Here is a 63,071-nt window from a genome sequence, read left to right as displayed (position 1 = left end):
ATAGGAGCTGTCCCATATATATGTTAGAGTGTTCTAGATCTGAAGCAAGACCCTGAAGTAATGTTATAATTCCTCCTGTTGTGTTGTGAAACTTAATTTCTACTTGCTTTGTTGCGGGTGTGGTGTATATATAGGGTTGTATCTTGTCAGGTAGATATATTTTTGGTCTGTTTCTAACTATAATATATATTCACCTTTTATTTAGTGTAGCTTCATCGATTTCCTTTTTACGTACCGATTTGATATATTTTCTGAAAAAAAATACGATGTTTCTAATGAGATATGATAGAGTCATATTCACATATGGGTAAGAGAGGAGAGGATATGTGTGTGTGTGTGTGTGACGGGCAGGGCAAGATAGTAAATATTCAATAAGCGATGGGCAGATCCGTCAGTTGGAGATCGAATGGATCATTGGCCACGTAACACGTGACCAGGGCTCCTCCGTGTACATTGTAATAATTTCATTCGGCGATTCCCCTCTCTCTCTCTCTCTCTCTCTCTCTCTCTCGGCCTCTCCTACGAATTATGACAAAATATTCCTTCTGGAATTATTAGTTTGTTATCAATGAGCGTCCTCCTCCACTCTCCCTTCCCCTTACCACGTTTCTTAGAATGTTCGAATCTCTCACTCCATTCTCTCTCTATAACTACCACCTCACCTCAAGTCCTTTCCCGTCTCTCTCTCTCTCTCTCTCTCTCTCTCTCTCTCTCTCTCTCTCTCTCTCTCTCCGTCTGCCTCGCCTCCAAGAATTTAGACAAATTAAGAGGAGAAAATAAAGGGTCGGAGATCCCATTTCTCTACCACCAGATCTATCACCGTAAGAGCTCCCAAGATCTCTTCTTTCCCAGTCACCAATCTTCCTACGGTTTGCTCTGCTACTCATGATTTCCCTAGCTAAATTTCTTGGATTTCCTAATGGTATTCTACTTCTGAGCTTATCACCGGTCTAGTCTATGAAGCCTTCTTGTTTCTTATTCGGCAGCAGATCAGATCGATCACCTGGATCGAGACGAGATAGCAGGAGGTCTTCGTTCGTGATCAGCTTTTCTTCTTTTAGCTTTAGATCATGCTTCATTTGGCTGTTCTTCTTTGGTCAATGTATCTCTCCATCCAATCTAGGTGTTTCTTCTATTTTTTTGAACTTTCATCTCAGGTTGGACCGTCCTTTCAATAAAAATGAGCAGATCATGCCATCTAAATACCTGAGATCTTGTACCAGTAAGTCCACTAGTTTAATACGATCTGCTTCCCTGATCCATGAAAGGAGCACGTCCAATTTAGCTTTTTCTCAGACCAGCTGCTGCTAGGCTAAAGAATAGAAAGGGAAGTGAGAAGTTTTTCTCGAGTTTAGGGTCTCCTTTTGTTTAACTTTTTAGCAAAAAGTTTGATCCTAGACACTGAAGCGAGCGCTTCTCTCTCTCTCTCTCTTTTTTTTTATTTATTGTTTTTGGTTTGTTACGGATTGGTTTCTTCATTAGGATTATCACGGACTCTGCCTATTTCTGCAGATCTGAAGCTTCTCGTTGCTTTCGGCTTTACAGTACACCCAGAGATTTTAATTATTTTGTTTTCTTCCATCGTTGCAGGTATCTACAAAACACCGACTCGTTTAGTTCGATCGAAACCCTAGACAAGGACAGAGGAGAGGAGGTCAGGTGAAGCTAGCATGGAAGCTGGCTCTGGTATGCCTGCGATAGCGGCCGAGACCGGTAAGGTATAGCCTCTAATGGAATGGAAATGGACATGCCATTTCTACGTTAACCTATCTCAGCTGCTCCCGTGCTGTTCAACTGATTTCTCCTCCTCCTTCATTAATTAACTGTCAGATCGGGTAGCTTTTTGAGTTCAAACTCTTTCCTTTTCTTTCTTCCTTTTCTAATGATTTCGTTAATTAGATACTTAAGAAACGTGAACCATTCGATCATGATCAATCTGACTAGCTAGGCTCCACAAAACGAAATAACCTCTAGAGTTGCACCTCCTTGGTATGTGTTGATCGGTTGGCTGGCAAACGGTAGGTTCTATCGATGGATGCAGAAGTTGGATAACTAATATAGTAATAACTGGTTATTTTGTTTCCCGGGGTGTTTTGGTGGCGCGGGGCTGGGATTGCGTAGGTCGTTATCAGGAGAAGATCGTATATTCTCTTCTCTCTTGTCGTGGGGAGGTAACAGAACCAGGAGGAAGCGATTGGTGTACATAGTGCAGTGTAAGAGGCTGTCGTTATGATGAGGAGGGGCTCGTTCTTTTTGTTATCATCTGCGTTAAATATTTTGCTTTTATTTATCTCTGTGAACGTTCGAGTGAGTAAAATAATATATAATTGATGGTTCCAATCCAGGTGAAGTACTGTTACTCCAAAAGGAATGAGTCGACCATCTCCATGGGCCTGAAAAGGTCGCCTTTGGGCAGACAGAAGCTGTCGGCTGCCGATTACAGCCATGCACCTCCATGCAACGGTACTGGGCCATGCCCTCCCCTACACCCACTACTTCCTCCTTTCGTCCTTTTCTTCAAACCGCTCTCAAGGTTGTATCCCCAAACTACCCTCCAAGTATCAATGGGACAGTAGAATCGATGCGGGCTATTTGGGAAGATAAATTTTATCTATATTACTCTTCCCCAGTCTCGTCTGAGTTATTTATTCACTCTTGCAAGTAAAACTTATCAGGACAGGAGTTCGAGGTAGGCGCTTTCTACGAAATCGATCACGACAAGCTTCCCCCAAAATCTCCGATTCAACTAAAAACTATTCGCATTGTAAAGGTACATATATGGCGCTTCGTTTCATATTTTCCATTCTTCTGTTTACCTTCTCCTTCCTTCTGTGTCGTTCCGTGCTCTTATTTATTGTTTCTTTCCTTCCAATTCCAGGTCAGCGAGGCGACGAGTCTGGACGTGACTGTCAGCTTTCCCAGCACCCTCTCGTTGCGAAACTACTACTCCTACCCTTCAGCTGACGACGGTCCCGAACTGGACGAGAGGTTCGTTATGAGCTCTAACCAAGCTGGGAAGATCCTTAGAAGACTGGTATCGACGTCGGAGTTGGACCGCGAGAAGCATCTAGAGAGTTTCTGGCTCATGGCTCCTAGGTCATACGAGCTCCAGTCTTCGGCTATGTTCCCAAGTACCGCAGTACTGGCTGACGCGGAGGAGGTGCAGAATCCCCAAAATCTTATTAGCTCCTGCCTCCTTACCTTACAGTGCAGCGGAGCGATGGGATGGGGGATTCGTCGGAAGGTCAGATACATCGGGAGGCATAGGGAGATGTTATATCAAAAGGGGAAGGGAAAATCGGAGTATAAAGAGGAGGACGTACTGGTGGACGAGGAGGAAGAAGAAGTAGTAGAAGTAGAAGAGAAGCGGCGGCGTGGAAGGAAGAGAAAGCGGGAGAGTACCAGAAAGGACAAGATCAAGAAGAAAAAGAAAAAAAACAAGCGGAAAGAACTGAAGAAGCCAAAGCATGAAAAGAATAATAAGCGGAACTGTGACGATGAGCAACGGGTGAAGGGTTCTAAGGACCGGTGGTCGTTGGAGAGGTACGAGTCGGCGGAGATGAAGCTGCTAGAGATCATGAGAGAAAAGGGAGCAGAGTTAGGTAATCCTATACTTCGGCAAGCGCTGAGGGAGGAGGCTAGAAAGCACATCGGTGACACAGGGCTACTCGACCACCTTCTGAAGCACATGGCCGGTAAAATCGTTACCGACGGAAGAGAGAGATTCCGTAGGCGGCACAACGCGGAGGGAGCCATGGAGTACTGGTTGGAACCGGCTGATCTAGTGGAGATCCGTCGGAATGCCGGGGTGATGGATCCTTACTGGGTCCCTCCTCCGGGATGGCAGCCCGGCGACGCCGCTTCACCCTTCCCATACGGTCCTGGGATTAAGAAGGAGATAGATGAGCTCAGAAAAGAGCTTACTAGTCTAAAGAGGTATCTCACTTTCTCTTTAGTTGTTTGGTTTTTTTTTTATTCTTCTTTCGCTCTCTCTCTCTCTCTCTCTCTCTCTCTCTCTCTCTCTCTCTCTCTCTCTCTCGATAGTCGATAGTCGATAGTCGATAGTCGATAGTAGGCGTGCTTACTTTTTTTAATGCCCACTGTCAAAGGGAAATGGAGCAAGTGAGCTCTCTGAAGCATGTGGAAAAGATGGCTTTTGATGCGCAATCTCAAGTGCAGAATGTTTCTTGCACTTGGCAGGTAATTCTTCTTTGTTAGCTTTTAGCAATAATGTGGGTCCTTTATTAACACGTTCAAATGAGAGTTGGACATTTTTTTAATGAACTAACATGCACGTGAGGACGGTCTTTTCTGGGGTCCAGACAAAAAAATGTCGTATGATTTGTTTATTTAATTAATGGCATTGTATTTATGGTGAGCATGACTTTTATAGGATAAATACGAGAGATTGCTGAAACAAAATAGCAAGCGAGAAGAAGAAATAGCTGCTATGTCTAGATCATTATTGGCATTAAAGGTACGGTTTCATGTGAGCTTTCTGTTACGCATGCATAGACACAATCGAGATGTTCATTTTGCTTAAGTTCGGAATGCAAAAACCCACTATATATATAATTATATATACCTTTTACTCATAACTTGCGCTCTGGTCGTTTTGCGCTTGGGTCTCGCAGGAAGAGATCTACCTTCTGAAGCAAGGGAAAATGAAGTTAAAGGATACGGAGGTGGCTGCAGTGACGGAAGACAATGCCATGTCTGAGGGAGGCAGCAAAAAGAAAGGAGAGGAGAAGAGGAAGATGGAAACCGGTCACAAATGCACAAACAACAGTAACATAAGCATTCAAGCGGATGGCAGCAGTGCAGATAAAAGTGCTAACAACAATAACAAGGATAACAGCAGCGTCGGAGATGGTGCTAATAGAAACGGCGGTAGTTCTTGCATCGGTGGAAAGAAGGCAACAAGGAAGAGCGGTTTTAGGATATGCAAGCCGCAAGGGACATTCCTGTGGCCAAACATGGCGGGCGGAACGAACCTTACCACCGGCAGCTGCAGAGCAGCTACGACATCTGAGGACAGCTCACCACGTCCTCAGGGGATGATGGTCCCGACCACCAACTACGCTACCATGACCATGACAACCTCCTCCCTCGTGTCCTTGGAGGAACACCTGATGATGTTTGGGGGTGAGCCGACGCCTCCGTCCGTCTCCTCCACCTCAGCACCCCCAAAATTGCTGCTGCCCAGCCCGACATCTCCTGTACAACAACTCCAACGCCCACCCTTTGCCAACGTTTTTGTCGGCCCCACTTACGCTCTTCACCACCTCCACCAGCAGCAGCAGAGCCAAGGCCTGGGCTTGGCCCGTCAGGCCCCCCCGCCCCAGTTGCAGGAGCGAACTGCCAGCTCCGATAATATCAGCTCACCCGTGTACTATCACCACCAGATACCTAACGTACTGTTTCCTCTCCTTTTCCTTTACAAGGGCAATTATTAGTATATATTGACATTCTATTTTAATCGTTTTAATTTCTTAATTTCATGGTTAGCTATCACTAAAATAGTAAAATCTCATCTCGCACTAACCTATTACGCTTACCTACATTGATGCAGGAAGTGTCGCCGTCCCAGCAGCTGCCACGTGGTGCTAGTCCACGTGAGGGGAGGAAGGAAGGGGTTTCCTTGCGCACGGCACCATGGAAACCAGATAATGGCGGAGCGACGAGTGGCCTTTCCACTGATCTGGCCCTGGCTATTCCTTCCTCCTATTGTTGAAATTTTTCTCGATGCAAGAATGAATCGGACGGCGAACAGGAGATCACGTACGCTTTGTCGTAGACTCGTCTTATTCCCCTATTAACTAACTACTACGGACTACCGTGCGTCAATTTCTGTCGCTAATAATAACGCTAGCTGCTATGCACGTAGCTCCCCCTCCTTTCGACACTCATGTCTGTGTTTCTCTAATTAGCTCTCTCTTATGTGCACGTCACTGTAGTTAGTTATACAACAAAGACGATTGCTAAAGTGGTGCAAATTCTACTACTGTCTATAACTATATACTCGTATTGTATTAGGAGTCTTCTTTATTCTCTATATGAGAAAGAAAATTTGCAAGCCTACTTTTTCCTCCTACTTGGTTCTCCTAAATTTATTATATCGATGAATCGTAGAATAAACTTTTTTAATGAAATTGATTTTTCTACTTAGTATGGCATGATTGTGTCCATTTTATGGAGTCACGAAACCTAAAAACCCGCTTCTCACTTTTTACCGCATCGGCAGCAGTCAGATAGTGATTGGGCTAAAGGCCGAAATAGTCAAACTGGGTCGCAAGAACTGTGGAATTTACTTCGGTGCGACTCAAATATGTCTTAACCACTTCGCAGCAGTGGGCCTTAACCGAAGCCCGTTGGATATGCACTCAATGGCCACATGCACTTGTTTCTTTCAACTCCAACTTTTCAGTGGTCTACAGACTGCACTCCCCGGTGTAACCTATGAAAAGGAAACAATAAATATTAATTATGCCCTTATCTCTGGGTCTCATCCCATCGCTGATAATTTAATCCACTTGATATCTAAATTAGTTCGGGTGTTACCCGATAAGGTTCATCGTATCTGCCGTCCGTTTCGTTTTGGGGGGCTTCATTCATCCTCTCAGACTAGTGACTAGGCATACTTTTAATAAACCTTTCTAAACAACTCGTACATCTCGAGGCGGCAATGGAGGTCGATGGCAGGGCCATTGTACGAGTGATGGATGGGATGCCTTATCCGGTTAATCAATCCCCCTTGGAGCAAAATACCATTAGCTAGCCCCAACCCAACAACTCTAGCAGCTTTCCTGGGTGCTACTGTATGGACGTGCTGCTGGTATACACGTGTTCACGCACGAGGACGGTTACGTGGCGAGCACCCACCGTTTTCTATAGAGCTCCGATCCAAAACCGCCGGTGGATTGGATAAAGTTAAAAACCATGGTCCCCCTTCCAAGTCTGTAGCACGTCACTTAGTCTTCTCGGGGCAATCATACACTAAGATTTACTGAAATACCAATATCACCACCAACGACATTGTGGGCAAGAGCTTTAGCTTGAAATTGATTAGGGGGATAGGATCAAAAACAACAACTGGATTTGAAAATAAACAAAGGAAACCTCCATAGTTGCTTTGACAAATAAACAGTACACGTGGTTAATTTAAGTTGGTTTCACCACCGTAAAGTAATTTTTCCAGGCCGATCCACCCGAATAAGTTTATTAATGTAGATGGATAAGAACTACTGGCCATTTATAGCAGTAATTATATATTAGTGGCTGGTAAAAGTAAGTCGTGTACAAATTACAAATTGTAATTTGTGTCGTGTTGAGGGGCCTTTTGGAAAAGTATATTATCAGTGGTGTCAACCTCCACAGGACTCCGGGAGAAAACAAGCGACTACCTACCAATCTCTCTCCAGGCCAAGGATTCTAAACAAAAACCATCAGCTGCTTTTGCTTTCTACTCTGTTGCCCATCTCCCCCCATCCCTATATATATCTACCCATCTCCACTTCCATACTTCACAAGCCAACCAACAAAAGCCTTCTGAAAAAACTAGTAGCAAGCTTCTGCAGTCGCGCACATCTCTCCTTTGTCTTCTATACTAGAAGTTCAACAAAAAAGAAGAAGAAGGATGGCCTCAGTCACTAGAGCCTCTCTGGATCAGAAGCTGGCAATGGCAAAGCGCTGTTCCCATGGTACCTACCACATATACTGCATGATGCATACACCTTAATGAAAGAAACTTACTTTCTGTTCATTAATTACATTTGATTATCGATCGATCTCCTACGTGTGATGCTGTTTAATTTGTTATATATATAAATGTATGACTGGCAGAGGGAGTCCTGGCCGGAGCAAAGGCAGCCGTCATAGCTACTGTTGCGACTGCTATTCCCACGGTAAGCATTCATTCATTCATTAATTTATATCTCACTTCCATTTCTTTCTGGTAGAATTAGTGATGCTCCCAATTGCATCTGATTAATGCTAGCTTTTGGTTTCAATTAGTTGGCTAGCGTTAAGATGCTGCCGTGGGCAAGATCCAACATCGATCTCAGAGCTCAAGCCGTGATAATCTCCACAGGTCAGTAAATTAAACAAATTAACGATGTGCGTTACATAATCCATCAATTAGTTACTAATAGTACTACTATTACCGATTTCGTTTTGATATGCTTTGTAACTGGTTAATTGTATGCGCAGCTGCGGGATTGGCGTACTTTGTCGTTGCGGACAAGACGGTGTTGGCCTCCGCCAGAAAGAACTCCTTTGAGGCTGCTGCTCGCCGAGGCAACAATTAATATCAATTACTGAGAAATATCTATGAGTGAAGGAAGATCCATCCATCCATCTATTATTACTATTCCAAAATGCTAAGTAATGAGATCGATCTCATCATCTAGCTAGAGCTAGAGCGAGAGCGAGAGCGAGAGAGACAGAGCGCTCTAGTATGTAAATTAAGTTTTTAGTATAATAATACATGGCACTTCCAGTCGTTTACTTATGCTTGCTGTCTCCTACTCATGCTTGTTATCTTTTCTATTATTAATACTCACTGCACATCGGCTGCTTTAACACGCATTAATTGCCTAAAGTAGTTTCATGAATTAAGTTAACTAGTTAATTATATAAAATAGTCACAGTAACTTCACGTGATCGACACATTATATCCAAAGTAGGCCAACTAACCTCACCGTACCATTATGATTTAAAATCGACTAATTAAGTAATTATAGAAATAATTAAAATGAAAGCTAAGTATTAAGTTCCCATTGTTTTCCCCGGGGCCGAGCCCCTTGATTATAAATTATTTTCTTCTCTATTTACTAAATGGTCAATGAATGAATGAATCAAATTAATTGCTCGTGTTAGACTGACTAGGCCCTGGCCAACCTTTCATCTACCGACTAATTAAGTTACTGATGGATTAGTGACTTGGTCAAAGTTCGCACATAAGATCTAACGTGGTTATTGACCCAATTGATTGTACGGTTACACTGGGAAACGGCGACCCCAAGGACTCTTTCTTATCAATTTCGGAGATGGTTTTCCAAGTGTTTAATGGGTTAATTAATTAAGCATTTTGAATTTTGATCCATAGATCTGGACCAGTTAGTGAATTAAAATTACCTTTCGGCATTGATGTTTAGACGAGGTCATGTGCATGTCGACAATGCTTTTAATTAAGCAGTACAAATGCACGTGCTTGGGTTGAGTAAAAGGATGTGTTAATTTAGTGCCCATATGATTTCATATTCCCACTTAAAACTTAATTTCCATCGTAATGGTACATGCATGGGCCGAGGCCCATACCAAGTCCATAATCAGCCCCGACTTAATTGGGCCAATATTGGGCTTAGCAAGCATTCTCAATATTAGAGATCACCTCCTCCTTACATACTTACATACATACATATATATTACAGGTAGGCAGGGGGAAAAGATCGAGCTATTTTAGCTAAAATGCTCTTATTTTTCTCTGTCATTTTTTATCTTATAAATATTTCGTCTTAATACTACTTCTATAGAATATATTCAAAAATTTCAAACGGAGTTGGTTTATGCTTTCAAGTTGAACTTGGATCCTCTGCTTTATGTGTATATATATATATATAAGTCAAATCCTATACAGTAACGTCATCAGCAATTCAGCATGCATCCGTCGGCCTCCAACGTCGACACTCTTAGGTGAATTCATGTGATTAATTATGCTCTTTTGTTTTGACAAAAAGAAATCTAAGGTATATATAAATATATACAGCTAACAGGCGTTCCTCAGTGGGCTAAATTTAATACAGGAAAGTAACGCGAGCAAAGGTGCAAAGATTGGAGGGGGCCGGGAATAAATGAAATGGGGAAAAGAAAAAGAGTGAAATGAAGTGTAGGTGGGCCTGATCTTGTCGAAGGTTGTAAGTCGAAAATAGATTATGTGTCCTGCTGGTGATGGATCGAGAATAGATTTGTAGACTGTAGTAGTGGGGCATGGGATGATGCGGTTCCTTCTTATCCGATGTGATGTGAAGAAGGTCTCCTTAATTAATTAATTATATGCGAAAGCCATGATACATGGCCAACCCACATCAACATATATATAATAATTAAGATGCATGTGTAATTATAACCAGTACTACATAGGTTGCAATGCTTTATATCTCTACTAGCTCCACCACCGAGAGCTATTCGGGGAAGGCCGATCCTATCGATCGCCATCCACGCACAAGTGCATGGCATCTAAAGTTTGAGCACACGTGTGTATATATATATATATATATATATGCATGTTCAAAAACTTGAGATGCTTAAATTGCCTCGTACGTACATGATGATCCAATCAACTACCTCAGCTTAATTGAGTAACTCGAGTTTCATGTGCCAATTGAGAGTACCGTTTACATTTATCTTAGCATCTGATCATAAAGAGCTTTATATATTGTTGACCCACCAAAAGAAGTAAAGAACCTGGCTGGCTGCTAGCTTCTTTCTAAAGTATCTTCTCTATGCATGAGATGAAAAATATACATATATATATACGCTTTCCTATATATTTTACTAGTAAGTTGTGCATGCATGTGTTTCATGACTTGATATTGTGTAATTAATCTAGCTACCAATCAAAAGCTAAGGCCGCTAAGATAAACGTTCGTTCATTTACCATGGACTCTAATTAGGTATCTGAATGCATGTCTGATTCACACCAATGTGATACATGCAACTTACATAAGTTTAAATTAGAATATTCTTCCAAACAACTTGGCTGTATATCTACACATAGTATGAGATATTAAGGTTTTAAATCAATTGTTGATCAGCCATCAAATCACCATAATTAATTATCCATGCATTTATATATATATCTGTATATGTATATATATGTGGGTGGACACGATCATTGGAGCATCTTGCTCACGCTAGGTTGCTGATGATCCATCCCCAAGTAAGGCCTTCCTTATATTTTCAAAGTCCGTCCTTTTTAGTGGGAATCACATAAAGCCGAGGATATATGGACGGATGTAGCTAGTTAGATAGATAGAATGGGACTCTTTAGTGTGTGAATTTTTTATTTTATTTTATTTAATTAATCATATGCATGCCCAGCTAGCTCTAGCTAGCTAGCTAGCTAATGAGCTTCTCAATTCCATCACACACAAACACCCATACACTTTGATTCGATATTCTACGAATGCTGCAGGCCCACCTTAGTGAGTACATCAATCGATCAATCGATCGGCCCACATCCAGAGTGGGTATAAAAAGCCCACGCCAGCCCAAAAGAACCATCGATCGAAAGCCAATCACTCAAATAATTAGCTAAGTCCCAACTCCATCCCAAGTAGTCAGTGAGTGATATCTCTTGTCCTTGTGGAAGATGAGCAGCAGGAAGCCCGGAGACTGGAACTGCCGGTCTTGCGAATACCTCAACTTCTGCAAGAGGGAGTCGTGCCAGCGTTGTGGGGAAGCGAAGCTCGGGGTGGAGAGGAGGAGCGAGTACGGCAGTATAAGTGGCGGGGGATGGGACGTCAAACCCGGGGATTGGTACTGCTCCTGTGGCGTCCACAACTATGCTAGCCGCCCCAATTGCTTCAAGTGCTCTGCAACAAAAAACGACTCCGCCGTCACCCAATCTTGGGGTTTCCACTTGTCTGGCCACCCAACAGCCGGTTGGAAATCCGGGGATTGGATCTGTTCCAGGTACACCTACACCTACACCTACACCTACACATATACATACATACATACATACATATACACATACACATATATATTAATTCTACTACTACTGCTGGCTGCTACTACACACCATGCATTGATATGATATATTAACTTCTGTAGCTTGGAGTGCAACGAGCACAACTTCGCGAGTCGTACAGAATGCTTCCGCTGCAATGCGCCAAGGAGATACGGTGGGTACCTCCAATCCTTTTTTTTTTAATATATATATTGCCCATTCATTCCTCTTCTACGTACTTTTCATGATTTATTCATAGTGACTTACAATCTTAATTCCCTGTTGAATTCCAGGTTGAATCTGAATAAACTGCAATCAGTTCATATTGACGGAGACATGGGCTCATACCGTGCAAGTCCTTTTTTTTATTTCTAGCTCTTAAGAGGCATGCAGCAACATTGACCAAGGGATTTAACATGGAAACTTCTTTTCTTCAGCATCTCGGCTCCTTACGGGATAGCACATAATATACTATACTATACTTTACCTGATGTGTCGATTGCCTCAATAACCATCTCTTTTTTATGTGTACTAGAACTGTTATGGATATATATATATATAGGAGAAGATCTCCTATCCTGCCACTTTTATTACATAATCTTAACCAACAGAAAATGGCTTTATGATTATGGAGATAGATACGGACAAGTTATCCTCCCAAATTGTACTTTATTATCAGCCGCCCCCTGGGAGCTCAATGACAGTATATATATATATATATATGTATAGAGAGAGAGAGAGAGAGAGAGAAATATAAAGAACTGAGCATACCACTATATAAAAAAAATGTTCCAATGCGAAATAATAAATCCTAAAGCCAAGCAATTACACACAAAAGATTTAAGATTCAATCAAACACTAATATAAATATATTAGTTACAAGATATTTATTTGTCACTTTCTGGGACCCTACGCCTCTATCTATAATGATTTTGCTCAACTCCTTTTCGATGTACCCTTTTCATATAAGTTCCTAATATCAGTAATCCATGAGATTACTGATAGTATCACAGTGACTTTCAAGACAAGATTCTTTAAGATGTAAGTAGATAAGATGTGTAGAAATATGTTCAGCGCCTCACGTTATGGATCCTCCTAAAGCCGCAATGGCGATCTTCAAAATCATTTTGAAAAGATGCTTTGCCTATATTTCAGCACAGTGCAAAGTATTATTTATTTACTTTTATTTTTTTTTTCTATAAGATTTGTCCGGTCTTTATGGTCTTTGTGTGGTTTTAAAAGAGTCATATGATTTTGATCCTTTTTGTAATTGTATTTTTAATAAGATCAACTTTGTTGAAGATATTTAGACCTATGTTGTGCTCACTCTATTTGTGTTGCATTGATGGCCTATTTTTTTCCCCTCTTGGTTGTATATATAAGCACTTATATTTTATTTTAATATTTCATACTATATTTTTATTATTATTTGGTCTACTTTTAGCAAAACGAGAGACTTATTAAAATAATTATCGTATCTCTCTTTTTTATTTATTTATACATTGAGTTGTTATTGAATGATAAATTTTAATGACATATTCTTATAGGCTTCTCCTCTCTCTCTCTCTCTCTGTCTCTCCCTCTCTTTTTACATATATATATATATATATATCCGATTTGTGGAATAGCCGACAACTTTGGTGGAATCTCCTCTACTGCTCTACGTGTTGGTCAGTATAATAAATTCTAATTAGCTTCCTTTTGATGTCTCTCCTCTCAAACTCCAATTCCGCGAGCTTACGCGGCCCTCCGTCATGGCTTGGGGTCCAATGAATGTACTCAGTTAATGTAATGTTCCCAGAAGGTGACTGCTAGGGATACAAGAGAGAGAGAGAGAGAGAGAGAAAGAGAGAGAGAAACCCAGTAGATAAGATTCGAACAGCCATTATGACCTACTTTTACTTGGAAAAGTGGATTTCGATGGGAGAATTAATGATTGCTATGCTCTACTCTGGCATCAAAACCTTATTAAAGGAGAGAATCCGCAATGCTTAAAGATGCATGCAATCACTCACTCAACAAGAGTTAGAGAAGGTGAAGCAAACTAACAGACTATTATTTCCAGTGATCAGAGCCTCCAAACCTTTTCACGTTGCAGGTTATAGAGCTAGCAATAGAAAAGCATGCAGAGCAGATCCCTTTTACCGATCTTTTAATCCGTTGAATGCTAATAATCAAAGCATCCACATATTCTTTCTACCAGCATCTCGATCAAAATAACTTTTTTTTTTTTTTTTTTTTCCTTTCTTTTCAAATCTTAATTATTTTCACTTTTCCTTTCTATATATGCGAGGGGACCACATGCTTGCTTTGCTGTCTGTGGCCACTCGATCTCACAGCCCACAGGTAAGCCTCCTTTTGTTTCTGTCAACTAAACAAGTGTAAGCTCCTCGGATGTGTCGTATAGACATAGTTCCACAAAAACAAACTCCTTTTATAACTACAGGAGTTAGTTATATCAAGTTTTGATGAGGAGGAATATTCCATGTACATGGAGTGATGGAGATTTACACCAAGCTTTTTCTGTAGGACTGACTACAAGTCGGAAATAGTTGATAACTCGTTATAGTTGGACGACCAGAACCCCGGCTCGACAAGTTCTGGCCGTAGCTGTAGCCCAGCCTGCGAAGCCCTCTTCACTCCCCTAGGCCATGGGCCTTGTGACGAACTAACAAACCCTCTGCCCCTCTGCCGTCGCATCAGCGCTGGAGTTTATATCTGAGGCTGTTGGTTATATGCTTTCTGCGCCTCTTCCAGAGAATCTTTGATCGACCACTTTTATTTAATAATCAGTCACGTCGTCACATGTGCTACTACAACTATTTTCCGTCAGATTTGACGAACATATAATCCCCAACTCCAAGTGCTCTTAGCCTCAAGGTTGTTGCTCTCTTATTATAGACCACGTATTGGAGTGGGTATACATCTATTTCTTCGTTCCGAAATTCCTGCAAACCAAATGCTTGACGAAATGCCCCTTTGAAGCTGCTCGACCTGACATTCTGATATCATTTAGCTGACAGGCGGATCTTGATCACCTATTGTTAACAAATGCGTCACAGGACCATATCAACGCTTGTCTCCCACCCAAACATACTGCGAGAAAGGTGTAGTAGGCATTTCAGGACAGGAATCTCATCCCAGGCGGAAGCACTTGTACAAGATTTGCTGCCACCAGAATGGTACAAAGTTGCCTATGCTAGGCTAATCAAACTGTCCCACGTGCTGAAAAATGTGGAACAGATCAACGGAAGGCTAACACACACCTACGATGGCTCAATCATTGCAGGCGATCATATTGCCAGCCAGATGCAGACCTTCAATTCACTTGTGAAACCCTTCATTGCATCTCCGATACGATATCATTCTTACTGGAACAATATGGAGAGAACACGATCCGTATCCGGTGCTTGTTTTAGCAAGCCAACCGACTGGAACACTGTGACCTTGAATTCTCTTACCAAAATCTGTAACTTGCTCAACATCTCTGCTCAGCAGAGGAGTTCTGTCAGGCTAACAGTCTGTCCTCAAGCTACACAGCACCACATTTGGAGGGGAGCACTTGAGGAGGTACTTAGAGATCTCAAGTATGAAATGGACTCTGTCAAGTGCAAGTCCCGGACATTTCGAATGGCTGAGCAGATTGCCTCCACTTGCATCCAATTTTTTGCCGAGACGGCCAGTGTTTCAGTATCAGATTCACCTTCATGGATGCGACCAACACCTATGAAGAAGGTGGAGAAGCCACAGCTGTCACGTAAATGGGAGGAAGTACTGGAGATGTTTGTGGACCTTTCAAAATGCATAAGCAAAGAGGAAGGATTGGCATACCACGTCTCCAAGATTGAGTCAATGAAGGAAGGGCTATACCAGATCAGAGATATCTTGATCGAGAAAAATATCAGTTACAAGGAGGCGCAAAGACAAGACTGTCTTGTTCAGAAGAAGCTATCTAAGAGCCTAGGTCACTCTTCCAAATGTTTGTTCACATTGCTGCTTTATTATCTGTATGGGACTGTTAGGGATATCGAAGTAGAGGTTTGTGGAGCTCTTCATGGAAGTGGTCGAAATTTTAGCTTGTGCATTGGAAAGGTATTGCCTTCGGATGATGAACGTATGGTGCGGAATGGAGTGAAGCAGCTGGGCAGAGCTCTAGGAATCTTTAAGTTTGTGTGGGAAACAGCAGCAGTTGGTGCGGCGTTGGAGTTGCATGGCCATTTGTGGTGTCTAGGTGCTGAAGAAAAGACTCTTACATACAGAGGGAATGTATACTATGTTCATGGAATAAGGCTTTGATGTATCAATACAGATAGGTGATCAGGTTTCTTGCTCTGAGTTTGGTCCATCTTTGGCCAAAGGTGAACAATTTGTGATAGAAAAATGAAAGTGCCGGAAATCCTTCTTAATTCCATTGTAATGTGAAAAGAGTCAGTAGAAACTGTTGTTTTATTTGGCTCAATTCAAAAGGGGTTTCAAACGCTTGGCTGACGTTCGAATTTAGACTTATAAAAGGGCGTTCGAACACACTCAAACAATCGTTGACTGTTCCGCGAGTTTTCTATTCCATAAGTTACACCTATAAACACGATTATAATGATTTTTAGGGTTAAGAGAGATAGAGGAGAGAGGGTTTTGTAGCAAGAGGAAAGGGTTTTTGAGAAATCATACCTCTATTGCATTTAAGAGAGATTTAAGGCTTGAAAAAACACTTATATTTATATCTCTACTAGTGGATCAAAGTTTTGTATTGTCCGTAAATATAGACACATCGCCAAACCATAGAAAACCCGTATCTTGTGCTCTCTTTTCTTGTTGTTTGTATGTATTTGGTATTCCTTCTTGTGGTTATCTTGGGTGGATAATAGATGATTAGTGGTTATCTACTTATAGCATTTTGATTGTGAATTTTTTATTTGGTCTTTGCTAATATTTGGTTTTTCATAATCTATTGTTATTCTATTTGGTCTCTTTTGTGTGTTTGAGATTACTTCCGCCTTTCTTCACCCCTTTGGTTACAACAAAAATTAAAGTTTCTTGTTAATTTAGCAGTTTGTAACGCACAGAATCTCTTTAGAAACACTACTGCAGGCTTTCACTTCGAGTGATGTTGTCTTGAATTCTTACAAATAAGAATGTGCAACTGAGTTAACGGGTGAGATCGTACAGAATCGTAGAGTGGATTGGCAGTCCTCTCTTATTACTATAATCATTAAAACCAATGAAAGGTTTTAGTGTAGCTCATTGTAAAATGTTGAAAGATATCAATTGTTCAGCAGTTTCCTTTCCTGAAAGCTTCAAATAGTTTAGTTTGTCGCTGCACAGTTTCTCTTCAGCAGTTTCCCTTTGCTTTCCAGTAACAATATCATAGCAATAACTCTTCTTAGAACAAAAGAGGAAGTCTTCGAGTATCATGAATGGTAAGAGCTTTTATTAAATATTCAGTTCACGGGCAACTTCACCGACAGATATTAAGAAGAGAATAAACCAAGGCCTGGAGAATTTGATAATTACATAGCCCTAAATGTCTGTAACCTACAGAATTTCACCATACTCTGTCATCATTAATAGATATACACAATTCAACAGAGAACTATAAGATGAATACAAGATGTACACTGTGCAACCTTTAGTCTTCTTCACTTTCTTTTAATGATCTCGCCCATTTTATTGTCTCTCTGACCAAAGAATCCATAGGGTCGATGCATTTCTTAACAAGCGGATCATCCTGAGGTAAGAGTCCATTCATATCATCAGAGGCAACGATTATAGTGTTAACAGCCTTCAGTAGAAGAACTTGGAGTGCTATCCTCAAAAGATTCCTTGCACCCTCCATGTCATTTCTTCTAAACGCACTGACAGCCGGTACAACAGTGTGTTCCATGGTTGCTTTATCTGGATAGATTACGTCAAATCCCTGCAGCACCATATCATGGACACGGAGTTTAGGTATATCAGTTTCTCCTAGTCTTTCACCAAATCCGGTAGTAAAGTTAAATGATACTACTTCACAGAATGCATGCTATATCACTTGCATGGCAGTAGAGAATGAGGGATACTATTTTAAACAAGATTGAGAATGATGCCACTCATAAAGGCTCAGAAGAGATATGGCTAGGATCAGTTGTGCAATTCTATAAGACATGCAATTGAATGATCGGACAGCAGCCAAAGAACATTTTGCAACCAATCTCCCAAGTCCTACTTGTATTTTTCATTGGACTCTATTTTCTTTATACATTTCTGTCTGTCGTTCCATTAAAAAGAATCAGCTGGTCCTTCTTATGGCATTTTAAAAATAAATTATTCTAATTTCCTCTCATGTGACCTAACCCTTAAAGAAGTAATGGTCTTTTTTTCAATTCAGGTTTCACTGTTCAGCAGAGGCTCACCATAGATCCTAAGGTAGTGAACTACATAATTCTAATTTAGTTTTAAGTACATTCAGGACTGGTATGATGCTATATACTAACACTCAAGTTTTTCTTTGTTTTCGTTTTTGGCCAAATTGCCTTGGTTTAGATCATGACACTTCTATATGCAATTTCTGTGAGAAATTGCAGGGTTATGATCTTCTATCTTAGATTTCATGAAGATAAGTTTATATTTTTCCATCTATCATTTTTCAACAGCCTTCTTGGCACGATCATTTTCACATGGGATGAGAATCACACGGTATTGTATGAACTAACCAAATGAATCATCAAAACTTGCGAAGCTGAGAACAATCAATGGAAACAAGTTGAAAAATAAATGAGGAATTCTCATCAGTTACCTGGCTCTGCAATTTCTCTTGATAAATTCTGGAGGTTAGCATTGTATCTGTGGTTAGAACTCCTATCCGCACATTACTTCCAGCTTCAATTGGCCTGAAATTTGCTGCTCTGATTTCCTTAGCTACACAGTCACCAACATTAAGGAATGGTACAGAACAGTCCTCAGAAATCTCCTTATGCCATGCATGTGATATGTGACATGGCATAACAACGCAACGAGCTCCAGATCTCTCCATAAAGAGTCTCTTCTGCCTTAAATTCCCCACAATTGAAGTATGATTGTACTGGATATTGTTATTTATTGAGGTAGGGTATGGAAGAAAACTTCTTTCATGGAGCAAAAGCTCTCTATTCAAACATGGATCACTGCAAACAATCAAAGGAAGAGTTTCTTCTCCATCTAGAGAAGTACCCTTGACAAGCTTCTCCAAGAAACTGAGAGTGGAAACAGCCGATACCCCTCCTATAACACCAATTGCATTTGGTGAACTGAGGACAGGGCTATCAAATCCACTTCCTGCTGTAGAGGAAGTCGCTTCAAAATTCTTTGATTCAGAGAGATTGCCGTTCCCCTCAGTCTTGAGAAGAGATGGCGATGCTTTTGCATTAAAAAAAGAACGAGAAGGCCCAGATTTACGGCGTCTCTGATTTCTATTTACTACATCCACAAAGTGTACCTGGTAATTCAATGTGTTGTAAGACATCGTGATGCTTCCGTCAAACATCGTCCACCTACTTCATCTCTTCTTTTATAGTGGTATAACAACTCTGGTTCTCTACTAGCTTGCACTGGATCTTTAATATCTTCTTCATCTTCTGAGCTATCAAGATGGCATCAATACTTTTATTACTTCATTAAATTATCAGCTCTGACAATGAGAAAGAAGAAACTCACCCAACCCCTTTTGCTGATAAAGCACCTTCCCTGAGGTTTCCAAAATTATTAACTTCTTAAAGAGGAGGAGGAGGAGGAGGAGGAAGAGGAAGGAGAGCAGAAAGAAGTAATCTCAATCATTTGCTACATATAACCTACCACCGAAGTCTACCCGATAACAACATAATTATTCTTTAAATTTTCAGATAGGACAATACAACCACCAGCACCACCAATCACCAGCAGCCAAATTAACCCGACACTATAGAACCTAACAAGGATTAAATGTGGAAGCAAACAAAAACGAATCCATCACCAAGTTATGGTTTTTTTTTTTAATTTTATTATTATAAATAAACCCCCTTCCTTTCGTTGGGGGGAGTGAGAGGATGGACACTGGAAAGGATGCAACCAAGAAGTTGCCTCCTTGCTTTGGGAACTTTCTAGTTGACGCCTCACCTGAGAGAGCAATCTCGATCATATAGGAAAAAGCCAAGCAAGAGAACTGTGGAAGAGAAAAGAACCAGCTCTAACTCACTTTACCTCTTCTCTGCTTGTCACCTTACCTTGCCTCAGCACGACACGACTCTTTCCAATACACGTAAACTTATCTGTCATTTGCTCCAACAACAACACATCGTATCGGGTTCTCCAAGTAGGAAAAATGGGTAACAGTAGTGCGAAATTATTCTACCCACATTATTAACTTTTGGCATTAATTGTGCTCCTTATCCATCATTTGCCATATCGATGCGATCCATAATTCTGAATCACATGACGGGCCACTAGCTTTTCCTTCCAAAAGAGAAATGCCTTAACAATGATGTCACGTAGCCATTTCCTTCTTCTTTTTTCTTTTTTACTTTTTACTTTTTACTTTTTTTTCAAAAGAAGTCCGTCGACAACGAAGCCATTTCTAATCAGACAAAAAAAATCCACATGGTAAAGGCTGATACAAAGTGCCCAAAGCTGGCCTAGCCAAGAAATATAAAGGAAGGCCACATGCTTGGCTGCTGCCGTGTTGCTGGACCTAACAAGGACTGCATGATTGAATGTAGAGTTATATATATATATATATATATATTATTTATTTATTTTCTTTTCCGAAACTTGTCATTTTTATCGTCATTGCCTGCTAAACTCGACCGTCTATTCCCTAACTTAACTGTCAACTCACCAGCCTACTCTCTAATTAATAACAAGCAATAATAAGTATAGTCCCTGTGGATATATACACGCGAAAGATGAAAGAAAAGTTTTCTTAAGGAACAAAAAAAAAAAAAAACGAAAGGGAGAGAAAAATATTAATTAACTACAACTATGAGCAGCACTTGAATAAAATTAACTGGGCGGGTTCCACTTTCTCAACAAAAATATTACGACTACGACTAGCACGTACTGTGTGATCAATAGTGGGAACTCCGAAGAACCCTCTAGATCAGAATAACCTAAATACAGTTCACTTTGATGAGTAGGCCATGATCATAAATGATGCCCTCTTCTTGCTCGGCAGTGAGCACTCAAAATGTCTCTGCCTGCATATCTAAAGAATTAGAGCACTCACTGCTGCATTTCTTAAGAATTAGTTCAAATGAAGAAAAGGAGAAGTATTAGGTCAGATGCAAATTAACCTAAACCTGAGAGAAAAAGACTGAAGCAATCACTATGCGGGTTAGACTAGTTTTTCGACATCTAATATTTTTGAGAAATTTTTTTACTACATCTAATATTACTCCTAGGAACAATTCAAACACATAAAACATTGCAATTAACCCATGTATAATATCAACAAAATTTATGTAGCCATCGAACACTATAGATTAAAGTTTTTCACTTCTTTTGCAAGTAATGCAAATCATTGTCATCATGAAGATTATTCTAAAGATACATAGTGCTCAATCTGATATTCATTTTGCCTTCAGAAAAGCTGACGGCCGGCATTGCAATGGAAGTCACCTCCCAAGGATGCCACATTCTCATCAATGAAAGAAAAGATACTTCGACTGTAATGTTTACCTGGATAGAAACCGAATTTAAGTTGCCAGAACTATGTTACATAGATTGCATGTGCCACGGCACACATGATAAGTCATCCAGACACTTTCCAACAACAAAAGGGGGGAAGAAGAAAGAACCAACTAATATCTGTCTCCTCAACTATTTCAGCTTTGACTTGGCAGAGCTTTTCAGTGGTTTAGCAATAGAAACAGGTTGAGTACTTCTAGCTGCCTTCTTAATGTTATACGTTATAGATGAGAATGCACAAACCAGTGCAACCAAAATAGTTGGGTAAACATAAACAGCCTTTTCTGAATCTGTGTTTACTGGTTTTCCAAAAATCCCTTCTTTCACAAGGCCCCAAACAATCAAAAGGGTCCCAAACAAGGTCATCCTCCCTGGATTTATGAGACCGACCAGCGCTCCCGCAACGCAGAAGTAGCTTCCTGCAAGGATCTGGTGACCGGCAGACAAAGTCAGCTTCACAGCTTTAGGCAAAATCCATCAATAAACATTTGTCATTAAAATAGCATGTTAAGACCTCAAGACGCTGGAGATCAACTACTGCTGAAGCATTTTTGGCTTCCGTCAGGTTGTACATATCAAATAGGTTATTCCAGCTTGGAAAAGTCATGCTTGTAGCGAGACTGCTCACTATAGATCCAGGATAGAGGAGAGTCTTCACGACAAACGGTGGGAATATTTCACTTGCAATCAGCTGAGAAGATGTTACTTGTATTGGTGTTGTACACATTCCTGATCTGCATGGGACCCTGAATGAGACAAAAATGGAATTTGATATGAGTGATTATCATAGATTTGGTGGTATGAAATCCAGTTTTGTAGCCAAAATTTCTAATCAGCAACCAAAAAGAACTTGCAAGATGTTATCTTCGCTACTGCCATTTAAGTTACAGAATCATTCTTAGAGCTAGATCAGAGTTTAGTCAATCTTTCTTTCTAATAATCACACTTCTGTCTGGTAACCCCCTAGAAGAGAGCAATGACTCATTAATAAGGGTAGAAATTCCAATAAGCAAGGAATTTGGCTGGAAAAGCAATACCAAAAAAAGAGTAAATTGAGCATTTAAACCTAAATATAGAATATGGCATGGCAAAACAATGGCAAAATCATTGAGAACATTTGTAATCTAATACATGTTGTATCTTCAGGACTTAGTATATCTTCATCTTAGATCATATGGAGAACTTGTCAGGTCAGATAAATTTACCAGAATTCCAGTAAGGTATTGACAATAGTTGGCTCGAATATAGAAACCTTGAGTATTTGGAATCCCTGATAGACATTGACGATGGTTATGGTACACATTGGTTAAAGTGAAAGGAATATGGGCCTTAAAATGATGAAATTTTGTATATGAAAGTCTGGGACTGGTCATAGACATGAAAGATGGAGATCAGCTACGTCACACAAAAGGTTGCAAGTATGAAAGTGGTTAAATATCAAAAAAGGGAAGTGAAATCTAAATATTTAGCAACAAGAAAAACATGTTAATTTATTACATTTAGTTTCAAGATTTGATAGAACTCACACAACAATAAAGTAACTCCAAAAGAAGCACCACTTGAAAAAAAGGACTACTTTGAAGGTGTAACATAGTTCCACATATCCTAAATGCATCCAACGACAGCTAGGATCTCTAATCAAAGATGAACCTACATTTCACATGTCATCCAATTCCATGTTCCAGGGAAAAAAAAAAGAACAGTAGATGTAAAGTGAAGGAAATTTACAATCTTAAAGGTTTGTTGCTATGAAATAACACACACATCAGTATCGTAATGCTAGATAAGTTTATGCAAGCATCGCCTTTTCCTTTCACAGATGATAGCTGCACAACTACATCGGTATGCATTTAATGGACGAAGGAAAGTTCATTTGTATGTGCCTAAGGAAGCTACATAAACCTGTGCTCATGTACTCTACCATAAGATAATATATATATATATATTATAGCAAAACAGTCGCAGCTTACACCAAACAACGAAGTATCGAATAATTTACCTGAGAAATACAAATTATAGTAAGATTAACGGACAAAGGAAAGTTCATGGATCAATAATCCAAAATCAGAGAGAATCTTCAACAAAAAACAAAAGAGAGAGAGAGAGAAGAAAAAGAAGAAGATCTACGATCTTTTCTTTCTATGGCGAAATCATCCAATTTTCCTCAAAACAATTTAGGGGAAAAAGATGCTGCACTACTAAATTACGTTGACCTAGCTTATAAAGACAAGCCACATCCAAAAACAAGTAGGAAATATTCTTCAATGGCTTCAATTAAAATCACAGGTATTGGGATCTGAGTTCTACGAGAGAGGGAATAGAGAAAAGGATATTTACCTGAAGAGAGGAATCTGGAAGATGATGAGAAGAAAGAAAACGCGAGAAGCCAAGAACGAGATCCTGCGGCTCGTCCATCCCCTGGAGGTAGAAGGAGAAGAAGGAGGAGGAGGAGGAGGAGGAGGAGGAGGAGGAGCCATCGGAGAAATCAGAATACAAACGGAGCGAGAGGAGAGCAGGGTAGAGAAAGAGAGACTCCTAAACTGTAGTGTCCCTTTTGCTTTTGCCCCTTCCTCTTTAGTTAGTCAGACTTGCGAGTGGGGGTATTTCGATTTAGTTATAGCTAATAATAACTACTAGGCCCACCTCCTTTGCTAAAACAATTGCGCTGCGAGAAATTTATCCCCGGACACTGCCCATTAGGCCCAAATCTAAAACCAGTAGATGAAGAATGGACTTCAAACAAATATCGATTTGATGATGATATAGGAATTAGGAGGCTAAACGGTCCCTTGTTTGATTCAAAGGGTTTCCCCATATATAAGGCCAAATCATCAGCTGTAAATGATCTATTGCTTGTCTTTTTATAACCAGGTTAAGGTCAATCTGAATGTCATTTTCCTTATTCACTCACGTCAAGCTGCTAAGCTTGTTACAATTCTTACTTTGGTCTTAAACAACAATACAATAACTTTTGCTCCATAGACCTTGTCGAACTCCTTATCGTAACAAAGCCAATTTAGTGCGTGCGTCAAAATCTAAAGAGAGAGAGAGAGAGAGAGAGAGAGAGAGAGTGTGTGTGTGTGTGTGTCACTGGCCAGTGGCCTTCTTGATGTTATGGGCCATCTTCCTGGAGCTGAACTGGTTGATCAGGCTATCATAAACTCTCCTGTTGGGGGGCATCGGAAAAAGCGTGCAACTGCATGAAGGGCGCCATGTCGTCCGCCTCCATCACTTTGACCCCCAATCACTGCTGCAACGTCTGCTACATTCATCTCCATGTGCGGCAACGATTTCCTCTTTGTGGTTTCCCCTCTTTCTCCAGGAATATGAACCGTACGTGGAGTACTCCTCCTCAAGCTAACCACCGGAATTGTCCGATGGTGATCAGTCGTCTCATACCTATATATGTTGCATTTGCTGCTGGACTCTGTCTCGAGCCTCTGACTACATCCCATTAATGCGATCACATATATGTAGTACGTTCTGTTACATTAGATAAATTACAACTTGAACTTGGAAACGAATCTAACATCATGATCCATGTCCATGTTAAGGGAGGAATAGATAAGTGTCGAAAGAGCAGTGCATGTGCGGTGGTCATCTGTCACCATGGAATTCATCAGATATATATATATATATATACTTTTTGGGCCTCCGAATTTTTTAAGAGATTTCATCGAGCCCATTTAGAGATGGGGTCTTGACTCTTGATTAAAGTTTTAATGCCGCTCTGGTTTAGCAATGCTTTTGGAAAAAGTTACAACAAATAAAATTCGAGTTATAATTGAATTCGTACAACAAATACACAAAAGTTTTACAACTTATTGGTGATTTTTCTGACAGCTTCCCAGGTTTATTCTTATACAGCATGATGCTTGCAATTGCATCATGGACATGGTAGGTGAGACGGAGCTATGATTGATCACTATATTTGCTTAGGCTGCCGTGAGTCTACATATAAATATCAATTTAATGAACAACATTGTTGTACTCAACAAACAAATTACAATAATTTCATGAGGGCTCTTGCAAACTGACATATGTACAGGCAGTCTTTTTTCAGATCCAAATATATTTTGGTACACCACGGGATCCAGGTTCACCAAGCGCTCCCTGTCATGAAAGAAAAAAGAAGTTAAAGCTCTAAACATATAAATTAATCTCCCTCACATAAATTAACAAAACACCCATTTCCCACTGCACAGTACATCGACTCCCATTCCAAAAGAAACAACCAACTAAACACAAACTACAGACTCTCCTACATTCTACCAAACAACCAACTAACCAATAACACTCCAGATATTAACGACACCCAACGTCTATCACAAACATCCTACAGATAATCCATCTATATTACAAAACCAGCATATAAGAGAACAAAACGTTCAGTATCCAAATATACAACAGACTTTATCAACCCTTCAAAATGAACACCTCCCTCAGATAGCTTCTTTTCCTTCTACGGTCATTTCTCCTTGCATTCCTGCCTGACACACAGGAATAGACATGCTATTCTATGATGCAAAATTCTTCATTCATTAGAGCGGTTGTTAAAAATTATATTATTTATTTCAATCCAGATGCTCTAAATCAGCACAGCCACCCAAATGAGCCACCAATTTTCCTTTTTTTTTTTTGATATACACAATCTCCCCTAAACAAGCCCCTCGCATGGCTTGGATTGCTTCTAATACCACTAACTCTTCTCATCCTCATCAACATATTTTTCACATAACCAACACTTGAGAAAGAGATGATTCACAATTTCATTTTGATTACAGATACACAATTAGATCTCTCCGACCACCCTTTCTTTTGGAGATTTTGATAGGTATTCTAATATGACATACTAACCACCAAAATGTTATCACTTTCAAAAGTAATTTCATCTTCCATAGCTTAGACATATTTTTACATATCATACCTCTACTATTCAGGAACCGATATAAAGATCTCACAATGTAAATTCCACTTATCGTAAATGTAATTAGACTAAAAAAGGGCTACTGGGCTACTATAAATGGATTAGGAAGAATAACTGACATTTCCTGCAGAACCAAAAAAAATTCAGTGAAAATATGTAATTAATTAATCGTCAACAGTTAACTCTTCACATGCTAAACATGATATCTGCCCTTCAAGTTCAGAATCTGTAGTAGAATGGATTATTTTTAAGGATATGACCTGCAGTAACATAAACAGATGCACTAGATCATTGAATCTTTCCACTGCCTCCAGAAACCTGCAAATGCAAAAAAGCATGGAACTAAGAATTAATCGGCCGATAAAAATAATGAACAAAATAAGCTGGAAGACTAGGATTCTATCTTATGTAAACTATTTTAGAAAAGATCATTATCACAGTAGAAGTGTCTCATAGTAAAAAGAAGAAAACAACTAAACACACTCACATGACACTTGTAGTCCATGCAAGATCTTGAACAATATCTAACGCCGCATGCAAAATAAATTGGTGCTCGTAAGCCCACTTCTTTTTTCTGTCACATACCACCAAAAGGATTAGAATGAAATTGAAGCTTGATAGTGTTAAATGAATCTTTTCCTCAAACAAGCAAGACGAAGGCTTCAAGCTGCAGGATCAGAGAAAGCTTGCAAGATCAGTAACATGATTTCTTCTATGCAGATAGAAGAACAGCAACTTATGACCAGCAAACCATGATACCTTCATAAAACGAGATAACATGGAAAGTCTAGTTGATGCACTTATTCATGAACATTGATTAGGGGAATTTATAAAAAAAAATAGTCAGTCTTGATAGAAATGAAAAGTGCAACATAAATTAGCGACAAAAGACTAGAAGATGAAGATTACAAGCCATGCCTTAGGTGCAGAACCCACACTTCAGCTTCATATATAGGAATATCAAACCTACTGACAATTACAAAACATGCCGTGCTTGTCATATGGTTCTTGGATGGACCAGAATATTCACAACCTGACAAGTTCAAACTTAGATAAATTGTCAGATAACTAAGAAGACATAAATATAACAACAGGTCTTAAGAAATTGATGCGCTGTATAAAGCTCCCCTAGGAAAACAAAAGAAACACTGAAATAACAGCCGTATCCATATGCAAGTATTAAGGAGCTTTTCAAAGGTATAAATGGTTAATTGCATGAAAATCCATGTGAAAAACCATCATCATAAATCTCAACATCAAAACCTTCAGCTAACAAAAAGGGCTTCTACAGAACACAAATTATATTTGCCGAAGGCCCCAGAAAATTGAATTCTTTGTGGTCAGAAATCAAGCTGATGCTAATTCTCCACAACAACTGTCACACAAGCCCAATCCGATAAGAGCAACATCAAAAGAGGGGAGCTGCCAAGTGTTGTGCAATAATCCAAAAGGGTGTGAAAGCGATTCCTAACAAACAGGAGCAAATAAAATAGCAATAGATTTGGGTAAGTAAATATTAACAAAGTTAATATTAATACCATATAGAAATCATAATCAAGATGCTAGATGTAAAGAACTTTTAATTATCCAAGACAATCACAAACAAAAATTTCAAATCTATACAAACTATAAAAGAAAAGAGAACGAAAGACAATATTTACGTGGTTCAGTAATGTGCTTATATACACGAACAATGCAAAATTTAATCCACTAATACATATATAAATATAATATTTTTAAGCTGCTAATCTCTCACAAATATAATAGAAAAGTGATATCTCAAAAGCTCCCTACAAAATTCTCTATTTTTAATATTCTCTCTTAACTCTAAAACCTCATCATAAAGTATTTATGGGTGTGATTCACAAATGAAAAACTATGTAGGGACATTCGAACGCTCTTCGAGCACATTCAAACACTCTTTTGCAAGTGTCTGTGAATACGAATAATTTCCAGGAGTTTAAATGCTCCGTTCGAACGGACTTCAACGCACTTCGAGTGCCAGCTTGGATTGAGCCAAAAAAAGCCCTACATAAAGAAACCTGAATTATCAGTGGTCTGTCAAGTTTGCTAAGACTTTTGCAGCTTAGCCTTATTCAAATCAACCTACTGTTGGTAGAAATAATGTGAAAAGGTTCTAACCATATGAACCAGGCAAACTAATAAAGCATCCGGTATTCTAACAATGCGATAAAATATATGAAAAGAGCAGGACCTACTTACTATCACTGTGAAATCAATAGATGAATATTAGCAGGTGTTTGCGTGCCGAAAATGCGTCAAGAAAAAAAAAAAAAAACAATGGGAGAAAATTAACAGGAAAGAGGGGCAGGGTTTAGAGATTAGGGCGACGTCATTTGGGGAAGTACGCCCTTCTGATTATTTGATTAAGACCGTTCCTTTAAATTTCTTATCTTAATTTCTATTCCACCTTGTTCAACTATAAAAGGAATCAGCTCCCTTCCGGTGGTCGAATCAAACAGTAATAGAAACACGACGATCTAAAAGGTCATGACATTCTGTGATCCCTACATATAATTAAAATTCCGAGCGGGATTAAAGAGTGCAAGCATACTGGAAATAGTAACTGGACTACAATCTCCACAGAAGGCAGAGAGCGAGCGGGAGAACGGAACCCTTGGTCCACAAGTAAAGATGATCGCTGGAGCGCAACTGAGAGAGAGAGAGAGAGAGCCCAGCTCACAAGTACTCACAAGTACATGTCGACCGTGGTATCCGACTTAGAGGGTTGGAATCTATATTGGTCCAGGTGAGAAACTTTATTTTGATCCAATTATTATCGATTAGGAATTCTTTAGTTGATTCATTTTTTAAGTCCGTATCAAAATCCATGTGGGATACGGACAGTTTATTCTTTCAAATTTCAGCGTATAATAAGGGGTTCAATATTTTAATTATTACCATAACATTTGTAGATACAATTATCAGCACAAAATTAGGATATTAATCAACTATTAACTACCATTGTCAACTTCTAATTCCACTTCAGAATCTTGTTGTAAGACTATTGTCATTTGACTCATCACAAATTGCTTCTGTGTTCCTATCATTCTTTACTCTGTTAGTATCACTATCCATTACATCACCTACCATGCCTCCAGCAAAGAATTATTGATAAGTGGTTCGTGGTGGTTATATCTGTTTCGCTGATACACATACCCATGCTGTCAAAATTTATTACTCCAAATGGGAAAAAAGAATGAAGATGCCAATACTCGTACTTTTGGGATATCCAGATTAGTTTCAGGCCTCAATTGTGAGACGTTTGACACCATCCTCCACAAGAAATTGACCAGTGTAGAATTATAACTCTCAGTGTTGAGATAATGATTTCAACAGGTTCAATTCAGATTTTCATACAAAACAGCAGCTTTGGGCACTGGTAAATGGCTGCAATAACTCAAGTGATAATGCAACTATCCAACATAAAACCGGCTATAGATGCTTCAATTTGGATGACAATGTAGGAACATTCCTGCTCATTACCTTTACAACAAACCAAATGCCCCTATATGAGAATGAAAAAGCAACAACAATATTAGGGAGGACATCCATGCAGACTAAAAGGAACAAACACAGGCTTGATTTGTAGAAATTAAGCATCTGATAGATTAAACACATTATTAAGTGTTGATGAGAAAAAGATTACCTTGCAAGAACTTCCCCTAGTACCATAAACCTCCTGTAGGCCACTGTAGGCCTCTCCGTTGAGGAAAAACTACCATCATTGACTCAAATCATGTTCTTGAACTTTCATGAGATTGCGCTTGATTCTGCATATATATTCTCTTGGCAAGCAAAAGATTCAACTATTGAGCACCCAATTTGGGAATTCCAGTTGGTAGAGGCAAATCCAAATTCTGAACAGTCCTGAATGTCCTTGGCATCATTTTGTCAACATATAATGTGCCATCCAGGTGATCGCATTCATGCTGTAAAATGCGTGCCTGCCAACCACTAGCTTCTATCTTGATGGGATGCCCATCACGACCCAAACCTGAGACCTCAACCTCGAGGTACCGTTCAACAACCGCTCTAAATCCATCAACACTGAGATAGGAGGATTAGTATGATAATCTGCTTCACACTGCTTTGTCATATATGCAAAGGCAAACTAGAGCCAAGTATAAGAATGAATATAGTAGCTATCTGTTAGAAAAGAAGTTAATGTGGCAAACTTATTCAGTATAAGATCAAGCTTAGTGAGAGGAATACTATAATAGAGATAAATAAACCTTAGAGGTGTAGTAACACTTTTAACATGGCGGTAAAAAACTTTTCAAATTGCAATTAAACTAACCTAGAAGGATAAAATTGACTTTCAGGAGGAACTGAGGTAGATAAGAAATATAAGTTGGAAAGAATAACATCAAACAACAATTATTTGTGGTTATACAATTTGATTGTTCTGCATTTGGGCCACTGAAATCTTGGAACAAAAGGAGCTAATTTTTCAAATTACCTCAAGCACCCCTCAAAGAAAAGTGCAGTTTTGTCACTTCTCTTTTTAAGCATTGGGTTCAGAAGGACCTGTCTCAGATAAAAGTTACAAATGACAAATATATCTGGAAGAATTAAAAGAGAGAATTCAACTTATGAAGCAGTGAAGCACATAAAAGTGATACTTTAATACTTTAATACGTACTTTTTGGCATACTTACCAGAAGATCAAAGGGGCGTCGATCTTGTGCTTCAATTTCATTTTTTGGGGCATAACCGATGTATTCTTTAGTATCTTCCAGAACAATAATCTGCAAAACTAAGATCAACAAGATTAGGAAGCTTGCAATTAAAGATTTTTATATTCTATAAGATGATTGAATATTAATTAGTAGAGAAAGTTATAGCTGGCCATATTCTTTGGATAATATAAACGAAGTTACAGACTCAAAATTAAACAAAATCATCTAAATATTCTGGAAGCATAGTAAAAACCTACAAGATCCAATTTCATGACAAATACCTCTATTTTGAATAAAAAAGGTTAATCTTTGTTGGTCATCCTCTCCTATCTTGCACAGCGGCTTTTCTTACAATTTTAAAGGTCTCTGATCCATATTAGAACCTAGAATTCCAGCGAAACAAATCAGATTACTGTATGGAGAAGCTACTGAGTGGGACCATATGAAGTTTACCCAATTTTCAGATTCGATTACCGACTTCCCAAGCCTTGGCGGTCAAAGTCAGTGATGGATATTCCAACAATACATTGTAAATGTATAACCTCCTTTATTGTGAAAAATTCTTTCTTATACCACTTTGAGTCATAGAAAGCCAAAGAAAATTTCATGTCCAATAATGTAGCTCAATTGTTTGTCATTTCAGCTAGCAACTCATATTGGAATCTGATAGAACATAAAATATAAAAACAATAAGCTTTTAAACAGTTGGGCTGGGGAGTTAAAAAGTTTTTAGAGCAGTCGGTCTTTCAGACTGTCTACTCAACTTCAAATCTTTGCATTAGATGAAAATGTTGCAAGGCAAGATGGCACAGTTCTGAAACTCAAATGTCATTTGAAGTTAATAAGATTACATAGAAGATGTGGAAAAGGAAATGAAGTTGATTTGAGCAGCATTCTCTATCATATAGTTATCAATATACATATTAGTGATGTAACATTATAGATGAATTGTTTGCGTTAACACACTCTTGCTTATCTTCAAACTTTCGTCTGATGGATGCTATAACGTGCGAATCTTATGCAACCAATACACCCAGAGAGGCCGCATTGGGGATAAACGATATTCCATCATCAAGCTACTGAAAAAGAAAAAGCAAGTGAACAGAATGAGAGTCAAGCGAAACCTTTAACGGGATACCAATCTGGGGAGCAGCCAAACCCACACCAGGGGCATTCCTCATGACAGCGATCATATCTTCTATTATCTTCTCTATATTCTCCGACCCGATCTCCTTGATGGAGACTTCTCGGGCGGGCTCGTGGAGCACGGGATCCCCCGCCTTGACGATCTCCGGTAGGTCTGCCTTCTTAGACCGAAAGCCCGAGAACCAGCCGGCGGAGACCCTCGACGACCTCGAGGAGCTGCCTCTCTGTCCTCCGTTGGAGAAGCGCCTCACCTCCGCGGCACGGGATCCGATCGGGAGCTCGTGAAGGACCGTGGTTGGGCATCGGGGAGAGCGAAGAATATTCTTCGAGTTACCGAGGAGGATTTTGGGGCCCGACAGTGGGAAGAGGCGGTGGATTGTCTCCATCGACTTCTCTCACACCCTCGCTCTCGCTGCGGCTGCTCGTTGTGGTTTTCCAGATTGGAACGAGGGATTCTAGAGTTTCACTGGGCACTCAGCACTCAGCACTCAGCACTCGGCAGTGCCACAAAAAGGATTAGATTTAGAAATTAGACGATCCACCTCCATCATCAATACCCACTCCATCACCCACTACCAGTGACCCAGATCAGACACGAGACGGACGATCTGCGGGGTGGTTAGCAGAGGCCCAAGTCCAAGCCCAATTGTGGAAGCATTCAGAAGGCCGAGAAAATTATAATTTCAGGCTGCCCAGGTCGTGTTTGGACATGCAATCCACGGGCTATGTTTTTACCTTTCTTATCTTTTTTTATAGTTATTTAATACATATATTTTTCTCTTTTTAAAATCATCGGTGGAGTGTTTTGGCGCAAAAAATCTATGTGATTTTGGATTTTATAAATTCAAGTTTTCATTTTTTTCTGCAGAATCATCCAATTATATTATTTTTGAGATTAATTTATTTTTATTCTATTTTTGGATTTAGAAAGCATTTAATGTCCGTTTGTCATTATATGAAAGGTTAAAAATAATATTTCTTTGCAAAGAAAATAGTATATTTTTTAATTTAAATAAATTACATATTTTTTTAAAAAAAAAATTTCTCTTACTAAATTTATTATTATCATCTTTATAAATTATATATGAGTTTATACCCCTAATATAATCTACTAACTCAAGGACTTAAAAACTTTTCTTCTTTATTTTGCACGAAAAATACTACATACGTTGTTCGCGCAAAAAGCTAGGGTCGACTTCACATAAACGTATTTCTTTTTATATTTCTCAACCAAATAATAAAATTAAATTAATTTATAATTATTATCTACTGACATTTTCTATCTCACCAAGTATTAGAAAGCAATAATTTTTATTTTTTGATTCCCTGTAATATTTCAATTTCCAAGATTACTTCACACTTCACGCTTCACACTTCCCCGACAACCAAACACGCCAAATTTCTCCTGTGTTGTGGAAACTATTCAGAAAAAAATAATAATAAAAAAATCGATGCAAATGAAAAGCACAACTTTTACGGCTACGACAACTCACTACCTATACCATTAGGAGCTCGAGCTGCGACTCTTCAAGGTTTAGGGTTTCCCATCTGATCGACCTCAATGCAGGGAAGCATGCGGATCGATCTCGACAAGCTCCCTATCAAGCGCCTCGACGCCATTGATGAGCTTGGAAACGAGCAATTTCCCCCGTATTCGCTGAATTCTCTCCGATCTACCGTTCTCTCTATCTCTTTCGATTTCGCTTTTCTTCGGATTGGTTTATCTGATCTGATCTGTTTTGGTTACTTCTGCAGCGATACCAGCAATGAGGAGCAGCGTCTTACGATGATTCGGCGCATCGACTTCTCCTCCGTGGTAGAAAAGGATGCGAAGAAGGCGAAGACCAACTCCAAAGAGGCAGCGCAAACTTGGCCTTGGCAGAGCCTGGTGGAGAACCTTCAAGTCGCTCACCAGGAGCTATCCGTCATCATCGACCTCATCAACACGGTACGTTTTTTCTCTTTCACTCTCTTGATGCCCTCACCGCTGGATTTAGGAATTAGTTGTCATGAAGGATGAAAAAGGGTGATTTTTGCTTGTTATTTGGGGATATAAGAATGTGTCACTTCGCTAATTGATTCAACCTTGTGCTTTCTTTCTATACATTATGTTGTGGGACTCTATATTTGCTCAAGTTGCTTCCTTTCCTTCTCCATGATTGGAATACCAGCTGGTTTTGCTATACTTATGGCTTATTGGCTAGTTTTTATCAATATTTTTTCTTTTAGCTTTTGTAAATTCTCTATACGGGGATTCAATGAAATGAACCTGCACTTATTTCCTTTTTCTTGAAGATAATGATGTAGGTTGAAGCAAATGATGCTGTAGCAGTGGCTGGAATGCAAAGACCAAAGCAATTACCTAATGAAGCTCTCGCTGATCTTGCAGTGTCTGCTGCAACTAAACTTCAGCGTCTTCGGGTAATCTCTTTGCTTAAAAATCATTGAAGTGGTACCTAAATGTCTCGTAGTTTCCATTATTTATACTTTCTGATTATGTTGAATATTCAATGTGTAAGTATTGGATTGACGAATAATACATATAGTGCTGTATATATATTGAAGCATACTTGTATTTATAGTAATTAGTTGTCAAACTGCAATTTTGTGAATGCATCCGCCTGCCCACTTAGTACTCCAAATATGTAGCATATTTGTTAGTAATAATCTGTAACAACTTGTATCCTTGGTATCTCCATCGGCAAGGCTTATGAGTATGTTCCTGTAGTGGTCAGAGTGCCTTGAGGTTTTTCTTTTGGATGCACAGAGAATTCTATTGTACTTATTTGACAAATAGATGGTTAAATCTGGCATTTAAATATCATTACGTACTGAATTCAGTCAGATATTAAGGTTAGGTGTGCTGGTAATGATGACTGCTTTCCTTTTTGCCTTTGACTTCCACTTTAAAACAGCATATTGTGAGGGTAATCTAGCTAAATTCCATCCCATGATGTTGTTACATGTTTGTTTTGCTCTGAAAAGCAATGGCGGCATACTAGAATCTCGGAGCTACATGTCCATATTCACCTATCTAGATGGCCCTTTCATATCTTGTTTGCGAAAATTGCACAATCTGTCGTTACATGAACTAGGGAAAGGTGCCATAGCATGAAGCCAAGCTCTGGACAATTTTTTAGTACTAACTGGCACCTCCATATTTCTGGGTATCTGTGCCTTCCAGTACTTATTTGTGTTAAAGAAGGACAAGTTTGTGGTGGGGATCAATATTGTGCTTTGTGTTACTTTCTGCTTATCTTCTTTCCTCATTGGTTGAGCTACACCGCTAACAATTAGGCTCATTTGCATTTTGTTTTGTCTGTTATTCAGCATCTTGGGCGATACTTTAAACAGTCTTCTAGAGCAATGGAGCAGCAGGTTTCAAGGGGCGCTAGATTCTATGGATCACTAATCAGGTATGCCTTGGCAGGAGAGAACTTCATTTTAGCAGCAGATTTAAAAGTAACCTGTAATGAACTGATAGGCTGCAGCAGAACTGGAAAGTGAAACGGCAACGTCTGGTGGCAATTGGCCCAGGCAGTGAGGGTTTCACCTTTGATCTATTGGACAATACTCTATCGGATTTGACAGCAGTATCTCGCTCGTCAACTATGTCGACAGTTCGTATAGATCATGATTCTGCAGGCATTTTGGCTATACAAATACCTCAAAAATCATGCCATTCTTTATGCCTTAAATTTCTTGGGGCTGATTCAAATTTCAAAAGTAGCAATTTGAGCAAAAAGAATGCATGTGGCTTAGGCGAGGTATCTCGAGCGACTAAGAAGGAAGCTTTGACTGATGAAGATGTCAATGAATGTGTCAAAAATACACATTCTATTCTTCGTGAGATTCATCAGTCAATATTTGAGGAACAGGTATATTAGATATCATGCATCCTTTTCTTTGTGATTTATGACTAATTTGATTGTCTTAATTTTAGGTTTTCGATATGGTGAACCGCGAAACATATAGCTCTGCACAAGGTATAAATGTGACTGGGATGCGAGAAGACTTTTTACAGCTAGCAATTGGTCAAGAAAATTCTTTATGTATATGCCTCATGCCCTCTGGAAAAGAAGATGACCCTCAAATGATCCAAGGAAATATTTACGATGAGGAAAGTATATTTTCTAATTCTAAGCTGGCTGTTGTTGAGGAGAAACATGATTCTTGTAAGAAGAATTTGTTGGGAGTTCCTAATCCAGTCGGGCTAGAAATTTATTTGCTATATATTTTTCATAATGATGTCCTTACAAGAGCGAAAGAAAGACATCATTCTCAGGCCCCTGGTCAGCCTGCAGGCGGTGGCTATGGTCTATTGAGTCATTTCTGCTTGACAGTCTCTCATAGGACTTTTTCCAACAAAGTGCTGTCTGAACTAGAATGTCTGGTATTGAATCATCCTTGTTTCATACACTGAGTCAAACAGAAAAACTGAGAATGTAACTGAAGTTTGGTAGTGAGAATTCGTTTCTGTGTATGCAGGTGAGCAGGGTTCCATATCTTCAGCTACTCACTCATCCTACCTGGCATTCTCGCACATCATCATGGTCTCTCTGTTTGAAGGTTCCCCAACCAGTTCTTCATGCTGGTCGGCTAACGAAACTTTCAGACAATCAGGATGTGAAATACAAAATCAGATCTCAGTTCTACACGAAGATTGTCTTGAAGGATGATCAAATTAATGTAAGCGGTGAAGCTGCTCCTAGCATCATCGGTTCATTTACTGGCACTGCATCTGATCTGTCCTTGATAAACAGTTATGGCTGTGACTTAGAAGATCTCCCTATGATTCTTCTTCAGCAGGTATCTTCTGATTATCTTCACAATAACTGTTTTCCTAGAATAAAACAGGTTGATTTAGTGATTGGATTTGGAACATTTATGCCAATAGATGATGTCATTCCGCAATATTACTGCATCCTTCCATCGAAATATTTTGAACCACCCAATTCTAAGGGATGAATTTGTGATCTAGTTCCTATGCTGCAAAAGTTCATCCAATTCGATGACAGACATTTTCAGCTCAAATCAATAGTTTGTGAAGGAAGTTATGACATGGGAAATATGTCGATTCTAATTGCTGGAATCATGGATCTTTCTAATTCTTTCGAGCACAATTCCTTGTCAGAGATAATACCATTATCTCCATCGAGTGTGATAAACAATACGGGTGTTACTTTACTACAAAGTCATATGTGAAAACACACTGTTTTTAAAAAATTTATGTTAATCTCAACTATGCAACAATCATAAAAAATGTAAACCATATGTGAAGTTTGGTGAATCATACTTCAGCCTTTAGTCAACATAATTTTGTGATGTGACTGAGATAATCTATAATTTTGGGATTGTCTCCAATCCTGATGTATTTTCCAGAAGGAGTACAGTATGCTTCTACAATACTCCATAAAATAGTGCATCTGGAGTAGACCATTCCAAGCTGACATGCAGATAGAATTGGACTTGGTCTTACATTATGAGTAATATTTTCAATGAATAAAACAAAAGTTCAAACCAGATTCTTTTTTTCCATCAGAAATTATTGACTACAGAATTTTAGATCATAACCATACATCTATCTTTTATCTCAGGTTGCCAGTCAGGTTATTCACTGGCTCCATGAGGAAGCTTCAGTGATTGGAATGAATGCTAGCAGAGATTTCCTGTGTCTATACTTTGATTTGGACCAAGGTGACACGCTTGGCCTAGTGGCTCATGTGGACCCTGAAGATGTGCACGGTTGCATTTCATGGTGGGTGGTGATGGATGATCGATCATTGGAGGAGGGGAAGCTTTCAACTGACAATAGTGAGTCCGAGAATCGTAAATTTCTGGGATATTTGTCCCTTGAAGCATTATATTCCACATTGATGGATCTAGTCAGCTTGTGTAGTGCTGGAGACAACCATTGACTGATATGTTTCATAGTAGCTTGTCAACTAGCTTAGAGAAGGGCTGATCGATTGATTATGTAAGCATCAAAGTTGTGAATCAATATATAGGATGACAACATCAGCTCATGGATTGGCATTTTTTGAAGTTTTTGTGACATAAATTTTATATTTTAGTGGCTTAGTTTGGACAATTTGCGGCTGGTGTATGTGCAGATATAGTTGTTTTTATTTTCTTATGACGTATTTGCAAGGTAGTCTCTTAGTTTCGCATAGCAGTCGTCAACCTGCTTTCTTGTGACTAACAAATTTGCAGCCGGTCCGTAGTCACCTGGTTGCTAGTGTATTTTTTTTTTATTTGTTGATAATATTGGTTAATGGCTGAAAATGCAGGTTGTGTACCAGGAATGCGTGACAAACATCTCAATGGTGATTATTTGTATTGTATATTATTATTATTATTATTTTGTTATTTCTTAATTTTTTTCTCTAGTTTTAGTTATACTTACAGAGAGTGTAATTAAACTGCAGATTAGATAGCTCATAGGTTTAGTTTTATGTACCCTCTGAGCCTGAGGAGGGTGTGTGCAGTGTGCTCCCTACTTGGACTATACTCTTCATTTTGACCCTTCGGAGAAGCCAAGTGGAACCGAACTCAACTCAACCCAGCTTGAATCGAGTTTGACGGCGCTGGCGCAAAGCAACCCCATTGGAAGCGGTGGGATTAGGAATCGTGACCTTCTCGGACCACACAGATACAGGCGCAGTGTTTTTCTAATCCTACGGTCGTGATACATCGACTTAATCCGAAGGCCGGGTCGTCGAGGATTCCTTCCCTCCTCCTATCTAAGGCAGAAGCAGCCAGACCTCATGTCCTCTCCGCTGCTCTCTTTCCCTCTTTCCTTTTCCATCTCCCCCGGTACTCGGATTCGTGTCGGTGGTTGACGCGATGGAGGAGGTCACGGAGACGGTGGACAATCCCAACATCAACGACTCGCACAAGAAGAATCGGATCCAGGTCTCCAACACCAAGAAGCTCCTCTTCTCTACGTCAATCTCGCCAAGGTACGAAGACGACATCCTCATCATCCCCTCAACCTTCCTGCTCCTCCGTCAGGGCCCTCCTTGGAATTCCGTTGTTTATTGCCACTTGTTGCCTTTGATTTGTTTACTAATATATTCCTTGTAGTGATTAAAAGCTTCCGCTTGTCTAGGATTTGGTTGTCAATCTGGAATAGAACGTCCCCTTAATTCTTCACATGTTTTGAAGAATGTTTTGATCTAAGGTTCTCTGCTTCGGGATCTGATAGTAGTTAGAAATCTCAGCTACTTCGTATATATATGCTGTGATAAATTCGTCTCTATGTGCTTCAGTTTTTATTCTGCAATACTAGTGCTTTTCCTTTTCTGCTAGCTGATGATTTTCTAGTTCATAATGGTGTCTCTTTGACTGCGATTGCAGAGGTACATGCAACAACACGACGAAGTCGAGCTTTCAGCTCTTGGAATGGGTATTGCCTCTTCCTCCCCCTTCCGTGCTCTCTCTCTCTCTCTCTCTCTCTCTCTCAATTCTAATACAATTTAAGTGTTATTTATTGGCCCACTTATTTTCCCTTTAATGCTGAGAACCAACTTCCAATTTCTTTCTTATTTGTTCCTAACCTTGTTTTATTTGCAATCCTCTATGGCTGCAAGACAGGTATAATTTTGTCACACTTAGTTTTTCTTTTGGTATATAATTTGTGGCCCGGTAATCCTAACTTTTTCTAAAGGATTTAATAGATCTACTATTAAACAGGGCCTGCAGCTTGACTAAAATGGGTCTTTTTCCCTTGGTGGAATATGAAGCTGCCTAACTTTTTGATTGTAAACCTTCTGTTTTGGGTGGTTTTGGATACGAAATTAAGAAAAGAGCTTCATCCGTTGATGTCAAAAGTGGAAATCAGTGGTCTGCACACACACACACACACACACATATATATATATATATATATACATTGAATATCTAGGTGACTAGTTTTATGTTTTTAAGAAAGAATAGAGTTACCTTGTTGTTTTACTTCATAACTTATTTTGCTCTTTTACATATCTTTTCACAAGATATCAACTTGAAAAATTATCTTTTAAGCAGAAGCATTTTGAAGTCATTACTTTAATATGTGAAAGTTCTTCAAATTTATACTTTATGCACGGTCCAAGTTCAACATTGTTTTCCATTACGTTTAAGTAGCTTTGGACTTTTTTTGGCGCTGGATATATATATATATATATATATATACGCCGAGGGAGTTGAATGAACTTTTGCATTTGTGCATGCTCGCAAGAGTATCAATAGGAATAAAATGGTCATGAGGTTCTAGTGACAGTTGTAGATGCTACATGGTGAACATAACCAAAAGATGACCAGGCATTTTAGGTTACTGGGATCTCAAGAATTGGATGATAATGTTAGACCTTAAATTTATGAGCATTATAGACTTCCAGTTATTTTCTTTGTTCCCTTTCTTGAACTAAAAGTGCTATTTCTTCATCCTTGTTGAATTTATCAGCTATAGCAACTGTTGTAACTATCGCGGAGATTTTGAAGAAAATTGGACTAGCCGTTGAGAAGAGTGAGATACGTCCCGTAAAATCTCTTCTTTTTAGATTATAAGATGTGTTATTTTCCTTCCCATCTTAATTTGGTTTATCAGCTTATTAAGGTTATAATCAATTTCTATTTCAACTTTGTTACAGAGATCATGACATCAACAGTTGACATGAGAGATGAATCAAGAGGACGGTCTGTCCAGAAGGCAAAGGTTCGATTAATTTTTCATTCACTTTCAAAAGCTGTTTTCTTTTTACCTACTGATGACATATTGATCTCTCCAGATTGAGATATTACTTGGGGACGACAGAAAACTTTGATGAATTGATGGCTGCTGCAGCGGAAGAAAGAGATGTAGGTGTTGAAGAGGAGCAAAGCTGAAGGTTTATCTAGTATCTTCTGGTTGTATTGCAGTTTAGCACTGAAATGATAAGATGAAATATATGTAGTTTTTTCAAATAAGTATCACTGTAGCTTTGAGCACGCTTTGAAGTCATCGTATGTTAGTATTCTTTGTGAATTTAAAGGATACAGAAACCGTCTACTGTTGTTTGGTTGCATTGCAGTTAAGCACAGAAACCATAAGTTGAAATATATGTAGGTTATTTTTTTTTTAATAGCTATCGCTGTAGGCTTTGAGCCCGCTTTGAAGTCACTATATGTTAGTGTACTTTGTGAATTTAGAAGATACAGAAACATCTACTGTTGTTTGGCTTTCTGCCTAGCCTGGCTGGTTAATTTTTATTGTTGGTAATATCTGTGAATGAGCTGTGGCGAGTTTGCACTAGTCGAGGTCTGAGTTTGTTTCTGCGATGGTTACTTTCTTGCAATAACAATATGTAAGGGAGAGGAGAGAGGAGATCATCTTCAGCACCCAAAACAGCCAATACCACACCTGGCCATCTAAGGCTTGACTATGTTTGTTTCCATCAGTTGTAGTTAAGGGCTGCTAAGTGAAGCAAAAAATTGTGCGGCAAGGAGATGAAAAAAAAACGAGCCAAGAATACTACCAAGGCCAAATTACAGAAGACTGCGTTAGCCGACTTTGGTGAATGGGTGATGTAACCTCCCTCCAATTAGAGAAGGGGTTGCAAAGATGGATGGCGTGGATCACTTGTTTGACATTATGGACGGCTCTATCGCATTGACGCGCTTGTTCTCGCCCACTGATAAGATTCTCTGTCACGAATCCCCTGGGAAAGGGGAAGAGGAGAGAGAGAAAGAGAGAGGAAAGCGTCCTTCTTCCTTCCTTCTCCTCCAGCTACCCTAGCGTAGCAAATCAATTCGTCATCCGTTTCGAAGGTCAGTAAGTCCGACTCCTTTACGATGATCGATGGTATCGGTTTTTGATATTTTTGTTCCTTATCATCTTTAATCTATTGTTTAGGCTCGGACGAACGAGATGGAGGGGAACAAGGACGAGGCAATTAAATGTGTGAGGATTGGACAAGAGGCCTTGGGGTCGGGGGATCGTGCCCGTGCCCTCAAATTCTTATCCAAAGCTCGCCGCCTCGACCCCACCCTCCCCATCGATGACCTTCTCTCGACGGCTTCTGGTCTGGGAGGTTCTCAAAGTTCCCCATCTCCAGACGATTCTGCTGCTTCCTCCGATGGCCCTCAGCCTGAGATGCCGAACAAAGGCTCTTTGTCCTCTTCCTCCACCACGGCCCCCGCAAAATCAAGGTCTTCTCCGGATGGGTCGTCGGCATCCTACACGGGGGAGCAGGCAGCGATCGTGAGGCAGATTAAGAAGCAGAAGGATTACTACCAGATCCTAGGGTTGGAGAAAGGATGCACAGTTGATGACGTCCGGAAGGCCTACCGCAAACTCTCCTTGAAGGTTCATCCCGACAAGAACAAGGCACCTGGCGCCGAGGAAGCCTTCAAGGTCGTTTCCAAAGCCTTCCGATGTCTCAGCGATGAGGAGAGCAGAAAAAGGTACGACCTTGTTGGGACGGACGAACCTTCCTACAGCAGAGTTCCGACAAGGCGTAGATCGCATGGCTTCGATGGCTTCTATGAAGCTGACGTCGACGCCGACGAGATCTTTAGGAACTTCTTCTTTGGTGGAATGGCCCCTGCGACCACATTCCATTTCAGGACGGGAAATACGGGCGCTCATGGGATGCGAGATTCTGGCAATTCCAACCTCCGGATGTTCATTCAAATCCTGCCTTTCATCATCTTGCTCCTGTTGAACTTTCTCCCATCTCCTGATCCCGTTTATGTTCTTTCGCGCTCATATCCTTATGACCACAAGCTTGAGACCCCAAGAGGTGTTAACTACTTTGTTAAGTCGGCAAAGTTCGAAGAGGAATATCCAGAACAGAGTTCAGAGCGCATTGCTTTGGAGAAACGTGTCGAGAGGGAGTATGTTGGACTCCTGACACAGAATTGCAGGCTTGAGTTGCAGAGGCGACAGTGGGGACTGTCTTACCAGACACCGCATTGTGACAGGCTTCAGAAATTTGACACGACAGCTTAACCTCTTCAACTCAAGGTGTGATTTGATTTGGCCAATCATTTGAGCTGACTGTTCTGTGCTTCTTGGTCTAATCCATCTCTAATGTCTACAACTGGATAAATAATGTCTGTCTGTGTGTAAGTTCATGAACTTAAAAGTAACATCGGAAGTATTTCATTTTCTTCATGAGAAAGAGTGAACTTTGAGGGTCTGGAGAAGTTATCTAAGTTGAGCATTAACGATTTTCAGGGTCTTGGAAAGGAGACCTGAAACCCTATACCCCTATAAGATTTCCAGTACAGAAACCTTGATCTTCATCCGCTTTTGCACAACTTGGATTTTAATTTTTCTTGGTGATCTTGGAAGGAGACCCAGAGGAAAAGAAGAAAAGGGTCACTAATTTTTATCTTTTGTGTTGCTTTGTATCGTTTTTCTGTTTTTCTAGGATAATATGCTTAAATCCTCATTCTAGTCTGACTTCATCAAGTGTTTTTCGCTTCTTGTGCCAAGTTTACTCTGGTCTTGATTAGTCATGCTTTTGTAACTTACATCCTTAAAGAATAAACTTTCATATGACCTTGTAATCCACTAACAAGTTTGGATGGTTCATCGTCCTTGGATAAATGATGGATCTCGAAATGCTCGATCATGTTCCTGTACTCCTTTAGCTATTTTATGAAATTTGACATGCAATGGTCACTCAACTCCTTTATTCGCCAATTTTCAGGTTATTCAAAGTTTATATTCTTTTCACTAGTGGCCATCAGCTTTTAGATAATGGCGTGCGTCTGATGATTTCTAATCATATATTTGACCAGTTTGATGGAATTGGTTACTTTTGTTCCTTGTCATGTAATACATTGTGTAACCACATTATCCACAGATATAGTGCCTCATTGAATATGGGGAAGTAACATGAATATGTATAACCTGTCTCTACTCCCTACTGTCTGGCAAGGATACTTGTGTTGCCATCCTTAACCGTCTTCTTGCTGTGTTGACAACTTTCAAGTGCTTTTTGATGCATGATAAGGTGTCGACGTGTCATCTATGCCATTCTTTGAGAAAGGTTCGGAAAATTTGCTGTCTCACTGTGACTCAATTCTTATTTACTTACTTGCCCTCTCTAAGTCTCTTGCTATCTTATCGAGCTGTTGTACCCTTCGCTTATATTTTGCCGTTGTCTAGAGAGCATCAAACCAAAGGATTTGTTGGAGTAAATGACGAATATTATTGCTCATCATTTGGAGCTTGTCTTCATCAATTTTTTATTTGGAATATGAAGAATAAACTGACTGGGAAAATTCTATGTAATTGAGCCATGCATGCTGAAAGGCTCAAAGTAAGTATTTCCATGGTGGTAACAAATAATTCTTCATGTTTTTTAGTATTGATTGCAAGTTATTCTACTTGTCTCGAGTTGTTTCAGATTAGAGTTGGTTACTTAATTTTTATTGACCATCTTATGGTCTTGTTCCCTTGCAGACTGACAAGAAGTATGTTGATTTCAACTCCCAGATGTCGAATATGTCTGGCTGAGTGTATGAAGAACTTGCTCCAGGAAAGAAGTGTGCTTTTACTCTGTACCACTAGTTTTTAACTTCCTCTGATCAGATTTCAGGTTCTCGACTTTTATATTATAGCCCTTCCATCAAGGGATATGCTCCTTTAAGCTTCTAGGATTTAGTATTTACATGTTTTATGTCATTTGGTATAAGCTTGAACTTGTTTGATGATGGAAAAAGGAAAACAGAAAAATAAAAAAAAATAAAAAACAGATATTTCCTTGCAAATGACCTTTCATTGCATAAGAAAGATTCATAGTGATGTGAAGCCAGACTGACTGTTCATTTGTCGCAAAAAGGTTTTCTTCCTTATGATGATGCTGAACGAGTGAACGGGATAAAGGAATTCCGGTAGCTGAGGATTTCAGCACAGAATAGCATCTCAGTGGAGGCGGGGAGTTTGTCGCTGGACGTCCTAGACACAGCATTGTTTCTTTGTTAATGTATATTACCTGATTACCCGTCGAAAAGTAAAACCAAAGGATTTGTCAAGAAAGAAAGAAAGAAAGAAAGAAAGAAAGAAAGAAAGAAAGAGAGTAACTAATTCGTATTTAAAAAGATAAGTAAGTAAATAACTAACTAAATAAATAAATAAATAAATAATTCGTATAGTGGAATCAATTGAACGGAGAGCCTTCAGCCTTGTAGGACAAGGATTTTACTCTGACCGTCGGGGACGCGAGATGGACGAATTGGATCTAATTGGACGGCTTTATCGGATGGCCTCCTTCGATCTCGTCCCTTCCTCACTTCTCTTCGATCTTTCGCCGAGCTTCAAGGTTGAATGTTGAAGCCCCTCGGGGAAGGGATAAAAAGTCGTATTCTTCTTTGATCTCCTCCTCCTCCTCCTCCTCCTCCTCCTCCTCCTCCTCGAAAAGTCATAGCTTAGCAAAGTCCATTCGGGCCATCTTCCTCTTCGATCGCCCGGATTCGAGTCAGATGGATGGGAACAAGGACGAGGCAGTCAAATGTGTAAGGATTGGAAAAGATGCCTTGGGGTCGGGCGATCGTGCCCGTGCCCTCAAATTCTTCTCCAAAGCTCGCCGCCTCGATCCCACCCTCCCCATCGATGATCTCCTCTCGACGGCTTCTACCGACGGAGAGTCTCAAAACCCCTCGTCTCCAGACGATTGTGCTGCTCCCTCCGATGGTCCCCAGCCGGAGATGCCGGCCGAAGGCTCTTCCTTCGCCTCGGCCGCATCAACTGCCAAGGCTAGGACTTCGCCGAGATCCTATACAGAGGAGCAGGCCTCGATAGTGAGGCAGATTAAGAAGCAGAAGGATTACTACCAGATCCTAGGATTGGAAAAAGGATGCACCGTCGAGGACGTCCGCAAGGCCTACCGCAAGCTCTCTCTGAAAGTTCATCCCGATAAGAACCAGGCACCTGGCGCTGAGGAATCATTCAAGGCCGTCTCCAAAGCTTTCCAATGTCTCAGCGATGATGAGAGCAGAAAAAGGTACGACCTTGTTGGGACGGACGAGCCCTCCTATGGCAGAGCACCTACAAGGCATAGATCGCATGGCTTCGATGGGTTTCACGATGCTGACTTTGACGCCGACGAGATCTTTAGGAACTTCTTCTTTAGTGGAATGCCCCCTGCAACCACGTTCCATTTCAGGACTGGGAATATGGGTGCTCGTGGGATGCGGGAGTCCGGCAATTCCAACCTCCGAATGCTCATTCAGATCTTGCCTGTCCTCATCTTGCTCCTACTGAACTTTCTCCCATCTTCTGATCCCATTTATTCTCTGTCACGTTCATATCCTTATGAGCATAAGCTCCAGACTCCAAGGGGTGTTAATTACTTTGTCAAGCCTTCTAAGTTTGAAGAAGATTATCCAAGGCAGAGTCCGGAGCGCATTGCTTTGGAGCAGCGTGTTGAGAGGGAGTATGTTGGAATTCTGACCCAGAATTGTAGGGCTGAGTTGCAGAGGCGGCAGTTTGGACTATCATACCAGACACCATACTGCGATATGCTTCAGAAATTTGACACAGAAGCTTAGCCTCATCAATTCAAGGTTCAAGTCCATTTGGCGTCTTTTGCCTTACTTCTTATTTTTACTTTTATGCTTTTGTGATTTAATAAAGTTTGGTATATGGTTTAAACAACATGCTGTAGTATGGTTTAAATCATTTATCCTGTGATTGACTTCATTATGTTTGTGTGATCTTCCCGATCTCTTGGCACTTGGGGTGCTGGTTATTGAGTGCTATAGTTTCTGTTAGCTATGTTTTCTCTGCCTATGAGTTTCTTGTCAATGTTTTTTGTTTCTTTTCTTTTCTTTTACATGCAAACAAGAAAGTGGAAAATAATAATAGAGTTGGAGAAAGGAGACTTCTATAGTTAAAAGTAAGATCTTCCGGAAAACTCAAATTCTCTTATAAATGATCGGCAAATTACTCTGTTATCAGGAAATGCTTTTCAAGAGGTTTTAGTGGAAAATTTCAACTAATATGAAGCTCAACTGTAGGAAAAGGAAAATCAATTAATCAAGTACTACTTTGTCCAATTCACTGGGAAAATTTTCTTTACCATTAAGGTATTTCTTTTTGTCATTAAGGTGCTTTAATGATAAAAAGAAAGTTGTCCTCCAGTGGCAGTTGAATACATTATGGTTATCATTTATCACTTCCAATATTCACTAGCAGCTTATCATGGTGGTTTCGCAGTTCACTAATGCAACAGTTATACCAGGAAGCATGATTATGTCTCATAAGTCATAACAGAAAAAACGAGCTTGATATAATCTTTTAGCAAGTAGGCAACTCTAATTAAAATTTTACAGAGCTCTTTGATGACCGAGAATTGAATTATATCTGGACTGGAGTCGGTCTTAGTTTTCCATTTTCTGGCAGATGATAAGTTAATGGAAAGTCTAGTTGTGCCGGACTTATATGGCGGAACTTGCATGACTGTCCTTTTAGCTGCTTAAAAGTTCTGACCTATATCCATTTTTTCCTTTCATCATATTCTCTTTCACTAATCGTTCCTTGTACTAATAAAACTGCACTATCTACAGATTTCTTAATTATCTTCTTCCAACATATAAAGCAACATAAATGTACCTGTAGCAGTGGTGTTACTGTTCTTTGTGCCTAGTCAAGCTATTCACACATGATGATTTAAATTTTATATGACTGCTGAATTGGCTAATCAGTTTTAAAGTCTTAGCGGCGATTCTTAGGTTTATTTTTTCACATTTGGTGCTGGCAATTTTTTTTCATAAATTTGCCTTTCTTGTACATGCATATTTTTCTTAAACTGATAAATCTTCCAGTTCTGGATCATTGCTTAGTGCAAGCGTAGGCACGTGAATCTAATGATCCTTACTGCTGAACAGTCATTCTTTAAAGATAAGTTGCTTCTCATCAAAAGTTTGAAACTAGTGGGATGATATCATGGCCTGAACTGAGCATCTTTGGCATTGCAATTTATTATATGGTGCAGGCCATTAGCCCTTTACATGATTTTCTTCAAAAAGCTGATCTCATTAGTCCTGCTATCAAGTTCAATGGCAATAAGAATTGTAAAAATGTCTAGCTCTCCACTGGTTAGTGCCTCATACAAATACTATTCTTGATCAATCGAAATACTTTCATCTCAAAGAGGAATTGAGTGCCTTCCAAGTACTCCTGCCTTTCTGAAGGAATTGAGGAACTTCGTTCTACTCACCAGTGAAATCTTTCAGAATTGACCTTGCAAAGTATATAGTCGTGTGCTTCTTGAAGAAGTGGCAACTTTATAGGGGCACCTCCGCCAAAGCTACTTTTTCCGAACTTTGAGCATAGTCATGAAAATTGTCTCATTGTCACCCGAATTATTTAGGTCTTCTGCTCTTCTTAAGTTTATCTCACTACCTTATGATGATTTGTGCATCCTATTCGTTAACTAATTAGATCTTTGTTAAGATGAAATATGCAGTCATGAAATAGATGACCTGATCAATATATGAAACTTGTGTATGATCATCCTCATTAATGGAATAACAACATCATGTGAACTGAGTGCATAAATTTTGGGGCCATGTTTTGCATAATGGTTTAGGCAACTTATGATGAAAGGCTCAAACATCTTATAGGCGGTTAGCATAGAATCTGCAATGGATAATTCCGGTGTTGACACAATTTCCCTTTGCTGCATGAGTACTGGTTTGCAACACATAGAAGGCTATGGTGTCAAATGTGTTTTTAAAGTATTTGACAGCTGCAAATGTTCTTTTGCATATCTAGTTTGAGTGACTTTGATCATTCTCTTGCAGGTTGACAAGCAATATATTGTGTTCCTACTATTCAATACCAGGGGCTGGCTGGGAGTCCTATAAGTTGCTCCATTTGCTACAAATTTGAATTCTCTTAAAGCCAGGAAAATTAACTCGGCAGGAAAGAAGTGGTTCTATTCTTGAATTTTAGTCAGTCTAGATATATGGTTTCTTATATTTCAAAACCTCTGTATACTCCACTGAGAGAAAGACTATTTTTTCAAAGCTAGTAGGAGCTCAGGGATTGCCAGTTTGTCTGCATATACTACGTTATGGCACTTGAGTGATCTTATATTTGAATTGATTAATGAATATAAATTAGTAGATATATTTTTGAGTTTTTGTTATTATGGCTCGGCTACGTTTGCTTTAACCACCCAACTTCTTGCATCGAGGGTTTGCAACCAGCATATTCTTATAAAAGAAGAGCTGGTTTTTTTTTTGTCACCTTCAGCAGAAAAAGTTAGTAGGAGGCACGTTGGTTGCTGTTGAGTAGAATCCTTCTACACGTACAACATTAAAATTTAAAATTGATTTGGTATTCTAGTATCTTCTGTAGGATTTAGTTAATTTGGTATTCTAGTTTCTACAAATACACACTTCAAGTTATTTTTGCCGAAAAGAATAAAATAAAACCAGTTCTGGACATAAGACGGTGTAGTGGTGCTGCCTGTGTTAGACTTAGCGAGGAAGTGAATCGGGCCGAACCCAGAAGATCAGCTGCGTGTCCGGCGGGGGAGAATGTCGAGCAGCGTGGTGGTGTTGGACAACGGGGGCGGGCTGCTAAAGGCCGGTTTCGGCGGGGACAGGGACCCCACCGCCGTCGTCCCCAACTGCCTAGGTAGGAGCTCCTCTTCATCCTCTTCCTCCAAGAAATGGTTGGTCGCCGATCAGCTGCAGGCCGAGGACGCCGACTTGACGAGCGTATCCGTCCGGCGTCCCATGGACCGGGGATACCTGATAAACCCGGATGTGGAGCGGGAGGTGTGGGATCGGGTGCTCCGCTCCCTTCTCCGGGTGGATCCAACCCGCTCCTCCCTCCTCCTGGTCGAGCCCCTCTTCAACCCTCCCGCCCTCCAGCGTGCTGCCGACGAGCTCGTCTTCGAAGACTTTGGCTTCCGCTCCCTCTGCGTAGCCGATCCCCCTTCCCTCGTCCACCTCTACGAGGCCAGCCGCCGTCCCCCAGAGGCCGCCCGAGCGCAGTGCAGCCTCGTCGTTGATTGTGGCTTCTCCTTCACCCACGCCGCTCCCGTCCTACACAATTTCACACTCAATTACGCGGTGCGCAGGATGGACCTCGGCGGGAAGGCCCTCACCAACTACCTCAAGGAGCTCATCTCCTATCGCTCTCTCAACGTCATGGACGAGACCCTCCTCATCGACCACGCCAAGGAGAAGCTCTGCTTCGTCTCTCTCGACGTCTCCCGCGACCTACGCCTCGCCAGGTGACATATATCCTCGCCATTTCTTCAGTCGTCATGGCAATACAAGTTATCGAGAAAAACCTCTATAGCATTATCAGACTCTGTTTGCTAGTTGGTGTTTTTAGAGATGATCCTATTGGCTTTTCATTTTTTTTCATGTCTTGTAAACAGGACTGCGAATATTTATCTGCCTTTGCGTGTTGCTTTTTCTTCTATCGTATTTTCTGACTGCATTTACTTCGATTGTTCTGTAGTAGATCTGGAACGGACAACCCTTTCAGGTGCACATATGTTTTACCTGATGGTGTGACACATACAAAGGGTTATATAAAAGACTTGAGTGAAGCACAAAGGTTTCTATCTTTACCAGATGGATGCTCAAATCCACAGTCAGGCCTTCGTGAGGTTGTACATAGCCGGGGTGATACAGATAAAACAGAAGATCGAAGGAGAATTGATTTGACTAAAAATGTAACATCCAAGCTTTCTTTTGTGCAAGGCGTTGCAGTTATTTTTGAAATCTTACAAGGTCTTCTTCTTGCAGGAATTTAAGTTGACCAACGAGCGCTTCCTTGTACCTGAGATGCTTTTCCATCCTGCTGATTTGGGTTTGTATCCTGTTGACTATTTGAATTGCAGACAATACTCATTTAGGTAGCTGTTTTGCATCATACACTTAGATGTCAAGTGACTTTGTTATAATCGCACTCATTTGGAAAGGGCTGAGAAGAAAGTGCTCACAAATCATGGAACGGAGGAGCTGCATTTTTGCAATCATGATATTCAAGGAAAACCATCTTCTCAAAAGTAGACTCCAATATTCCTGGAATATTGTAACCATAGAAAACAGGCATGCCCAATCACAAGAACCTCTCCCTCTTCCATCAACACTCTCCTCAGCCCTTCCCTTAGTGAAAGAGATAGCATGTGTTGGAGACAGAGCATACCAGTGGCTATGCCACTGATAGTTATATCAGATGTGCCTTCTTAGTTTGCGGCCTTTTAGATGAAAGTGTGAGGTTGACATTATTTTAGTACTCTTCAAATAGAAACAATTGCTAAATTTGTTCATGAATAATTGCTTTCCACCTTGCAAGTGATGTAGATTGTATTGGAGGGTTGCAGTTGAGAGGATAGCTCCATAGGAGTTTATATGCTGGGTTTAAGTCTTACATTTTAAGGATAACAAGCAAGTTGTGGTTTCAGGTTTGTTGTTTAGTGACCTTGAGAAATCAAGAAAGAATTTAATGCATATAAAGACTGCAAAGTTTTGTTCCTGGCTGCGTATCTATGAGAGATATTGAGAACTTGAACTACACTATAGTCACTGCCTTGTTGTTTGCAAATATTACACATTCCCTTTAAGACAATCAACCTTCTCTCTGTAATTGCAGGTTTCTTGGCTTGGTGCTGCAAATTCTAAGTTATAATTACTTAATTGGTTTCTGCTTGCTACATTGTAAATTGAGTTATATGTTTCTTAAAATGAATGTCCAGTTAGCTATTGAAGCTCAACAGCTTGCCGGCAAATTGTTTCCTCTTAGTAGGCATGATTGTAGCTGATTTGGCTTTTAATGGAAACATTGTATGACCTCTGCAGGCATGAATCAGGCTGGATTAGCTGAATGCATAGTTCGTGCAGTCAATTCATGCCATCCATATCTTCACCCCGTACTTTTTGAGAGGTATTTCTTCTTCACCCCCATTTTTTGAGAGGTATTTTTCTTTGTTACACATTATCTGCAAGAAATTTTCTATCTTGTGTTGATTACACACATTATTTGAGTTTCTGGTTTTGTCTTGATTGACCCTCTATTTTATTTGAATGCTTGCAGCATCATATTGACCGGCGGAAGCACAATGTTCCCTCGATTTGCAGAAAGACTGTAAACTGTTATGTGCTCTGTATTATTTTGACATCAGGAAGAATGATTATCTTCTTTGACATTTACCATTTTGTATGCAGAGAAAGCGAGCTTCGGCCTCTTGTGCGTGACAATTATCAAGTGAAGATAACTACTCAGGAGAAGTATAAAGCCTTTTCCAGGGTTAACTTTGCTTCACTGAATTTTCTTCGCTGCTATTGACTCATGTTTACCTGGTAATTATCCAGTCCTATTCTGGGTGTGTGGAGGGGTGGCTCACTTTTAGCATCAAGCCCTGATTTTGAATCGATGTGCATTACAAAGTTAGAGTATGAGGAGATTGGATCAGCCCGATGTCGCCGACGTTTTCTCCACTGAGTTTCTTTCAGGATTCATCTGTTTTATCTCTCTCCAGCAGCAAATACTTAGTTGAGTGGCGGAAACTTTTTTACGGTAGGTAGAAGAGTCAGTAGGCACCAGAGAAATTTATTTTATTCTAATAGTTTTAGTTAGTTAACATAGTCTGGTCTTTAATTTTTTATACCTTAAAAGATCTTCCTAGCTTGTATGACCTCTGATATCCTTAAAGTCTGCTAATGTCTCTCATGAAATATGAATCAGGGAGGAGTAGCAGTGGTCCACAAGAGGAGATCAGTCTCATGCCACCTTTCAGCCCATAGGTACAAAAAGGATGATAATTCATCATTGTGTTTATAGTGAATTAGCATGTAAACCTACTTCATGTAGAATAATTTATCCTAGCTTAGGCTGCATTCGGGAGCACCATATATGATTCTATCGGAAAAAAAAAAGCTGATAGTATGTATACTTATTTCTGCATATCCTTCCTTCTACTTCTTTATGGATAAGAAATAACGTACGCATAAATACTCTCTAGATATTGCTAGATCTGATGCGAGAATTAAATGTTTGAAGTACATTCCACCCAAAAATATTTTTCATGTCTGTCTGTAGGAAACAGAACCACAAAAATTCCCTCAAGACAGAACAAGAAATTTTTTTGTGTTTGAATCTAATGCATTCACAACTAGTCCAATGGAGCTGCTGCATGTCTATAAAAATACTTCCCCGTCTTCTTCTCTCTCTATTTTTCAAGATAAATGACCTGCTTCGTGAATGTCAATTTGTGTTTAGTATCAAACATATGAAATCAAAAATGCCAGACACAATGAAGCAACTAGCTTGCACTGTTGCCCTTCTCTACCATTGGTTTAATTATTAGCAACCCTCATCATGGCAGCCAGCAATTCCATTTAATGTCTCAGATATAGCTTATAGGTGCCACATAACTCAGCAAAAACATTGTTCATTGAAGTTTGACAACATGGAAGGAAAAAATATACCAAGGTATTTTCTAACAATGCCATTCCAAGTTGTAACCTAGGAGTTTGTGGGCATCAGTCGTCAGCGTTGATAGCTGAACCGACGTTATGGTGGTCTTCAAGCGGAGTTGTCTTGGTCGTCGCCTTCATCGTCGCCAGTGATTTGGTCGAGGACAAGAACGAGGCCCATGGCGAAGGCAGCGTCAAAACGCGGCGTAAGAGTGAGGGAGAAAACGTCCTTTCCCATGACCACGTGGGTGCAGGCATCCACCTTTCGCTGGATCACTGCAACCACCACCTCCCCTTCTACCCCCTCGTACAGCATCCGACAGCAGCGGTGGGCGAAGCAACCCTCGATCCGGTAATCTGCCTCCCCCGTCGCAGGATCAACTCCCGGGTGCACCTCCGCTATCACGCTGCCCCGATCGCCGCCGAAGATGGATGACCTCCTCACAGTGAAGAGTGGCTTCTGGCCCTCGTTCCTTTCACCCAAGAACCCCTCCCACCTTTGGTGTAGGCTTGGCCACTGTTTATTTTTATTTATTTTCCAAGGATCGATCTTTTACGGTAAGGGATATATATATATGGATGGCAGAAGAAAATATGAAAGAACTAGGGGAAAAGAAGAAAATTTAAGATCAAACTAGAATAGTTGATAGTGATGGAGGAGGTAAATAAATGAAAGGCGGAACCTTGCGGCGGAGGGTGAGTATGGGAGTGCCATGAGGATCCATGAGGACGAGCTGCTGCTGTTCGGCCAAGGCAGGAGCCCGGTGGGCGTAGGTGTCCACCCGGAACACGAGGTCTCCACTCTGGTGGTCGAATGCCGCGAACCCATCACCCGGATAGAACACTGAAGTCTTCCGCACCGTCAGTTCCCGTTCCCCCTCCGCGCAGTACTCCTCTCCCACCACCACCAAACCCATCACTTAGAGAGTTGGAGATCAGGGTGGAGATGGAGAAAGAGGAATAATATTATTAATAATAGAGAGAGATATAATTTTTTTTTAAAGAAAAAGAGTCAGGTACGGAGAATTCCGATGCACGTGCACATGCACGTGATGGTATGAAGAAAAGCCGGCTGGGGTTACTATTCTACATGATTTCTATTTAGTAAACCTATATTTCCCTCTACTTCCATCTAATTAAGCGAACAATCCTTCACCACCACACACGTCATATAAATAGAAATTGGACCTATCTACGCATGCATCTTTCATTAATGGTCCTGCTACGTCCGGCGGTTAACTGATTGTTATCCAGTTTTCTAATAATCCACACAACACGGGATGGACTGTAAACCGCGACCACGAGTCAAGTCAAAATTAATGTCCCTCGTTTATCACCACCGCTGCTTCACCTCTCATTTTATTTGTTCATTAAGCGACCACTCCACAATCACCATCTAGGTTCACTTCCCTCCGACCTTGCTCTTGCATTAAATGTCACCGCCTAAATTAGCTTTATCTTTACATTTCTTTCCTTATGCCTATGTGCAGACCTACGTGTCTGCTTTCTTGTCCATATACATCAATATCTAATACTTTTTGTCTTCAGAATAATGAGCTATTCCGATATGGAGAACTAATAAATGGTTCTCCTTCCCACACTTTTCAGATAATTACATGATATAATTCAGTTGTGTAACCACTAACCAGTACTTTTTTTTTCTTTTTTTATGTACTGGTTAAGTGCAAATAATTATTTTTCCCTACTGATATCTTTGGGAGAGAAAACTATCTGGTATGCTTGTTGCAACATGAAACTACTAATCACCTTTTTTTTTTAATTGCCGTGTTGCTACCATGAGAAAGCCCCCTGTCTAGGGACAGAGCATGGAATCTGTATGTTTAGATCTTTCTCATTCAGTGGGAACCACCTCCTTTGAAAAATAAATACTAATGGCTCTTTCAAGAGAAGACATCAAATTTTTTAACGTATAGTTTTTAATTAATTATAATTGTACGTGAGATGAGACACGAGAGTTTTCTTTCTGATTTTCTGCAGTTTTTAGCCCATACAGAGCTTTTTATAATACTTAAAGATAGTTTATGAAAGATAGTTTATAGAATCATTCTTTTTCATTAAAGAAAAACTCATACAATCTTTCTTTTAATAAGGACAACTCATGCATTCTACTACGTCAAATTAACAATGATGTAGATCAGATTTTCACCCTCGACACTGGAATTATTCACTCGTCCTTATCTGTTCACGAGCAGAAAATAGAACCTCCCGCTCAAAACAGAGCATACCCGGGCATACACCTACCCAGACAACGCAAAGGTTAAGAACAAAAAGAAAAGAAAAAGCGAAGGAAGTTAAAAAAAAAAACCGGCCCGTCCAGATTCCTTTAATTAGTGCCGCTAGATCAAGACGATGACCGCGAAGATAAACGCCACCACCGTGAAGGAGAAACGGCACCGGAGCAACGACGAGGCGGAAGTGCTCGGTCCAGCTGCTGCAGCGCCTGGTGAAGTTGGTCCGGCCGGTGAGTTTGGTGCTCCACCACTTCCAGCAGTGGGGGATGGGGACGGCGTGGCGGTGGGGCTGCTGGTAGAAGAGGAGGCGACGGTGATGGCGAGCTTCTGGCCGAATGAGCAGTGGCTGCCGATGCCACATATGTAGTAGTGGATGCCCGGTGAGCTAATGGTAACGGTGGCGGGGCCGTTAGCCATAGTAGTACCCAGCTGTTGCTTGGAAGAACACCCATCGTACCCAGACTTGGGGACTGGTATAACGTTGTGAATCCCAGTTGGAAAATTAAACACTGCAATACGTACAGGGAAACAAATTAATCAATTAATTTAGCACCGAAGAAGCACCATTATCATCATATATATATATATATATTGGAACGTAGTGAGATATATATATGTATATACCGAGCGTGTCGCCCACTGCGAAGGTCTGCGAGGATGACCAATCGGAGTAAAAGGTAGTGGCGGACGGTATGGTCCAATTAGTGGCGCCTCCCACAACATGTGTTGTTGATGCCGCGGCCACCGAGCCCTCCAGTATAATGTTGATTGCCGTCATGGTTACCACCACTCCGATCCATGATGACAAGTACATCCTCACTTCTCCTACACCCATCGATCCTTGGAATCAATAATAATGTGATCTGCAGGTCACCCCTTCCCTTTCCTGATCCTCTCAGTCCGGCCCTCTCCCTCCTCTCCCTTGTGAAAATATATTATGCCTCAAATTGCTCCTTGCTTTCTGGTCCGATATTCTGAGATATATATATAAAACTATCTAGCAATGCCGACTACAAAAGGCTTTATCAATATAAAGCCAACGTACAGTCTGGAATTTTGTCATCGTAGATGGGCGGGTGGGTGGGTGGGTGGGCCTGCAAGTCTGTAAATCCAACCGATTGTTGCATGCCATGAAGAAGAGGTGGGAACCGACCGAGGGCTTCGCCAAGGCAGGCCAATTAAGAATTTTGGGGAGTTGCCGAATCATGTTATTCAAGACCCCAAAACTTATTAATTAGGACACCCTGTGTCTGGACCCGACACCAAACGCGGACGGGCACAATATTGTTTGTTAGGCTGCAATGTGGATATAACGCAAGACTTTTCTGATCTTCCGCAAGTAGACCCTAAGCCTAGTGCTCTGTCGTCTTTATCATCATCAATAATGGCCATTCCTCCTAAATCACAAGCTTCTGTATGCACCCAACCCCACCTTGTTAAATTCCATATTAAGCCGGTCATTTCTAGAAGACTCGATATCTAACCGCACGTTAGTTGACGTGATGCACATTTCTATCTTTTGTAGTCGCGAGTCCTCAAACCGACGACTACTCGGTGGTGGACCTCTTACGTCGCGTCTTTGACTGACCGGGATGGACAGCGGACCGAAAGAAGCGCTCATCTAGAAGGTTAAGCAGAAAAAGTCTATCCAACATTTGCCGTACCCACTTTGGAATTAAAATATTATGACAATAAATTAAGTTCATAATCGTCCGGGAATACAACTTAAATAGAATACATCCATTTAAAAAAAAAAAAGATATAGTACACACCAGTTTTTAAAAACTCGATTCCTATTTCCTATTTGATTGTAACACATTCTTAAGAAGGATCAGTAACAAAATCTTTCAACCATTTGAGTAGCGTAGCGTGGACAGAAACCAAGAGTTCTAAAGCCTAAATGAGAGCCAAAATGATGCTCATGGAATCCAAGTGAGAGATCTTTATTTCTTGCTTCGAAGTGAGGTCTGCAATACTTCTCTGTGCAATTATTAGTATTTTGGTGCTCTGTTAATTAGATGGTTTATTGCTACTTTTGTTCTTTTACTAGTAGTTACTAATTTTATAGAGTAGGTGTATGTTCTAAAACTCTTATTTGCTGTTATCCATGATAGAATAGGGTGTATGCTAGTTTCCTTGGCTTTCCTCAAATGAAGAAAAATCAATAACAAGGCCAATGATCTTCGTACTTAGACTCACAGTTAATTAGTTTAGATAAAAGTTAATCTTTCTTTAGTCGACTTAAATTACAGTGCAATTAACATAATTAAACATTGGCAAAAAAAAAAAAAAAAATCCCATGTGAGATTTGAACTCCGACCCACTAGATAATAGTTGGGTGATTATGTTTCCAGTATACGTTATGTTACAAAAACTGAAAATCAGATTCCCAATAATAAATTGCGAGTGGGATTAGAATCAGAGAAAGTTTTAGTGGGATTCCTAGGTAGAAAAAATAATTTCTTGGAGGAGATGATGTTTTCAATACACGCATGAACTCATGCAAGTATTAAGGCAGAAAAGCCTCTTTAGGTGATTTGTTGAAGGGGGAGGAGGAGGATCAGTGGGATGCTGAAGGAGGAGGATAAGGAGGTTGGAGGATTATGAGGAGGAAAACAGTCGCCTTTAGTAGATATTCCTTCGGTTGGTGAGTTTGAGCTGTGTAATCGGAAAGGACAACCCATAAGGATCCAAGCATTAAAATATACATCCTACTTCTATCCTCCAGCAAAAAAAAAATAAAATAAATAGAAAATGATTGAGAGGATTGATGTGATAAAATCTACCTCAATTACTGCAACTTCTGTGAGTAGTCTTCCTCCTCGATCTCGTACCTGGCTTCTAACCACTGTTAGTTTGTGACCATCAACAACAAGGAGGAGAGCTGCATGCCCTCCTCCTGTGGCATCCCCGTCGTGCCGTACCATATCGGTGGTCCCACCGACTGGTCTGCCCCGCCCCGAATTTGCCGCGGATTTGCTGAACTAGCCATAGGTCAACTGTAGTGCGACCGGCGAGGAGAGAGACAAGGACACGTGGGTGGCACGTGTGCTTTGTAGAGCCGAGTTAGAGGTGAATAGGATACTGATGTCAACTCGTACTCTTTTATTTTGACACCTGTGTCTCTCACTAATTTTTTTAATTCCTTCATCTACGAGTAGTTTCAACGAGTTGCCTTTCGGTGACCGCAAACAAATTACAAAAATATAAAAATGTCATTTTCTAAAGGCGTCAGAAAATATTAAAATAGTAAATTTGAATTAATTTACTCGAGTGCCTCAGCTTTAGAGGACTTAATGAACCTTGTAGCAGTTCTTCAATTTACCAATGACCCGTGCTTCATAGAGAGATTAAAAATAATCTTTTAAAAATGTATCCTAAACATACAGTAGGAGCACGAGATGTGAACCACTACTGTAACTAGAACCGTTTACAATTTACACAATCAAATAAAAGCCTAAACAGATAGGTTCAGATGGCATCTTTGAGCTTTCTTGGAGAAGCAACGAGATCTGAGATGGATCAAAAGAAAAGAAGAGATTAAGTGTTGAGAGTGAGCAAGGATAGAAAGAAAGATTGAAGAGGCGTCTCCCAATCCATATCTCACCCCAAGAAAAAAAAAAAAACACTTTTGAATCTTGGATCGCATTCTAATATAATTATGTCAAATACCTGCGTTGCTTAAAAAAAGCGGCACCACCCCTATGCTACCTTCTTGTACCTCTCTAGCCCAACTCAAACATGAAACGAGATCTCAACAATTAATGCAAGGAGAAGTCACTATAATCAAACCAAAGCCTAAAGAGATAGTAAAAAAAGAATATCTTAAGGCTTCCTTGGGGAAGATTTGGGATGGAAAAAGAACATAAAAAATAAGAAAATATCAGATTCAATAGCTATCTCCCGATCGCTCAATCAACTAAGTTGATAGCATAAGCAAAGCTATCATCTAATTCAAAATCCTTCAATGTGGTCTCGGGTTTAGGGTTTAGGGCTTATGGTTTAGGGTTTTGGGGTTTTGGGGTTTTGGGTTTTGGGGTTTAGGGTTTGGGGTTTAGGGTTTAGGGTTTAGGGTTTGGGGTTTTAGGGTTTGGGGTTTAGGGTTTGGGGTTTAGGGTTTGGGGTTTAGGGTTTGGGGTTTGGGGTTTGGGGTTTAGGGTTTGGGGTTTAGGGTTTGGGGTTTAGGGTTTAGGGTTTAGGGTTTAGGGTTTAGGGTTTAGGGTTTAGGGTTTAGGGTTTAGGGTTTAGGGTTTAGGGTTTAGGGTTTAGGGTTTAGGGTTTAGGGTTTAGGGTTTAGGGTTTAGGGTTTAGGGTTTAGGGTTTAGGGTTTAGGGTTTAGGGTTTAGGGTTTAGGGTTTAGGGTTTAGGGTTTAGGGTTTAGGGTTTAGGGTTTAGGGTTTAGGGTTTAGGGTTTAGGGTTTAGGGTTTAGGGTTTAGGGTTTAGGGTTTAGGGTTTAGGGTTTAGGGTTTAGGGTTTAGGGTTTAGGGTTTAGGGTTTAGGGTTTAGGGTTTAGGGTTTAGGGTTTAGGGTTTAGGGTTTAGGGTTTAGGGTTTAGGGTTTAGGGTTTAGGGTTTAGGGTTTAGGGTTTAGGGTTTAGGGTTTAGGGTTTAGGGTTTAGGGTTTAGGGTTTAGGGTTTAGGGTTTAGGGTTTAGGGTTTAGGGTTTAGGGTTTAGGGTTTAGGGTTTAGGGTTTAGGGTTTAGGGTTTAGGGTTTAGGGTTTAGGGTTTAGGGTTTAGGGTTTAGGGTTTAGGGTTTAGGGTTTAGGGTTTAGGGTTTAGGGTTTAGGGTTTAGGGTTTAGGGTTTAGGGTTTAGGGTTTAGGGTTTAGGGTTTAGGGTTTAGGGTTTAGGGTTTAGGGTTTAGGGTTTAGGGTTTAGGGTTTAGGGTTTAGGGTTTAGGGTTTAGGGTTTAGGGTTTAGGGTTTAGGGTTTAGGGTTTAGGGTTTAGGGTTTAGGGTTTAGGGTTTAGGGTTTAGGGTTTAGGGTTTAGGGTTTAGGGTTTAGGGTTTAGGGTTTAGGGTTTAGGGTTTAGGGTTTAGGGTTTAGGGTTTAGGGTTTAGGGTTTAGGGTTTAGGGTTTAGGGTTTAGGGTTTAGGGTTTAGGGTTTAGGGTTTAGGGTTTAGGGTTTAGGGTTTAGGGTTTAGGGTTTAGGGTTTAGGGTTTAGGGTTTAGGGTTTAGGGTTTAGGGTTTAGGGTTTAGGGTTTAGGGTTTAGGGTTTAGGGTTTAGGGTTTAGGGTTTAGGGTTTAGGGTTTAGGGTTTAGGGTTTAGGGTTTAGGGTTTAGGGTTTAGGGTTTAGGGTTTAGGGTTTAGGGTTTAGGGTTTAGGGTTTAGGGTTTAGGGTTTAGGGTTTAGGGTTTAGGGTTTAGGGTTTAGGGTTTAGGGTTTAGGGTTTAGGGTTTAGGGTTTAGGGTTTAGGGTTTAGGGTTTAGGGTTTAGGGTTTAGGGTTTAGGGTTTAGGGTTTAGGGTTTAGGGTTTAGGGTTTAGGGTTTAGGGTTTAGGGTTTAGGGTTTAGGGTTTAGGGTTTAGGGTTTAGGGTTTAGGGTTTAGGGTTTAGGGTTTAGGGTTTAGGGTTTAGGGTTTAGGGTTTAGGGTTTAGGGTTTAGGGTTTAGGGTTTAGGGTTTAGGGTTTAGGGTTTAGGGTTTAGGGTTTAGGGTTTAGGGTTTAGGGTTTAGGGTTTAGGGTTTAGGGTTTAGGGTTTAGGGTTTAGGGTTTAGGGTTTAGGGTTTAGGGTTTAGGGTTTAGGGTTTAGGGTTTAGGGTTTAGGGTTTAGGGTTTAGGGTTTAGGGTTTAGGGTTTAGGGTTTAGGGTTTAGGGTTTAGGGTTTAGGGTTTAGGGTTTAGGGTTTAGGGTTTAGGGTTTAGGGTTTAGGGTTTAGGGTTTAGGGTTTAGGGTTTAGGGTTTAGGGTTTAGGGTTTAGGGTTTAGGGTTTAGGGTTTAGGGTTTAGGGTTTAGGGTTTAGGGTTTAGGGTTTAGGGTTTAGGGTTTAGGGTTTAGGGTTTAGGGTTTAGGGTTTAGGGTTTAGGGTTTAGGGTTTAGGGTTTAGGGTTTAGGGTTTAGGGTTTAGGGTTTAGGGTTTAGGGTTTAGGGTTTAGGGTTTAGGGTTTAGGGTTTAGGGTTTAGGGTTTAGGGTTTAGGGTTTAGGGTTTAGGGTTTAGGGTTTAGGGTTTAGGGTTTAGGGTTTAGGGTTTAGGGTTTAGGGTTTAGGGTTTAGGGTTTAGGGTTTAGGGTTTAGGGTTTAGGGTTTAGGGTTTAGGGTTTAGGGTTTAGGGTTTAGGGTTTAGGGTTTAGGGTTTAGGGTTTAGGGTTTAGGGTTTAGGGTTTAGGGTTTAGGGTTTAGGGTTTAGGGTTTAGGGTTTAGGGTTTAGGGTTTAGGGTTTAGGGTTTAGGGTTTAGGGTTTAGGGTTTAGGGTTTAGGGTTTAGGGTTTAGGGTTTAGGGTTTAGGGTTTAGGGTTTAGGGTTTAGGGTTTAGGGTTTAGGGTTTAGGGTTTAGGGTTTAGGGTTTAGGGTTTAGGGTTTAGGGTTTAGGGTTTAGGGTTTAGGGTTTAGGGTTTAGGGTTTAGGGTTTAGGGTTTAGGGTTTAGGGTTTAGGGTTTAGGGTTTAGGGTTTAGGGTTTAGGGTTTAGGGTTTAGGGTTTAGGGTTTAGGGTTTAGGGTTTAGGGTTTAGGGTTTAGGGTTTAGGGTTTAGGGTTTAGGGTTTAGGGTTTAGGGTTTAGGGTTTAGGGTTTAGGGTTTAGGGTTTAGGGTTTAGGGTTTAGGGTTTAGGGTTTAGGGTTTAGGGTTTAGGGTTTAGGGTTTAGGGTTTAGGGTTTAGGGTTTAGGGTTTAGGGTTTAGGGTTTAGGGTTTAGGGTTTAGGGTTTAGGGTTTAGGGTTTAGGGTTTAGGGTTTAGGGTTTAGGGTTTAGGGTTTAGGGTTTAGGGTTTAGGGTTTAGGGTTTAGGGTTTAGGGTTTAGGGTTTAGGGTTTAGGGTTTAGGGTTTAGGGTTTAGGGTTTAGGGTTTAGGGTTTAGGGTTTAGGGTTTAGGGTTTAGGGTTTAGGGTTTAGGGTTTAGGGTTTAGGGTTTAGGGTTTAGGGTTTAGGGTTTAGGGTTTAGGGTTTAGGGTTTAGGGTTTAGGGTTTAGGGTTTAGGGTTTAGGGTTTAGGGTTTAGGGTTTAGGGTTTAGGGTTTAGGGTTTAGGGTTTAGGGTTTAGGGTTTAGGGTTTAGGGTTTAGGGTT

At 40.3% G+C, this 63,071-nt stretch overlaps 15 protein-coding genes across 32 annotated transcripts; 9 read left to right on the top strand and 6 right to left on the bottom strand.

Annotated features, from left to right (window-relative positions):
- Window positions 1-2,330: 2,330 nt before the first annotated feature.
- On the top strand, window positions 2,331-5,734 carry LOC140759203 (protein AMEIOTIC 1 homolog). Its single transcript, XM_073095702.1, has 7 exons — window positions 2,331-2,463; window positions 2,676-2,770; window positions 2,879-3,936; window positions 4,110-4,200; window positions 4,394-4,477; window positions 4,635-5,414; window positions 5,573-5,734. The coding sequence occupies exons 1-7, from the start codon at window positions 2,331-2,333 to the stop codon at window positions 5,732-5,734; spliced, it is 2,403 nt and encodes an 800-aa protein (XP_072951803.1).
- A 1,778-nt stretch (window positions 5,735-7,512) lies between these two features.
- LOC140763119 (early nodulin-93-like) lies at window positions 7,513-8,509 on the top strand. Its single transcript, XM_073101183.1, has 4 exons — window positions 7,513-7,700; window positions 7,843-7,904; window positions 8,014-8,089; window positions 8,209-8,509. Exons 1-4 carry the CDS (start codon window positions 7,637-7,639, stop codon window positions 8,304-8,306), a joined length of 300 nt encoding a protein of 99 aa, XP_072957284.1. The 5' UTR covers window positions 7,513-7,636; the 3' UTR covers window positions 8,307-8,509.
- Window positions 8,510-11,298: 2,789 nt separating this feature from the next.
- LOC140764648 (RNA-binding protein involved in heterochromatin assembly dri1-like) lies at window positions 11,299-12,309 on the top strand. The gene is made up of 3 exons (XM_073103326.1): window positions 11,299-11,694; window positions 11,836-11,906; window positions 12,025-12,309. The coding sequence occupies exons 1-3, from the start codon at window positions 11,372-11,374 to the stop codon at window positions 12,027-12,029; spliced, it is 399 nt and encodes a 132-aa protein (XP_072959427.1). The 5' UTR covers window positions 11,299-11,371; the 3' UTR covers window positions 12,030-12,309.
- Window positions 12,310-14,145: 1,836 nt separating this feature from the next.
- On the top strand, window positions 14,146-16,472 carry LOC140763129 (uncharacterized). The gene has a single exon (XM_073101194.1). It carries the CDS (start codon window positions 14,783-14,785, stop codon window positions 16,025-16,027), a length of 1,245 nt encoding a protein of 414 aa, XP_072957295.1. The 5' UTR covers window positions 14,146-14,782; the 3' UTR covers window positions 16,028-16,472.
- A 665-nt stretch (window positions 16,473-17,137) lies between these two features.
- Window positions 17,138-19,919, bottom strand: LOC140759338 (uncharacterized). 3 transcript variants are annotated; one of them, XM_073095881.1, is made up of 3 exons: window positions 19,400-19,919; window positions 18,504-19,325; window positions 17,138-17,645 (listed from the first exon to the last, which is right to left on the bottom strand). In XM_073095881.1, the coding sequence occupies exons 2-3, from the start codon at window positions 19,227-19,229 to the stop codon at window positions 17,358-17,360; spliced, it is 1,014 nt and encodes a 337-aa protein (XP_072951982.1). In that variant the 5' UTR covers window positions 19,230-19,325; window positions 19,400-19,919; the 3' UTR covers window positions 17,138-17,357. The 3 variants fall into 3 exon arrangements, with proteins under 3 accessions (XP_072951982.1, XP_072951991.1, XP_072951974.1); XM_073095890.1 differs by having other exon boundaries at window positions 18,504-19,320; XM_073095873.1 differs by having other exon boundaries at window positions 18,504-19,919.
- Window positions 19,920-21,192: 1,273 nt separating this feature from the next.
- Window positions 21,193-23,997, bottom strand: LOC140759357 (uncharacterized). The gene is made up of 3 exons (XM_073095902.1): window positions 23,741-23,997; window positions 21,918-22,149; window positions 21,193-21,832 (listed from the first exon to the last, which is right to left on the bottom strand). Exons 1-3 carry the CDS (start codon window positions 23,878-23,880, stop codon window positions 21,536-21,538), a joined length of 669 nt encoding a protein of 222 aa, XP_072952003.1. The 5' UTR covers window positions 23,881-23,997; the 3' UTR covers window positions 21,193-21,535.
- Window positions 23,998-25,183: 1,186 nt separating this feature from the next.
- Window positions 25,184-28,977, bottom strand: LOC140763763 (uncharacterized). Of its 3 annotated transcripts, XM_073102104.1 has the most exons (5): window positions 28,906-28,977; window positions 27,240-28,358; window positions 26,818-26,904; window positions 26,591-26,648; window positions 25,184-25,516 (listed from the first exon to the last, which is right to left on the bottom strand). In XM_073102104.1, the coding sequence occupies exons 2-5, from the start codon at window positions 27,329-27,331 to the stop codon at window positions 25,463-25,465; spliced, it is 291 nt and encodes a 96-aa protein (XP_072958205.1). In that variant the 5' UTR covers window positions 27,332-28,358; window positions 28,906-28,977; the 3' UTR covers window positions 25,184-25,462. The 3 variants fall into 3 exon arrangements, 1 of the variants encoding a protein (XP_072958205.1); XR_012104885.1 differs by lacking the exon at window positions 28,906-28,977 and having other exon boundaries at window positions 27,249-28,352; XR_012104884.1 differs by lacking the exon at window positions 28,906-28,977 and having other exon boundaries at window positions 26,818-26,997; window positions 27,090-28,349.
- A 378-nt stretch (window positions 28,978-29,355) lies between these two features.
- On the bottom strand, window positions 29,356-32,700 carry LOC140767175 (peptide deformylase 1A, chloroplastic). Its single transcript, XM_073106997.1, has 5 exons — window positions 32,158-32,700; window positions 31,013-31,102; window positions 30,814-30,881; window positions 30,001-30,401; window positions 29,356-29,859 (listed from the first exon to the last, which is right to left on the bottom strand). The coding sequence occupies exons 1-4, from the start codon at window positions 32,563-32,565 to the stop codon at window positions 30,161-30,163; spliced, it is 807 nt and encodes a 268-aa protein (XP_072963098.1). The 5' UTR covers window positions 32,566-32,700; the 3' UTR covers window positions 29,356-29,859; window positions 30,001-30,160.
- A 943-nt stretch (window positions 32,701-33,643) lies between these two features.
- Window positions 33,644-41,231, top strand: LOC140761168 (mediator of RNA polymerase II transcription subunit 17). Of its 5 annotated transcripts, none has more exons than XM_073098394.1 (12): window positions 33,644-34,127; window positions 34,487-34,600; window positions 35,510-35,595; window positions 35,664-36,057; window positions 36,123-36,572; window positions 36,668-36,988; window positions 37,777-38,395; window positions 38,470-38,505; window positions 38,608-39,141; window positions 39,539-39,587; window positions 40,626-40,877; window positions 40,951-41,231. In XM_073098394.1, exons 1-7 carry the CDS (start codon window positions 33,741-33,743, stop codon window positions 38,095-38,097), a joined length of 2,073 nt encoding a protein of 690 aa, XP_072954495.1. In that variant the 5' UTR covers window positions 33,644-33,740; the 3' UTR covers window positions 38,098-38,395; window positions 38,470-38,505; window positions 38,608-39,141; window positions 39,539-39,587; window positions 40,626-40,877; window positions 40,951-41,231. The 5 variants fall into 5 exon arrangements, with proteins under 5 accessions (XP_072954495.1, XP_072954501.1, XP_072954486.1 ...); XM_073098400.1 differs by having other exon boundaries at window positions 37,777-38,505; window positions 40,626-40,702; window positions 40,813-40,877; XM_073098408.1 differs by having other exon boundaries at window positions 33,645-33,829; window positions 33,935-34,127; window positions 37,777-38,505.
- LOC140759196 (uncharacterized protein At2g34160-like) lies at window positions 39,026-41,047 on the top strand. Its single transcript, XM_073095691.1, has 4 exons — window positions 39,026-39,141; window positions 39,471-39,540; window positions 40,770-40,858; window positions 40,951-41,047. The coding sequence occupies exons 1-4, from the start codon at window positions 39,026-39,028 to the stop codon at window positions 41,045-41,047; spliced, it is 372 nt and encodes a 123-aa protein (XP_072951792.1).
- A 583-nt stretch (window positions 41,232-41,814) lies between the features above and the next one.
- LOC140761216 (chaperone protein dnaJ 49-like) lies at window positions 41,815-44,807 on the top strand. Of its 6 annotated transcripts, XR_012104554.1 has the most exons (5): window positions 41,815-41,968; window positions 42,054-43,166; window positions 44,143-44,199; window positions 44,319-44,472; window positions 44,616-44,807. XR_012104554.1 is itself a non-coding variant. In XM_073098470.1 (3 exons), exon 2 carries the CDS (start codon window positions 42,069-42,071, stop codon window positions 43,149-43,151), a length of 1,083 nt encoding a protein of 360 aa, XP_072954571.1. In that variant the 5' UTR covers window positions 41,815-41,968; window positions 42,054-42,068; the 3' UTR covers window positions 43,152-43,166; window positions 44,616-44,807. The 6 variants fall into 6 exon arrangements, 4 of the variants coding, with proteins under 4 accessions (XP_072954571.1, XP_072954579.1, XP_072954586.1 ...); XR_012104556.1 differs by lacking the exon at window positions 44,143-44,199; XM_073098470.1 differs by lacking the exons at window positions 44,143-44,199; window positions 44,319-44,472.
- Window positions 44,808-45,060: 253 nt separating this feature from the next.
- Window positions 45,061-49,300, top strand: LOC140761236 (chaperone protein dnaJ 49-like). The gene is made up of 2 exons (XM_073098496.1): window positions 45,061-46,717; window positions 48,959-49,300. Exon 1 carries the CDS (start codon window positions 45,635-45,637, stop codon window positions 46,700-46,702), a length of 1,068 nt encoding a protein of 355 aa, XP_072954597.1. The 5' UTR covers window positions 45,061-45,634; the 3' UTR covers window positions 46,703-46,717; window positions 48,959-49,300.
- Window positions 49,301-49,432: 132 nt separating this feature from the next.
- Window positions 49,433-53,087, top strand: LOC140761198 (actin-related protein 6). Of its 5 annotated transcripts, none has more exons than XM_073098423.1 (8): window positions 49,465-50,403; window positions 50,637-50,853; window positions 50,927-50,990; window positions 51,983-52,067; window positions 52,218-52,268; window positions 52,349-52,411; window positions 52,496-52,700; window positions 52,869-53,087. In XM_073098423.1, exons 1-7 carry the CDS (start codon window positions 49,700-49,702, stop codon window positions 52,623-52,625), a joined length of 1,314 nt encoding a protein of 437 aa, XP_072954524.1. In that variant the 5' UTR covers window positions 49,465-49,699; the 3' UTR covers window positions 52,626-52,700; window positions 52,869-53,087. The 5 variants fall into 5 exon arrangements, with proteins under 5 accessions (XP_072954543.1, XP_072954551.1, XP_072954557.1 ...); XM_073098435.1 differs by having other exon boundaries at window positions 49,466-50,403; window positions 50,640-50,853; XM_073098442.1 differs by lacking the exon at window positions 52,869-53,087 and having other exon boundaries at window positions 49,433-50,403; window positions 52,349-52,483; window positions 52,572-52,705.
- A 428-nt stretch (window positions 53,088-53,515) lies between these two features.
- LOC140761242 (protein LURP-one-related 5-like) lies at window positions 53,516-54,563 on the bottom strand. The gene is made up of 2 exons (XM_073098507.1): window positions 54,283-54,563; window positions 53,516-54,116 (listed from the first exon to the last, which is right to left on the bottom strand). Exons 1-2 carry the CDS (start codon window positions 54,514-54,516, stop codon window positions 53,709-53,711), a joined length of 642 nt encoding a protein of 213 aa, XP_072954608.1. The 5' UTR covers window positions 54,517-54,563; the 3' UTR covers window positions 53,516-53,708.
- Window positions 54,564-55,696: 1,133 nt separating this feature from the next.
- LOC140760566 (cucumber peeling cupredoxin-like) lies at window positions 55,697-56,825 on the bottom strand. The gene is made up of 2 exons (XM_073097612.1): window positions 56,476-56,825; window positions 55,697-56,360 (listed from the first exon to the last, which is right to left on the bottom strand). The coding sequence occupies exons 1-2, from the start codon at window positions 56,684-56,686 to the stop codon at window positions 55,957-55,959; spliced, it is 615 nt and encodes a 204-aa protein (XP_072953713.1). The 5' UTR covers window positions 56,687-56,825; the 3' UTR covers window positions 55,697-55,956.
- Window positions 56,826-63,071: the final 6,246 nt, after the last annotated feature.

This window comes from Typha angustifolia, chromosome 1, assembly GCF_048772165.1.
Source record: "Typha angustifolia cultivar Huaian chromosome 1, ASM4877216v1, whole genome shotgun sequence".
Classification (NCBI taxonomy): Eukaryota; Viridiplantae; Streptophyta; class Magnoliopsida; order Poales; family Typhaceae; genus Typha; species Typha angustifolia.
This window is presented reverse-complemented; position numbering and strand designations above follow the sequence as displayed.

Coding starts and splice junctions, on each gene's coding strand:
- LOC140759203 (XM_073095702.1), top strand. CDS start 2,331: ATGGTTCCAATCCAGGTGAAGTACTGTTACTCCAAAAGGAATGAGTCG. Junction 2,464..2,675: donor CCATGCACCTCCATGCAACG/GTACTGGGCCAT, acceptor AAAACTTATCAG/GACAGGAGTTCGAGGTAGGC. Junction 3,937..4,109: donor GAGCTTACTAGTCTAAAGAG/GTATCTCACTTT, acceptor CCACTGTCAAAG/GGAAATGGAGCAAGTGAGCT.
- LOC140763119 (XM_073101183.1), top strand. CDS start 7,637: ATGGCCTCAGTCACTAGAGCCTCTCTGGATCAGAAGCTGGCAATGGCA. Junction 7,701..7,842: donor GGCAAAGCGCTGTTCCCATG/GTACCTACCACA, acceptor TATGACTGGCAG/AGGGAGTCCTGGCCGGAGCA. Junction 8,090..8,208: donor AGCCGTGATAATCTCCACAG/GTCAGTAAATTA, acceptor TTGTATGCGCAG/CTGCGGGATTGGCGTACTTT.
- LOC140764648 (XM_073103326.1), top strand. CDS start 11,372: ATGAGCAGCAGGAAGCCCGGAGACTGGAACTGCCGGTCTTGCGAATAC. Junction 11,695..11,835: donor GGGGATTGGATCTGTTCCAG/GTACACCTACAC, acceptor TAACTTCTGTAG/CTTGGAGTGCAACGAGCACA.
- LOC140763129 (XM_073101194.1), top strand. CDS start 14,783: ATGCGTCACAGGACCATATCAACGCTTGTCTCCCACCCAAACATACTG.
- LOC140759338 (XM_073095873.1), bottom strand. CDS start 19,229: ATGTTTGACGGAAGCATCACGATGTCTTACAACACATTGAATTACCAG. Junction 17,646..18,503: donor AAGAGAAATTGCAGAGCCAG/GTAACTGATGAG, acceptor ATGGTGCTGCAG/GGATTTGACGTAATCTATCC.
- LOC140759357 (XM_073095902.1), bottom strand. CDS start 23,880: ATGGCTCCTCCTCCTCCTCCTCCTCCTCCTCCTCCTCCTTCTTCTCCT. Junction 22,150..23,740: donor TTCCAGATTCCTCTCTTCAG/GTAAATATCCTT, acceptor TGTCTCATTCAG/GGTCCCATGCAGATCAGGAA. Junction 21,833..21,917: donor TTGATCTCCAGCGTCTTGAG/GTCTTAACATGC, acceptor GCCGGTCACCAG/ATCCTTGCAGGAAGCTACTT.
- LOC140763763 (XM_073102104.1), bottom strand. CDS start 27,331: ATGACAAGCACGGCATGTTTTGTAATTGTCAGTAGGTTTGATATTCCT. Junction 26,905..27,239: donor CTGCACCTAAGGCATGGCTT/GTAATCTTCATC, acceptor GGTATGTGACAG/AAAAAAGAAGTGGGCTTACG. Junction 26,649..26,817: donor GCATGGACTACAAGTGTCAT/GTGAGTGTGTTT, acceptor TTGCATTTGCAG/GTTTCTGGAGGCAGTGGAAA.
- LOC140767175 (XM_073106997.1), bottom strand. CDS start 32,565: ATGGAGACAATCCACCGCCTCTTCCCACTGTCGGGCCCCAAAATCCTC. Junction 31,103..32,157: donor AGATTGGTATCCCGTTAAAG/GTTTCGCTTGAC, acceptor TTAGTTTTGCAG/ATTATTGTTCTGGAAGATAC. Junction 30,402..30,813: donor TTCTTTGAGGGGTGCTTGAG/GTAATTTGAAAA, acceptor CTCCTATCTCAG/TGTTGATGGATTTAGAGCGG.
- LOC140761168 (XM_073098394.1), top strand. CDS start 33,741: ATGCAGGGAAGCATGCGGATCGATCTCGACAAGCTCCCTATCAAGCGC. Junction 34,128..34,486: donor TCATCGACCTCATCAACACG/GTACGTTTTTTC, acceptor ATAATGATGTAG/GTTGAAGCAAATGATGCTGT. Junction 35,596..35,663: donor TTCTATGGATCACTAATCAG/GTATGCCTTGGC, acceptor ATGAACTGATAG/GCTGCAGCAGAACTGGAAAG.
- LOC140759196 (XM_073095691.1), top strand. CDS start 39,026: ATGGAGGAGGTCACGGAGACGGTGGACAATCCCAACATCAACGACTCG. Junction 39,541..40,769: donor CTTTGACTGCGATTGCAGAG/GTACATGCAACA, acceptor TTGGTTTATCAG/CTTATTAAGGTTATAATCAA. Junction 40,859..40,950: donor AGAGATGAATCAAGAGGACG/GTCTGTCCAGAA, acceptor TGATCTCTCCAG/ATTGAGATATTACTTGGGGA.
- LOC140761216 (XM_073098470.1), top strand. CDS start 42,069: ATGGAGGGGAACAAGGACGAGGCAATTAAATGTGTGAGGATTGGACAA.
- LOC140761236 (XM_073098496.1), top strand. CDS start 45,635: ATGGATGGGAACAAGGACGAGGCAGTCAAATGTGTAAGGATTGGAAAA.
- LOC140761198 (XM_073098423.1), top strand. CDS start 49,700: ATGTCGAGCAGCGTGGTGGTGTTGGACAACGGGGGCGGGCTGCTAAAG. Junction 52,068..52,217: donor CACCCCGTACTTTTTGAGAG/GTATTTCTTCTT, acceptor GAATGCTTGCAG/CATCATATTGACCGGCGGAA. Junction 52,412..52,495: donor AAGATAACTACTCAGGAGAA/GTATAAAGCCTT, acceptor GTAATTATCCAG/TCCTATTCTGGGTGTGTGGA.
- LOC140761242 (XM_073098507.1), bottom strand. CDS start 54,516: ATGGGTTTGGTGGTGGTGGGAGAGGAGTACTGCGCGGAGGGGGAACGG. Junction 54,117..54,282: donor TACTCACCCTCCGCCGCAAG/GTTCCGCCTTTC, acceptor AAAAATAAACAG/TGGCCAAGCCTACACCAAAG.
- LOC140760566 (XM_073097612.1), bottom strand. CDS start 56,686: ATGGGTGTAGGAGAAGTGAGGATGTACTTGTCATCATGGATCGGAGTG. Junction 56,361..56,475: donor CGCAGTGGGCGACACGCTCG/GTATATACATAT, acceptor TACGTATTGCAG/TGTTTAATTTTCCAACTGGG.